This window comes from Lethenteron reissneri, chromosome 44 (genome assembly GCF_015708825.2).
Source record: "Lethenteron reissneri isolate LAM-NWPU_2019-01 chromosome 44, ASM1570882v1, whole genome shotgun sequence".
NCBI classification, from domain to species: Eukaryota; Metazoa; Chordata; class Hyperoartia; order Petromyzontiformes; family Petromyzontidae; genus Lethenteron; species Lethenteron reissneri.
This window is the reverse complement of record NC_083822.1, coordinates 491,278-563,366: the sequence shown is the minus strand read 5'-3', so window position 1 is coordinate 563,366 and position 72,089 is coordinate 491,278. Positions and strand designations below refer to the sequence as shown.

Here is a 72,089-nt window from a genome sequence, read left to right as displayed (position 1 = left end):
TGCACACTTGCATCACTTGTTACAACTAGCAGTGACAAATATGGAACCGGACATTGACCATCTCATTAGCCAAAAGCAGGCCCATAGTTCCCATTGAAATACTGGCAAGTTTGTTGATTTAACTTTACTTATTCTTCATTTTAAATATTGTATTTGTTCCCGTTTTGTTTCTTCACTTCAAAATAAGATATATGCAGTGTGCATAGGAATTTGTTCATAGTTTTTTTAAACTATAGTCCGGCCCTCCAACGGTCTGAGGGACAGTGAACTGGCCCCCTGTTTAAAAAGTTTGAGGACCCCTGGTCTAAAGTATAGGGTGGTGTATAGTAATGCAGTATATAATTTAATGTTGGGTTTGTCTATGGCAGTATATAGTACGGGGTAGACCCGTGTGATGTAAGAGAAAAAAGGTTAGCTAGAGGCATATTATATTTTTTGCGACATAGAATTGTAATGTATGACTTACTGTTAGTAGCTCAGCTTATTGGAGAGTATATTTAGTATATTGATGATACTGATGTAGTTTATATTTTAGTTTATTACGTAGTGGTTTAGCTGCTGCAGCTCCTTACTATTAAAATTCCTTCCCTTTATTACTGCTAACCCTACTCCCTCCCTTTGATGCTGCTAATCCTACATAATGCACGGGCATAATGACTTTGAAACCCCCCCACCTCCTACGCATTCCACAAGTAGTGACTAATCCCATATCTGCATTTCCCATAAATATGCTAAATTCCTCTTGATATGCACATTCCTTTGTCAAGGCGCCCTTCCCCCTCCAACCCAGCTTCAATATATGCTGCCAAGCATGGTGGTGCTCATTCAGATGCTGTCTTTCCGACAGACCTGTTCTTCACCTGAGGACGGCTGCTTGCGTTGTGGCCGAAACATCGTGGGAATTGTATTTTATTATGTTTTATTATTATTTTATTATTTCCCTTCTACGTGACTTTACCGAAAGAACCAAGAAGATTAATGGGGTTGTATACAATTTAGATACTACTTATTACTAATATGCATACATAAATTAAAATAAATGCATAAATAAATTAAAATAAATTGAAATACAAATAAAATGTAACAACACTTTACCTTGCTGAGAGGAGTTGATTAGCAAGGGTTGTGCACTGAACGAGATCGACTGTATCGGCAAACTGAGGAGCGGCGCTTTCTTTCAGTCGTGAACGGGGTCTACGTGGGTACGCGGTGAGACTCATCCCGACCCAAGACATTTTTTCTCTGGTCAAAACACGACGTATACCAAATTCGACGTATTCCAAAGCGGTCATATACCGAGGTATTTCGATTGAAAGCATTCGTGACTGCAGGGATTCATATTCTTGGTTCTTTCGGTAAAGTTACGTAGAATGGAAATAATTGTTTAATTTGTATTATTTAATTATGTAAATTTATTATTATTTTATTATTTCCCTTCTACGTGACTTTACCTAAAGAACCAAGAACATGCATAAATAAACGTGGATTGTCACCAAATTCGGCCACCAACTCCCCAAAAGAAAGGTTACAGAGCATCGCTTGCCACAGGGCAATTAAAAAAATCATAAACTAATGCATGCACATACGCACATCTTAAAGACGTTCTTATTTAGAATGACAATACCTTCTCACGTAAAACACTTCCGTTCTTCCTTCATCCACCAGAAAAACGTTCAGCCTGGTTACTTTGTCAATGGGGAATGACGACGCTCCCTGTGAAACAAAGGCCGGTTTGGGCGACTGAGTGTCAGCGCTTGCTTCCACTCCTGGGTGCCTGTCAGGTGCAGCAGCAGCACAGTTGTTCTCATGTTCCCAGCCGCATTCCAAGACACCATCGATCATTTCCATTTCCTCCGAGCAGGTGAGCAGATCCGACACCACTCCAATTTTTTCCCTCGTTTCGCCGATTTCACAGGCACGTTCGGCGCTCTTCTCGGTGGGCAAGTTCCATTTGGCAACGTCGCCCTCTCCACACGCGTCCGCGCGTTTGCCATCCGCGTCCTCTCGCTTTTGCGAGCTCGTGATCGAGCCACAAACACCGGGGGGTTTTGGATGCGTGCATTCAAGCAGAGAGAGGTAATCTGCCTCGACAAAACCGCAGCCGCTTCTGTCGGCCGCATGCAGCGTCTGCCCAGCAGCGCCGCCTCTCGCCTTCACAATGCCCTCATCGGCCACGTAGCCAGTTTCCACAGACGTCATTTCGGCTGCTGTCGCCACTCCGAGAGCCGCGTCGTTTTCCGACTCCCGCTCGTCAAACACCCTTCTGACCCTTTTGTACACGAATTCAGGGGTGCCTTCCGATTCAAGTGAAACTTCTTCACGGTGGGAAACTGGCGTCGTGCTTTTCAATGCGATGCTTCGTAAAGGCCCGAGGCTGGCCGTGGCCTCTCCCCCCTCCGCTTGCACAGAACCGCACAACTCCTCGCCAGCCCGGATGGAAATTATTTTGACGCGGTGCCACTTATTGCTCACGCAGCTCCGCATGCACAGAACCTCGCCTGCGAGAACAAAACGCCAATAAGTTTGTTGGTGGCTTACTCGGCGCAGTAGTTACACGTCACAAGTTTACTTTTCAGAATTCAAATTTTGTTACGGATTTCTTTAAAAAAAAATACAAAGTGCTTTAAAAACTAATTCCTCCTGGCAAATCAAAAGCAGCAACAATTTAAACTTTGTGCCACATTTCATGATTTTTCTTATAACAAAATGTACATGACCGTCAAGCTATACAGTAGTCTCTCGGTCAACGTTTTTAATCTGTTCCACGAAAACTGTTAACCTAAATAACTGTTAATGGAATATAGCAATTACATGTTAAAAGTGTAGTGAGTCCAACTGAGTCATAGACGTTGTCTTGGGAGCAACACTATTTCTTTCAGTAACTCAACATAACATAACACAATCTACACTTCGGTGTTGAATGCCCATCTAGCCACGCTACGGCAGAACTAGACATGGTTCGCTATCCCGGCCCGGACCACAAGCTGAGTCCCGGACCGTGTGGCTAGAGGCTTCTTTTACCCGAAGTGGATCTTCATCACCAGCAACACGAAGAACCCCGAGCCCCTCACGGGGCCCCCGTTATATCCCCCTGGGCTGGGGCTGGATCCGCCTCTTGCCCCACTCACCTTCTAGATCTCTCGAGCTCTTTCCGAAAGGCTCCCGAGAGCTCCTTTAGACCACGTGACCGCCCAGCGGCCTACGTCCACCGGTGGCCCCCCTCCAATATCATCCGGTCATGTGTCGGCAGGTCAACCAGCGTATCATGCCCCAACGTAACCCTGGCTGGCTGACGCTCCCTCTCGCTCCCTCACCGGGAGCCCGCATCGCACACTGTACATGGTGCCTCCGCGCTAACCAGCACTCACCAAAGCCTCGCTAGGGCTGGTACTACGCCCAGTAAGCGGGCTCCCCATAATGCCAAAACATTATCCGCCGTGGCTTCGTAAGCCCGGCACCACAGTGACAATCACAGTCACTACAAAAGCATAAATCCGTTCCACTGCAAAAACAGAAGTAATGTAAACAAAGCCAGTTGAGGTCTAAACGCTCATACGTGGTGTCGCTGACTGGCTGAGGACATGGCTCAGTCCCTCTTACGAGCACTCTGATTGGCCTAAATTGGCGGCCGCGTACATAACGTACCTTTAGTCACACTGTTAACGTTAGTCAAAATGTTAATGTTAATCAAAACAATGGGGTCCCTATGGGAGGTAAAACGTTAAGCGAAAAAACGTTAACCGATGTCACTGTTGACCAAGGGAATACCGCACATCAATGTACAGTCTCTATTATGGCGGTGAGTGGCAACGCAGCGGTTTGTCTCGGTATTCTAGGGACCTATACGCATGCTGGGATGACTCGGACCGCTCCAAGAGCCAGCGCTAGGGTCAGATGTTTTTTAAGGTTTCTTGGACACAAAATGAGGGCGGGAAGGCTGTTGGATCCTAGGAAAGCAATGGGTCGCACCGCAGTGGAGTAGGCTGCACAACATTCTCGTTCACCGTGACCCTCGGGTGTCAAAGTCCTCACCATGCCTAAGAGTATCGCCTGGATTGTTTTGACGTTCACAAATTCAGTGTAATACTTAATTACTGCCACGCCGCTATAATAACCCTGCTGCGCTATTTGTGAGTGGATTCAATGCAGTTTTACGACGCTTAAAAAAATATTGCGACTCCGCACTTTTCGGTTTCAAAATTCGCGGCTTTGGGGTGAAGAACGTGGAGGTTCGTGTTATTAAAACTACAGTAGACTCTCGATTATCCACACTAATGACGAGGAAGACGGCCACGGATAATTCAAACATCACGGATAATACAAAAATATCCATTGTCTGCGGATCTCTATGCCAAAAAACACTCATTTAGGTGTATATTATGTTTACGTTTCTCTGCCATCGCACAGTTTCGTCAATTAAAACTAAAAAAGATTAATGATGAATTTTGATTGAAACTCTTACGATTTAGAACTAATAGTAACGATCGACCGTTCGATGCGTGTGCTCAGCGATAACACTTTCCTGCTCCCGTGCAGAAGACTTTGCCCACCAAGTTAGACAGCAGCAGAGCCACGCCAATAACCATCAATCCAACTCCACCCACTGTTGTAAATATTTGCAACTACTCTACTGTAGCGGCGATCATGTGGATTTCGAATCAACCTGGATCAACATATTTGCTCGGTAAAAGCACGTGACTTGTAATAAACATTTACAAGAATAACAATGTATAACTGTTTTTAGATGATTAATTTGGGCTTAAGGTAAAATCCATGAGTTATTCATTTGTCAAAATCCACAAATCGGATAAACCGCACGCGGATAAGCATTTCTACTATTTATGGCCCACGAAAAAAAAGAATCCTCAACATGATCAACACAAATTCTTGAGGCGTTATAGGGAGTCGTCCCACTGCAAGTTATTCCAGTTGGAGAAAGATGCACGGAGATCAGGGGAGTCACCCTCTCACGCCACGCAGCCCAGGGAGATTGATTAACTACCACCACCTCTAAGGTCAAGCCTGGACGTCACACACATTCTATAATTCTAAAACCTGTATTGAAACTTGATCTGCGTCTCCTGCAATGGTTCTAAATAAATAATAACGAAAACCGCATTGGGCCACAACTGTCTTGCGTGTGCATGCCTGTGTGTGTTACCGATGCTGAGGGTTTGTATGGCTGAAGAGTTTTTAGTCTGGGCCATGCAGTACTTGGAAAGCGCCAACTTGAGCTTCTCGTTGCGGTAGCGAGCGGCGTAGAACCGCACGTAGAAGTGTCTGGGATTCACCACGTGGGTCAGCATCACCTGCTCCGAATGCAACGCGTCTGCGCACATGAGCCCACGACACAACACAACATAAACGATGAACACCACGAATGCGATTGAACACAGAAATACACTTTACGTCGTGCACCAGGTGCGCGCGTTATGCTGCCAAGTTTGACGCATTTTCACTTACACACCGCATATTTTTATATACAGGCATAAGTTTGATGGGAATATATGGCAATTGCAAAACGCATTATAGTTCACATGGTACGCTTGGGGGCTGCTATGTTTACAGCTATATTTACTACCTCAGACACTGTCATACAAATCTGCTATCCCATTCCTGCAGTCAATAACAGCCAAGTGATTAGATGATACAAAGGCTTTAGGAAGCTCATCGAGCACCGGTACAGAGGGAGAGAGGCAGACGCAGGGTCAGATAACCTCGTCACCTACCTCCCCCCCCACCTTGAGTTGTCATGGATACCTCATTCATCCAGGCATTGGCAGTGAAATGCTCTTAGGCAACGTTGAGGACTAGACACTCGCTCATATTGTCGGGTGTCGTGTCGGGAGTGCCTGCCACTTTTTCTTAAGTTTTTCTGATCGTCCACTGGGGCCATTGCTTTGGTGGACAGATTTGTCCTTGTGGCATTTGCAGCATTTAGTAACGTACGTTTAATGAAGGTCAAAAAACTGGATATGAATTAGGCCCATAACTTATACTGAAGTCGTAACTTATACCAAAGTCAAGAGGATTAAAATTTAGTATTGACACAATAGCATTATAATGTATTCATGAAGTTAAAATAATAAGCACAATGCAGAAAGTGACTTGAGAGCGACACATCTCTTTATTTTATTTTATTATTTATAAAACAAATTACGCCCGAGAATGTTTTCACAAATGTGCTGTAATCTGTCACACGAGTGCGTGGTTCCTAACCTTGTGAAATCCAGGAGGGCCGATAACGGGACGATTTTGCGTTCCCTATCGTGCACCTTTGGACGGAGCTCATCTCCCCACCAGCTGGCATTATTCCTACCCAAGCGGAGGGAAAAGAAAAAAACAGCCAAGTGCCAACATCTGGAGAAATGCTCAAGAGGTTACAGATAAATACATTGACAGAATTTCACTTGACTGTGTGTGACGCTATCACTCACCACGCTCAAGTAGGGGTCGGCTCTCGAGAACAATCGCGTTGCCACTGCTGGCTCTAAACACAAACCGAACAACTCTCCCTGCCCCTACTTGTTCCGTGATAATTCACAGACGAGGTGCTGAAGCATAGTACCGAACCATTCGTGTTTGGAGCTTATTGCAGCGGGATAAGGTTATGGACTATGTTGCTGAAAAACAGCCACTGCTCGCTCACATTTACTAAATAATAATACAGGGACTGCTCTTACGAATATTCGACTTATAAACTTTTAGAGATACAAACAAACATGCCCCACATGTCCAGTTGCCTGTTCGGACCGAGAGTCGTAATTTCAACCGCCGCGCAAAAGATGGCGGTGGTAGCATCTTAATCTGCAGAACGTGAAGAACCAGTGGCATCTATATCTACAGGAGATAATACAACGTTTCAAGCCATTCCCCGTATTTAGTGTACATGCAGTACAACATGTTTGGAATTGATAGGAGTAAAGTTGGACTTGCAAACAAATCGACTTACGAACAGACCTCTGGAACCGAACTCGTTAGTAAGTAGAGGAATGTGTGTTTACATTTAACTTATCTATGGAATCTATTTGCCAGTATCTAAAATGATACAAATTATAGGTTTTGTACCCTTTCTGGCAATAAAACAGGTGTTAAGATGTTCAAAGAGATACCTTTATTGCCAAAGGGTATAAAACCTATTGTTTTATTTTCCACATTTTTTATACTGATTCTAGATTTGAAGCTTTCGTGACTGCAAGGATTCATACTCTTTGGTTCTTTCCGGTAAAGTCACGTAGGTAAAAAATAAAATAAAATAAATGAAAACAACTAAATTAAATCACGACGTTTCGGGCACAACACAAGCATCCTTCTTCAGGTGGGGACAACGTAGCGAAAGCGCAACCGCTTAAGTGTGTCTCAGAGATGGCTGTAACGAGGAGTTATATAGTTGCGGGGGATGTAGGGAGGGGGAGGAGCCATGGTGAGTGTGGGGGTAAGGTGTAGGCTGGGAGGTAACGTTTTGAACACCGGGGGTGCGCTGGGAGGCAACAACTGGAGCTGAAACTGGAGCTTTGTGATGTAGATGGCGGAAGTAGATAACCAAGCTAGAATTAAGCCGCCTTTTGTTATTCCCTCATCAAAACACTATACCATAGGGCCCACTGCATCTCTGACCAACACCACCTGGCCAGTGAATTGGAACATGTACATCGGGCCTCAAGATGAACGGATAATCGGACCGTGCTATCCGCCGAGCTGTTTCTCCCAACGTGGAGAAACAACCCCTTGAGACTTCGATCAAAATCATTACGTTGCCATACATAGCAGGCATCAAAAATATTTCCAAAATTCTGAACAAACACAAGATCCAGGTCCGATTCAGTAGAGTACACAAGATCAGCGATCTGATCCCATCCGTAAAGGATGTCATTCCTGACTTGTGTCTACAAACTGAGCTGCACCTGTGGGGATTGTTATATCGGAGAAACGAAACGACATTTCTGATCGCATTCGCGAGCACAAGTCGGATTTTAAACATGACAGGACGAATTATTCGGCCGTAGCTGACCACTATTATAATACTCATCTTCTTGGTTCTTTCGGTAAAGTCACGTAGAAGGGAAGTAATAAAACAATGAAAATAAAACACAATAAAATAATTCTCACGACGTTTCGGCCACAACGCAAGCAGCCGTCCTCAGGTGAAAACCAGGTCCGTCGAGGCGACAGAGTCTGAATGAAACAGCACACGAGCATGGAGCATATATATATATATAAGCTGGGCGCCTTGACAAAGGAATTTGCATATCAAGAGGAATTTAGCATATTTATGGGAAATGCAGGAATGTGATTAGTACTACATATGCATGTGCATTATGCAAGATTAACAGCATCAAAGGGAGCTGCAGTTGCTGCTGCTGCTGCAGTTGCTGCTGCTGCAGTTGCTGCTGCTGCTGAAGTTACTGCTGCTGCTGCAGTTACTGCTGCTGCTGCAGTTGCTGATGCTGCTGCAGTTACTGCTGCTGCTGCAGTTGCTGATGCTGCAGTTGCTGCTGCTGCTGCAGTTGCTGCTGCTGCAGTTGCTGCCTTATCCATTTTAATATAACACTATGTATTATTCTACCCACCCTAATATGTATCACACTGTTATATATTTACTATACAATTACGACACCATACATTACTCTGCACACTGCACCAAGCATACAAATGCCACACTATCTGCCACTATACACTGTACCATTGACCGTCGTGTCAATGGGTGAGTGGTGAGGGGAAACTTGCAGCGGAGCAAAGAATCCATTCCCTGTGGAGAATACAATGCCAGTGAGTGGAACGCGGTCTGAAAGTCACCGTAAACGTGAACACAATTAGTTAAGATCCGAAATGGTTTATTACGTCCTTCCAATGATTGCTAAGCCAGAATCCATCTTCTTGGTTGAAATTGTCTCTGTGTTTGTATATGTGGATCGCCTCATGAACGAATCTCTCATGATAGCCAGATGGCTTGCAGAGAACCTCTGTCTTGGAGCAGCAGCAGCAACTGCAGCAGCAGCAACTGCAGCAGCAGCAACTGCAGCAGCAGCAACTGCAGCTCCCTTTGATGCTGTTAATCCTGCATAATGCACATGCATATGTAGTACTAATTACATTCCTGCATTTCCCATAAATATGCTAAATTCCTCTTGATATGCAAATTCATTTGTCAAGGCGCCCAGCTTATATATATGCTCCAAGCTCGTGTGCTGTTTCATTCAGACTCTGTCGCCTCGACGGACCTGGTTTTCACCTGAGGACGGCTGCTTGCGTTGTGGCCGAAACGTCGTGAGAATTATTTTATTGTGTTTTATTTTTATTGTTTTATTACTTCCCTTCTACGTGACTTTACCGAAAGAACCAAGAAGATGAATCCCTGCAGTCACGAAAGCTTTAAATCGAATTTTATTATAATACTGCTGGTTCTCATGACATTGTGTTCTCCGATACCAAGGCACTCTGCAAGCCTCCTGGATACTTCTAGATTTGAAGCTTTCATGACTGCAAGGATTCATACTCTTAGGTTTTTTCGGTAAAATCACGTAGGTAAAAAAATTAAATAAAAATTTACTAAAAGTAATAATAGAAATAAAATAATAAACCACGACGTTTCGGAGGCAACACAAGTCTCCGTCATCAGGTGAGACCGTCACAGCTAGATTTGCTGTATCAAGTGAAGCAGAGATTCCAAGATACAAGTTCTTAAATACAAGTTAAGGGGGGAGGAGGGAGGAAGGGGCTTATCTGAATGTGGTAGCCAATGAATGGAACGTATTGGGAGGGGGGGGGCGGGGCTAAAAGAGAGTGAATGTGGAACTGTTGGACCTGTTGGTGCACATGCTAGAAGAGAGCAAAAATGCCCATGTTGTTTTATCCAGTGTTGGTTGATAATCAAATACAAAAAGGAGAGTACTGTTAAACGCTGGGGACGGCAACACTCGGTAAAGTAAAAGTGCCTGTCAAATAAGATGGTCCAAAAATGTGTAGTTAAATCCTTTTTGCATGGTTAATAACATCTTTCCAATGATTACTCAGTTTGTACCCATCATCACGGTTGAAATTATGTCTGCGTTTGTAAATCTGGATGGCTTCATGTAAAGACCTTTGATGGTAGCCAGAGGGTTTGCAGAGCACCTTGGTCTCGGAAAAAAACAATATCACGAGAGCCCACAGCGTTGTAGCAATGATCGGCAACGGCGGAAGACTCAATTTTGCCGTGTTTCAGATCTGACTTGTGCTCGCGGACACGATCAGAGACATGACGTTTTGTTTCCCCAATGTAACAATCACCACAGCTGCAACTCAGTTTATAGACTCCAGGGTATTGCAAGTCAGGGATGACATCCTTCACAGATAGAATTAGATCACGGATTTTATGTACTGTACTGAATCGGACTTGGATCGTATGTTTGTTTAGAATTTTGGAGATCTTATTGGTCACGCCTGCTATGTATGGCAACGTGATAGTTTTGATCGGAGTTTCAAAAAACTACCAAAGATTTGTCCATGAAGCCATCCAGATATACAAACATAGACATAACTTCAACCGAGAGGATGGATTCAAATTGAGCAATCATTGGAGAGATGTAATTAACCAAGTTAAACTTTAGTTACCATGCAGTTTACTGCTAGACAGCCAGTTTAGATTTATTTTCATAAACATAGCCATATTCCCAGTCTGTTACCCCCAGCTTCACACACTACCATCACCATACGTTGTTTATTAGCTTTTAACATTTCAGTTTGAACTCAATATGTTGTTAGCCTGCGCATTTCTAATTTACCCCCCCCCCCCCCAGCATAACAAAAGGGGGCTTAATCCTAGCTTGCTTATCTACTTCCGCCATCTACATCACAAAGCTCCAGTTTCAGCTCCAGTTGTTGCCTCCCAGCGCACCCCAGGTGTTAAAAAACGTTACCCTCCCAGCCCACACCCCACCCGCACACTCACCATGGCCCCTCCCTAGATCCCCCGCAACTATATAACTCCTCGTCACAGCCATCTGAGACACTTAAGCGGTTGCGCTTTCGCTATGTTGTCCCCACCTGAAGGAGGATGCTTGTGTTACGCCCGAAACGTCGTGATTTAATTTAGCGGTTTTATTCTTTTAATTTTTACCTACGTGACTTTACCGAAAAAACCAAAGAGTATTTTTTATACTGGCAAAAAGGTATCCCATAGAAATAACTGCTCGACCCGAGCTATAAGCGCTCCGAAACTTGCATTGTCTTTGTACTGTTTGCCTTTTGGCGCTTTCTGGTCAAACACTGGTGGTGAGACAAGGCCATACAAGTAAACCCGTAAAAACTAAGTTTTTCACTCTAAATCCTTTATATGCGTGGCGGCTAGAGTCCTCTCGTCCTCTGGCTTGAGATGGCTGCAATCTATGGGTCAGATGATTGTCTGCCAGTATTAAGCAATTGGTAATTAAATATTTAATTTGTTTTCCCTAAACAGTGTAAAATTTTGAAAAAAAAATTCACGAAAATTAATTGTCACACACAACGAGTCTGTGTGGAAAATGTCAGTTCGATTGGATCACGGGAAGTGGGTTAAAAAACGAGCGAAAAATTTGCACGGTCCTAAGCAAGCAAGCGAACTTAATATAAAGGATTTAAAATATATTCGTCTGTGGAGGACGCGGGGATCGATCCCGCGACCTTTGGCATGGGAAGCGAGGGCGCTACCAACTGCGCTACTCCGCCACGGCCTGTGGAGGGGTTACGCTCTGGGCTCCTATACTGTGACGTTCAGCCAAAGCCATGAATGAGTTCTATTTGAATAAATGTAAAATATTTTTTTTTGCCTAAAAAGTGTAACATTTTTTTATTTTTTTTTCACGAACATTAATTGTCTGTCACAACGAGTCTGTGTGGAAAATGTCAGCTCGATTGGATCACGGGAAGTGGGTTAAAAAACGACTGAAAGATTTGCACGGTCGTAAGCAAGCAAGCAAGCACGCAAGCAAGCAAGCAAGCGAACTTAATATAAAGGATTTAAATAAGTATAACCCGTAAAAACAAAGTTTTTCACTCTAAATCCTTTATATGCGTGGTGGCTAGAGTCCTCTCGTCCTCTGGCTTGAGATGGCTGCCACCTATGGGTCAGATGATTGTCTGCAGTATTAAACAATTGGTAATTAAATATTTAATTTGTTTTCCCTAAACAGTGTAAAATTTTGAAAAAAAAATTTCACGAACATTAATTGTCTCGCACAACGAGTCTGTATGCAAAATGTCAGCTCGATTGGATCACGGGAAGTGGGTTAAAAAACGACCGAAAGGTTTGCACGGTCGTAAGCAAGCAAGCAAGCACGCAAGCAAGCAAGCGAACTTAATATAAAGGATTTAAAAAGGGTGTCTCTGGTGCAGTCCAATCAGTTTCAAAGACAATGCGTATATTATTCTCAGAGCATGTTTGTTTGCATTTTTGCCACAAGAACGTTTGGTTAATACAGACTTGATGCCTTACAAAATGTAGGCACATTTGATGTTTCAACATCTGACTACCTCCTGTTTTATTGACATTATTAATGTTGAACTTTTGGAACCGTACGTAGCGAACCGTGATAATTGGAGGTACAGGAGAAAGACAACAAACTAAACACAAAAAGCAGTTCTAAAGAAATTAGTTTTCAATTTAGAATGAAAAGTGCATAGTTCCACTGGCTTCATAATATCGGAAGTAAGAGCGTTCAAGATGGCCACAGTAACGCATTTGAAGTAACATTATTATTAATTACCAGTGAGGGGCTGCTTCCCCTCCTAAACAAAAAAATATAAAAAAAGTTACTTTACCAGGTAAAGCCCACCGAGCAATATAGCTCTTTTTCAGAAGCGACCTGGCCACAAATGATAGTTCAACGAAGTGGCTGATCTCATGGAAATGTATAGCAGCAGCCAAATACTCTAAATAATTGATGTTGATAGCAAATGTGGAGGGAAAAACTGGAAGACCCGGAGAAAAAATCCACGCAGCCACAAGGAGAGAGACACGCAAACGCCAATTACACAACAGGCATCGTCAGGGTCACGACCAAACCCACGACGACCTCCTGCACTACAGGCGAGGGAGATAACATCTCGCCACCGTGGTACCCTGATGCGTGAGGGGGAGTCCACCTGCCAGACTGACAGACTCACCTCCAGATATGCCTGGGGACAGGCAACGGTCGAGCGATGCAGACGATGGCGCTGCAGCAGCGCACACTGCTCCTCCCTTCTTGGACCATGTCGCTATGGGGGGGTCCGCGTGCTTCAAACCCTGCACAACAAAACAGGCAGGAACTCGTTCATCGGAACATCGACAAGGCCGAGACAAACCCCAAAGCTACGGACCACATCGTAAAAACCGCTATCGACTGCGCTCTTTCAACGGGGAGGGTGAAGGAATAGCAGAGCCGCACCAACTCTCTCCTGGAGCCCTCTCGTGGTAAGCAAACGGTGTTGGCATTTAGGTCTTAAACACATTACCATGCACAAGAACATAAGCGACCTAGTACTCTCAATAACAGAATCAAAATATTTATTTCTACTGTAGGAGGAATCCAATGAGCTATAAAGCTGTTTGTGACAGATGTCCAGTAGGAGCACAGGGTAAGAATGTTACAACAAAACAGATGATAGTAGTGCAAAGTACAAGCTAAACAAATCACCCAAACACATAGAAATTAAACCACCTACATCCTACCAAGAAAATCCCAGAGGTATTAACTTATTTTTCAGAAGTGACCTGGCCCACAACTGATAGCTCAACAAAGTGGCCCGTCATTTGGACATTTATAGCACCAAAATAATTTAAATCATCTCAATGCATGTGTTGACAATTCAACAGTGCTGGATTTCACAATTCCACGATTACCATGTGACCCCCATGGAACCAATAACAGGTATAGTTGCACGTCCAAAACAACTTGTCGTTTGCATTTCTTGTTTTTATCGTTTCTTGATGCTTGCTTTGCGAAATTGGCATGTGCAGATCTTTTGTAAATCATAAAAAGATGCATTATTTTACATCTCATTCAGATGATCTCATTTGTATTGTCTGCCCCAACTGTTCTATCTCGCTTCTTCCGATGTTTACTTCAAAAGCCAAATGGTGACAATTGCATTCTTCATGTATAAGGGAACACATAGCCTCCATAAATGACGCACTAACAAGACTACACAGATGCATGAGTGCAGGAATTGGTTTTAAATCGAACCGTTCACCGCCCAGTGTCAAAGAGCATCACTACCCCTCCATAGTGTTTGCTAATTGACCTGCAGGTTCAGGGTGAGCTTTAGGCCAGGCCTGATTGGCCCCTTTTCTGCGTGGCCTCTGGCTGTGGCACAGCTGCCGTGAGCCTGCTGCTGCTGCTGCTGCTGCAGATGCTGCTTCATCGACGAAAGAGGCACGGCGCCTACTGGAGACCGGTCTGACCCAGCAGCCGCACTCATGCTTTTGCCATACTCCAGGAGCCTGGCAACAACAGAGGGGGAAGAGAAGTTACCCACCACATTAGCGTACGTTTAGGTAAAGTGAGGCGGAAATGGTGAATTTGACGGGTATCCGGAAAATTCCTCCATGGCAGGGCATGAGAAGAGGGGCAAGCAGCACCACATAGTGTGGGACCCATGGTGCATGATGGAATATAACAGAAAGTGTTCAGAAATCTTTCAAGAGGGGCTGTTCTCTCCAACACGGGTTTAAAGCGCTGCTGCTTTCCGCGCAAGTTCTCAGACGCAAGTCAACGTCGCGTGACGTCAACGCCTGCAGCATTAGGGATGGTGAAAAAAGAGAAAATAATAACAATGACTGATGGAACAAGAGTTTGAAAAACCGTCTTCGAAGAAGCAGGCTTACCTTGTGGGGAACAAAATCGTGCCGAGTTCCTTAATGTGGCCCATCAGCTGTGTCGGGTCCAGGTCACACCTGCACATGAGCACACGGCTTTAACTCCCCATTCCACATCTGCACACTGCTCATAAACACCACCGTTGGACACTTGGATCATAAAATGTTTTTTTTTATCCATGCCATCAGGTATTATTAAACGGTATTACTTAAAGTATTATTAAATTCTTTGTTTAAATAATCAGGACAAGGATGCATTTCAACACGTGATGGTTACCCATTTGGTCCATCAGCCGATGACGCCTACTGGACCCACCGCTTTCCAGAGGCGTTTGTTTAATCAGGCCGAGCTCTGGACGGGTTTAGACCGAGCCTCATTGGCACAAAGTAGTCCTCATAAAGGCCGTGTGGTGACAGTGGAGAGCCAGCCGTTAAAATCGGGGGACCAATTCAACGCAGCACGGCAACAAAACCCAGGTTTGGAATACACCTGCGTGATGGACTGTGGGTAAATAAATAACAAGACGTTCATACGAGTGCTTTTTCACCATGAAAAAAAAATCTTTAAAAATAATTTTGGCCCATCAGCCATGTCTGTAGCATCGCAGACTCAGGCACTGAGAGTCCGGGGTAAACAAGTGTCTGGAAGAAGAGCAAAGGGTGTAGACCGGTAATGGGCAACTTAGTGGGGCTATGTGAGCGGTCCTCCTGCACCAGCGTTGATATACGGTGCTTTTTTCTGGAAGATTTTACTGATTTTTCCTGGATGTTCCTGTTGTGCGTCGTCGCTTTAAGATGTTCTTTGTTCATGTTTTTGTTGCGGTTGTACCCGAGTCAAGAGCCTCATGGCTCACAGGGCTATACCTAATGAAACTGAAACCTTAGTGGGCCGCAGACTTGACATGGTACTTTGTGCACTCCTCACGACCCTATGAATCGCCCGAGAGACACTTAGAGCAAGGCGACCTTCGAGGGGGCTCAACGGGCTGCAGGTTGCCCACTGCCGATACAGACGCAGCGTGGAGTGGGGAGCAGTCGCCATGGGGCTGGGCACAACACCAATATCCCCCTTGATAGGGGGCTCGACACAACACCAATATCCCCCCTGATAGGGGGCTGGGCACAACACCAATATCCCCTTTGATAGGGGGCTGGGCACAACACCAATATCCCCCTTGATAGGGGGCTCGACACAACACCAATATCCCCCCTGATAGGGGGCTCGACACAACACCAATATCCCCCTTGATAGGGGGCTCGACACAACACCAATATCCCCCCTGATAGGGGGCTCGACACAACACCAATATCCCCCTGATAGGGGGCTCGACACAACACCAATATCCCCCTTGATAGGGGGCTCGACACAACACCAATATCCCCCTTGATAGGGGGCTCGACACAACACCAATATCCCCCTTGATAGGGGGCTCGACACAACACCAATATCCCCCTTGATAGGGGGCTCGACACAACACCAATATCCCCCCTGATAGGGGGCTCGACACAACACCAATATCCCCCCTGATAGGGGGCTCGACACAACACCAATATCCCCCTGATAGGGGGCTCGACACAACACCAATATCCCCCTTGATAGGGGGCTCGACACAACACCAATATCCCCCCTGATAGGGGGCTCGACACAACACCAATATCCCCCTGATAGGGGGCTCGACACAACACCAATATCCCCCCTGATAGGGGGCTCGACACAACACCAATATCCCCCTTGATAGGGGGCTCGACACAACACCAATATCCCCCTTGATAGGGGGATGGGCACAACGCCGATATCTCCCCTCACTACGGGCAGGAGAGAGGCAGGCAGGCAGAAGCGTGGCGACTGGAGAAATGCTTTGAGTGAGAAATCAAGGGGTAAATGTTCACCGTAGCTTTGAATCATGCGTGAGGTAACACAACCAAATAGTTGCCTCATCAAAGCAATTGCAATGAGTGGTCTCCAACACGGTAAGTAACTTTGTATGTTCATTTCAAATGAAGCTTGGTACAGCCAGTCTCCGTCTCCTTATTACGGACTCCACCTTCGGGTGGCTACGCTGCCCCACGCCACGTGGCGCTCACCGCTCTCTGACACCGCTGGCTGACGGTGCGCCAGGGAGCAACTGAGCGGCTGGAGGACGAGCCTCCACGTGGTCGATGGAGATGGCGGGGCAGCAGCAACGGGGCTCCTCTTCAGACTTCGGACACCGACCCTTCGCGTTGCTCGGGGTCCCCGCTGAAATCCCCCTCCCCGGGGCTCAGCCTCGCCTCTCACCACGCCCCTCCTGGAACCTTCCCAAATGTCCCAGAGGCTTCCCTGGTGGACCCGCCTCTTACCTTTCACCTAGGTAGAAACCCCACTATCGATAAGCCTGGGCTGTAAGGTAATTGTATGCCCCCCTGATAATCCAGGCAATGGTGCTCTCATTCCACAATTATAGAAGAAGAAAAATTCTGATACTGGCATGAAGGTGTATGAAGAGAATTATAGAAATGTGATGACAGACTTAAAAAAACTTGAAAATTGGGAATATTATTAATCGAAGTATCTGAGCTAAAGAGAGAGGTTGCAATAGGCACAACAAAACGTATGCTGGATAGGGGTGGGGGGGCAAGCAGTGGACCTAGACAGGACATGGAGCAACACCCAGAGGTGTTGGTTATCAGACTAGGAACGCAGCAAGGTGAGGTGTTGACACTGGAACAAAATACACAGGAGCCAGCAATAGGAAACACAGGTGAGGTTACTGTGGTGTAACATTGACTATGACCTTTTGACCTCGGAAGCGTGCGTGAAGGTAAGTCCCCGCACACTCAATGGTCGCATTGCGAGCAGCCGCATCTTAAAAGCTGTACTCACTGCAGCTCCAGCGAGTCCTCCAGCAATATGGAACACAGCTCCGGGACATCCATCGTCAGGAGCTGGTCTACCACCTGCACGGAACACGTTGACACGATACCAATCACAGTGAAGATGCAAACTACCAGTTATTCACCATCGTAGTGGCCGGCACAGACATGTTTATTGCAACCGAATGCGCGCAGAAAATTAATACGTCCGTGCCTTCTGCACGTCCCGCATACAGAACTGCTGGCCCCGAGCCATTCTGCAGGCAGTGTCGAGGGTGACGCAGTTCGACAAGAGCGACTCGTGAAGAACGCTCGTTCCTCTCGTCAGTATGGGGTGGAGCAGAACCTCCATGTCCTTCAGTTTAAAAACCAGCTCTGCACCCCTGCACAAGACAAAGAAAAGCAATTGGCAAGTCATGGTTTTGGCCAGCGCTGCAGCAAAGAACACCGCCTCCGCATAATTGCGTTCGGGTGAACACGCGGCTAAAACGTGCGATGACACGAGGTGGTGCGCACACTCGCGCAGCACAGAAAGAAAACAAATTTATTCCAATATTCTTTGGGTCTGAAAAAATATAACTCGCCCTCTATATTTTTTCACCCGATGACGATTTTTTGTGTTGCAATCGAAACGTCGTGATTTTTTTTTCTATGTGGCTTTACCGAAAGACCCAAAGAATATGAATTCCTGCAGTCATGAAAGCTTTAAGTCAAAATTTATTCCAGGCACCCTTATTGGTAGCAGCAGACTTGGCACGCATGCCAGCTGGTAAGCGGAACGCTTCAACTCAGGAGCATGTGTGCGCAGTGCAACTTTGCATTCCCAGTCTCGAGCAATGCGTGAACGCGATTGTGGAGTGGATCTCATTGCCACCATCTCCCGACGCCCGTTCTACTCCAGCGAGAAATGCTTTAGTGGAAGCACAACCTCTGATGTGCCACCTTATCGTTGTCGCTCCTTGTGCGCGCATCACATTCACTCGGCGAGACCGTCAGTGTGCGTCTCCCGGGATCAGGGCCCAGTGGCGTGGGGCCCCCTCAGCCTGGAGTCAGAGCATCGCTACTTGCAGGGAACCGTCGCTGGCATCATCCGTGCTGTTGACCGTTCTTACTAGCGTAGTGATTCAGCCACAACCGAAAAAACTCACCCCGACGTTATAGACACGGTGTGCATGACATGAATAATCAGGAAGTAAAACAAGCCCCTACGATTGGTGCTTAAAGAGCCTGAAAGCGGAGTGATTAGAGGCAGGGAATTGAAGCTTTGGAGGTGAAATATAACATGGAATAGAGCAGGAAACGGAGGATGATCGACAGTCGGAATCCGTGAGGAAAAGTGGAAGGTAATTGGCTGGAGGGATCAAGGAACCTTCGGGAAATGGGCTTGAGAGATATATAAAGAGGAAGCGAGAGAGTTGGCGACGTTGGGAGTGAAGGGAATCCTTAAAAACCCACGTGTCTCCTGCTGGAAGAAATCAAGACTCCTATTATAGAATACTGCTGTCGGGTGTCACTACACAAGTCTAGCGGCTCTATAAATGCCTCTTCCACTCTGCCTACAGATGACTACCTTTTTTCACTCCACAAAATAAACACGCCCCACCAGTTTGTAAGCAGCCTCTCCGAGGTGCGGTAGAATATCGATGCAACGTTGTATGAATCCACAGTTATTTGTTATTGTATTATAAATCAACCACCTACAAACCAAGTCTGAGGATCCAACAGTGGCTCAGGAACCATTATTGGCCAAGGCTAGTGTGTATGTGTGTTAATACAAACATGGGCAGAAATAGAGTGAATTTTTTTTATCTGGTGCAAAATACAATGTGAAACTCGAAGTCAGTGAGGTCAACTTTATTTTCTCTGCTCTGAAGGCCACCGCCAAAAAGTACTATCAATATATTTTGCTGCTTGTAAGGCTGAGCTATCAACCAACGCTGCAAAAATGCATTTTGATGTACAACTAAACCAAAAACTAATAAAGAAGCGTTAAAACAATTCCCACAACCAATTTAATTTTTTTTTAAAGTTGCATCGGTAACAACAAGAAACATCGAGAGGATAAAATCCAGGTAGAAGTACAATTCAGGATTGTTGCGAGGATTTATCTTCCACTTACTGCTGAGGTGGAGCAATAAGTATGGGCGGTCAACCGCTTGTACGTGTTGACGAGTTCATTTATTTGGCAGTACTGGGGGCAGTAGAGGATTTCAATGTCACTGATTTGGTCAGATGCTTGGTAACGTGGCCCAAACCAAAAAAATATTCTGAATTTAAATATTGGGTTTGAAAACGTACGTCTTACATAATAAGTAAATAGTAAAATGCAATTGATCTGCATCACGTAACTATAGGTAGCATACGTTTGTTTTATTCTCATTACTCTTTGGTTATTTCGGTAAAGTCACGGCGTTTCGATCGCAACACAAGCAATCGTCATCAGGTGGGGACAACCACAGCAAGAAAAAACTGCTGAAGTAGGCAAGAGATCTGCCGTGGCACGAGGTTATATAGACCTCGGCAGTAGGGGGGGGAGAGAGAAGGGGGGGGGAGGAGGCGGGGCAGAAAGTGGACCCCGCAGCAGCACCCGGGTCACTGGAGTAGAGATCGGAGAAAGATGCACAGAGAGAGAGAAAGACACAGTCGGAAATAACAGCTGACATAGGCAGGTAGGTTGGAAACAGTCAGTTAGTACTTTACCTGGTTTATAACATCCTTCCAATGATTGCTCAGTTTGTACCCATCTTCTCGGTTGAAGCTGTGTGTTTATATATCTGGATGGCTTCATGAAAAAATCTCTGATAGATTTGAAGTTTTCGTGACTGCAGGAATTAAATCATGACGTTTCGATTGCAACACAAGCAATCATCAGGTGGGAAAACCACAGCAAGAATTGTTTTTATTTCCACTTCAGCAAAAACATTTCTTGCTGTGGTTTTCCCACCTGATGATTGCTTGTGTTGCAATCGAAACGTCGTGATTTTATACCTATGTGACTTTACCGAAAGAACCAAAGAGTATAAATCTCTGATAATAGCCGGCGGGTTTGCAGAGTACATTCGTCTTGAAAAAGTCAATTTCGTGTGAGCCCACTGCGTTAAAACAATGATCAGCAACGGCAGAGGTATTGGTCCTACCATGTTTCAGATCTGCCTTGTGTTCGCGAACGCGGTCCGAGACATGTCGTTTCGTTTCCCCAATGTAACTGCTGCCGCAACCACAACTCAGTTTGTAGACACCCGGGTATTGCATATCAGGAATCACGTCTTTTACAGATGGGATCAAATCACGGATTTTGTGTACTATGTTGAAACGAACCTGGATATTGTGTTCGTTTAAAATTTTGGAAATATTTTCGGTGGCCCCTGCTATGTATGGCCAAGTGATGGTATTGGTTAGATCCTCAGATGGTTGTCTCCCCATGGCTGGAGAGACAGGATTGCGGATTGTATGGTCAGAATATCCGTTCATCCTGAGGGCATGGTGTACGTGCTCCAGCTCACTGGCTAGTTGATGATGGTTGCCCTATGGTGTAGTGTTTTGATGAAGGAATTCTTCTGGGTTGGATGGTGGTGGGAGTCAGGCATCCGTGTGGGTGGCTTTCCTGTAGACAGTGTCCCAACGAGCCATCAGGTCTCTTCTCGATCAAAACATCCAGGAATGGTAGCTTGCCATCCTTTTCCATTTCCATGGTGAATTTGATAGATGGGTGTATGGAATTGATATACTTTTTGGTTCTTTCGGTAAAGTCACGTAGGTATAAAATAAAATAAATCACAACGTTTCGGGCGCAACACAAGCATCCATCATCAGGTGGTAAAGCATAGTCTGCTGCTGAGGCAGACTTTTAAAGAGGTTTGAAATGGGTGTAGCTCAAGGGTTATAAAGTGGCCGGGGCTAGTGATGTTAACGTGAGAAATTAGCATGTAACTGTAAGATAGAAGAGCGGCCTCCTAAACGAGGGCACGGAAGTGGCTATGTTAATGTGAGGGATTAGCATGGTTGAGAAATTGGTTCAGTGCTGGCAGGCCATATGGCCAAATGACGAACGTGTTATCTACGTATCTCTTCCACAAGGAAGGACGTAGGGTGGATTGTCTGGGATGGCATCCGTCTCAAATTTCTGCATGAAAACATTCGCTACCACTGGCGAAAAGGGAGAACACATTGGGGTACCCTCATTTTGTTTGTAGAATGTACCATTCCAGGTGAAGCAAGTGTTGGCAAGGCAGTGTCTTACCAAAGTTGGTACATCTGGATTCAGTCCCTGTTGGACCAATCTTCAATGATTGAAATGGTATCAGGTACAGGTACCTTGGTGAACAGGGAGACTACATTGAAACTGAGAAGTAAATAATCTGGATACAGTGAGATGTCCTTGATTAGAAAAACCAAGTGAGCTGAATTAAGTACAGCTGAGGTGGTCTTGCCCGTGAAAGGAAGCAGGGTCTCAGACAGAAATCGGGCCAGTTTGTAGGTGGGTGAGTTAATGGTGGAGACGATAGGATGGAGCGGAGTACCTTTTTTGTAGATCTTTGGAAGGCCATAAAATCTGGGTGGTCTAGCAGCCGAAGGTTTTAGAGAGTGCTGCTTGTTCGAATCGATAAGAGAAGTCGAATTGGTGATATTGTTGGTTTTCGTAGCCAAGCGGTTGGTGGGATCTCTGTGGATTTTGGTATAGCTGCCATCATTAAGAAGGTCCTGAATTTTGTAGTTGTAAGTGGTTTTGTCCATGATGACAGTGGTATTGCCCTTGTCGGCTGAGAGGATGACTACATCAACTCTGGTTTTTAATTGAGAGTTTAAAACGCCCGTCCTTGCTGATGTTGCTAATGGAGTTCTTAGCGTTTGAGGATAGCAGCGATTTCAGATCTAGTAACGTCTGCCGGGATGTGTCCCAAGCCTTTGAGGGCTACGTCGACCTGGGCAATGATATCATCCACTGGGATGTGTTTAGGTGTGACTGCGAAATTCAACCCTTCAAGCTAGTACATATTTTAGGCTGTCGTAAATTGGGATGTTACTATGATTGATGACAATCTTGTTAACATCTAACTTTTTAGCGTGTGGCTCTGGATTCATGCTATCTACATGGTCCCAATCAGAAGTGGACATTTTATCTGTTAATTCTAAGTGTTATCGTAAGATAATCTTGTCTAAATTATCAAGTTAAAATCAGAGCAATCTTATTCTCTCTGAGATTAGAGCTAGACTAGCTCTAAACAAGATCCGTTTAGAGTTAGGAGAAGTGACAGCAGTAGATGTGAGTGTAAAGGCGATCGGTATTACCTTGGTGTCGCGGCATCTCTTCAGAAAGGTGAGAGACTTGATCAGGTGAGCCTTCTTGTCTCGCAGTCTGTTAAAAGATCTAATAGTTGTGTGGAAACCCTTCCCGTAGAGGCGATTCAATCTTGATTTGAAGCATTCGTGACTACAGTAATCCATACTCTTTGATTCTTTCGGTAAAGCCACGTAGGTCGAAAATAGATCACGACGTTTCGATTGCAACACAAGCAATCGTCATGAGGTGGGACAACCACAGCGAGAAAAAACAGCTGAAATAGGCGAGAGATCTGCCGTGGCACGAGGTTATATAGACCTCGGTAGCAGGAGGGGAGAGAAAAGGGGGGGGGAGGAGGCGGGGCAGAAAGTGGACCCCGCAGCAGCACCAGGGTCACTGGAGTAAAGTGGGCCACCGCGGCAGCACTGGAGAGGTCGGCTGCAGGGGGGGAGAGAGAAGGGGGAGGGAGGAAGCAGGGCAGAAAGTGGACCCCGCAGCAGCCCCGGGTCACTGGAGTAAAGTTTAGAATGTTTTATTCTTATGTTTGTGCATTAATGCGATGGCACGGAGTGTACAAGTGTGCACGTGGAATGTGGAACTCACCGGGCCTGCACCATGGAGCACAGCGAGTGGATGCTCCCATGGATGCTGCACACCACTGTGTGAAGCTGCAGCTGCAGCTCAGACTGCAGCTTCTCAAACTCCTGTCGGGGAAGCCACAATTACACCAGCCATTTTCATAGCCAAAGACACCTTCAGCTCGGGTGATACACCAGGACGATCAACGTTTGGATAAAAGCCATGATAGCAGTGCCTGACAATGCACCACACTTAAAGGCGTGCAATTCAGCCTTTTCACACACATCAATTAAAACCCATTTCCGCACTTTAATCATCTACACCATTAAATCCGCACAAAATAATGAGATCGTTGCTGCATCAAATTTTTAAAATGCTCTGTTACTTTACAATGGGTTCGTGCAAACGTTTAGATATAGATCGAGTGTTCTGATTAGTCGTGGCCAGCCAAAGGTAATTTGTCACTTTAAAAAACACAAGCAGAGTATTCCATCTCAAAAACGACTGCTGGGCAGTAAACCAGCTGTGGATAGATCACGGTTGTTGAGAACGATGACGACAATGACAATGAGGACAATGACTTTGATGACGGCGACAACGACGATGATGACAACGATGAAGACGATGACAACAACGAGAACAATAACGACGATGACGAGGATAACGAGGACGACAACAACGATGAGGACAATGCCTGAGGATGACACCAATGAGGATGATGACGACAACGGTGAGGACGATAACGACAATGACCATGATACAGCATCGCTGCAGCCAGCGACCACTCACTCGCAGCGCCTCCTTCAGTTTTAAGACCCTCGCCTGGCCCGCCACGATGGCCTTGGGAAGCTGCATGCTCAGCTCTTCCTTCTGCAATTGGCAGCAATGACACGGTCGTCTTTGGAAACGTGGCTCAAGGTGTGAGAAACGCGTTTTCAGGAATATGTTGCGATTAAAGATTGCACTTAGGTTAATCCATGTACTTTATTACATGAGAGGGTTTTTTGGGTTAGATCACGCAAATAAAAAGACGTCGTTTAACCCGTCACCACCCGACACACCCAATTAGTTATTATGGATAATATTGGTGGCGAAAGCCTACGTGTTATACTTTAATACAATTTAGATTATGATAATGCGGGCTTTTTCTTTCTATTTTAATGTTTTGCCCACATTCGTACATTTTTGTCTTCATATTTTAATGCCAATATTGCTAAAATTAACAAAAGCACCAGATGAGCGACATTACATCCACGTGATGCACTTAATTGACCTCGCGATCGACGTCTCAAACGCAGGCGAACGTCGGTGGTGGTTCACCTTGGCATCGAGCAGAGTATGGTCGTGGTCGCTGTGCTTAGAGTCCACGATGCAATCGGCACACGCGACGCCGCTGCCACCGCCACCACAGTCACCAAGCTCGCAGCAGTATGCGTACAGCTTACCGTGCACCTCACAATTCTCACTGTGGAAATAGCCACGTCAAAAATCGATCAACACTGTCAACCTTAAAATGCTGCACTAAAACACTCTTTATTGCGAATAAATAATCCGTCATTGTTTTTAGTTTTTTTTGGCTGCCAGAAATATAAACAGCCATAGATAACAAGCATTTGCATCGACGCACAGATCACGAACAGGTCACGTTCCCACCGGCACGCGGCCAATAAGTGGAGACGAAGGGACAAGCCGGAGCAATGAGCCAGCAATCACAAGATCTTCCGTTCCAAGTTTTCTTTATCCAGCTTTTAAAAACTATAATTAGTAAAAATGTCACATTGTCCACGAAAAACACGGCCGTGCCTCTTTTGAAGGGGGCAGCTAAAAGTGTCGAGCACGTCGCGACCACGACTGAGGTGCTCCAAGAAGTACAGTGGATTCTTGATTACCGCGTGCAGTTTATCCAATTTGTGGATTAAACGCGCACACTTGAGATTTTGACATAAATTAATAACTTGCACATTTTCCCTTACGCCCAAATTAATAATCTAAAAACGCTTCTGAAAAATAACGTATAGCTCAGAGGGGCCTTAAAAAAAAAGTTTCAATCGTTAGTTTCAAATGCTTCATGGGTGCGACCGCTGCAATCGGATAACACCCAGGGCCCTGGTGGAGTCAAGAGCAACCATCACCCAAGAGCGGACCTCAAAGCCCTTTCTAGGAGCCGTCCATTTAGTATGGATGCTTGGATGGCCCCATATGAAACACTGAAAAAGTGTCCAACGTGCCACTGCCCAACCCCTACATTACATGACGATAGTAGGCTCTCGATTATCCGCGATAATGGCGGGGAAGACGGCTGCAGATAATTAAATAAATCGCGCATAATAAAAAAAAAAAAAAATCAATTTTCCACGGATCTCTATGCCAAAAAAACACTGATTTGGGTATTAACTAAATTCAAACTCATGAAATAAATGATGGGATAAATCACTCAAAAGAACCACAACTGATGATTTTGATTGTTACCGTTTATATTTAGAATGAATACTAACAATCAACTGATCAATGATGCGCGTGCTCAATGATAACACTTTCCTGCTCCAGCACAGAAGACTCGGCCCACTAAGTAGACAGCAGCAGCGCCTCGCCAATCAACATCAATCAAACTCCACCCAATGTTGTAAAGATCTCCAACTACTGTACTGTAGAGGCGATCACGTAGATTTCGGATTAACCAGAGCACATATTTGTTCGGTTAAGCACATGCCTTGTATTAAACATTTACAAGAATAACAAGGTACAAGAGTTTTTTGGTTAAAATTTGTGCTAAAGGAAAAAATCTATGCATTATTATTTTATATCAAAATCTCAGGTGCACGGTTAATCTTCAAATCAGATACACCGCTTGTGAATAATCGAGGGTCTACTGTGTTTAGGTATGCAAGTTTTTAAGTTTTGGTGTGAGATTTAAGGGGTTAAGGTTATAGCGTTCAAGGCAAGGAAGGGGTAGGGAACCCGACAGCCCCGCAAGTTCACTTTCTATGGGAATGTGGCCACATGACGACTGCCGTGAAGTATCAGGGTGTCAATCACTGCAAAACATTTTAGCTGCAGCAATTTAAAATGTGTTTTATTTTATTTAACCAGGTAGGGCCCACTGGGCTATGCAGCTCTTTTACACTTTAGATACGCGACGTTGATTCTAAATGTGGAAGGAAAAACCGGAAGACCCAGAGAAAAATCCACGTGATCACGGGGAGAACATGCAAACTCCAAATATGAAGGCGTCAGGATCGAACCCACAACCTCCTGTATATCAGGCGAGGTAGTTAACATCTCCTAGCCACCACTTACCAGTCACTGGGATCAATTTTGTTCGCTTTGTGGTTTTTCAGCACTTTCGCATTTTCGTGAACCTGAAACGGATCACACGCGCGTGCACAAACCCAATACTATACTAGCAGACCAGCCTTCACATCGTCACTCTCTATGCAGGTACACAAGTGCCACACACAGGCTACACGGGTAAACAAAAGTAGCCACCCAATCTGAAGGACTTGGCTTCCCAACAAAATCAGTTCCTAATACAGATACACAGTAACAAAGGCAAAATTCCCCCGTGTAGCCTCAACACTGTTGGGGCAAGTGCTATTGTAGCAAGCGCCTATGAAGGCAAGCACAGCACACGAAGGGGGTGGGTGGCCAGCACCATGCCCGACCACCTTTGTCTCCCGAGTGGTGATGTTTACACACCGCACTGGGTACTCATTTGAGGCTGAATAGACCTAGGGGAGGCCCAGGACCGGTTCAGATAATCGTCACTGGTGGTGACCGTGAGTAGAAATCCAACTCAAGTTGCCGGGTACGTAGCGCAGCGCGCTAACCGCCTATGTGGATGCTCCGCACAACACAGGTACACAGTAACACAAACACCACATACATGCAGGTACACACCGTGACTGTCAATTCCTACAAAACATTCACCGCCAATTAAACCTTACTGTTTCATTTTCATTCCCAGTTTTATTAAATTGTTATCAAATAATTTAACTTCATGCAATCTCAGGCTTATGCATGAGCTTGGCAGTCTCGCGCAGTTTCTACTGTGAAGTGAGCCTCCTGCGGCTAAAGCAGAGCCCACGGTGACGAGAGTCCAGAGAGTTTGGCGTCTTGCGACAATGTGGTCTTGTTCACGGAAACGGTGAGAGCTGCAGTTATCAAGTTGAGAAGCGACAAAAGCAAGGATGATTAGGGCTACGTAGCTCTTTTTCAGAAGCGACCTGGCTATCACAAATAATAGTGGAACGAAACGGCTTATCATGTGAAAATGCATAGCAGCAGCCAAATACTGTAGACGTGTGAGGTTGATGGAGGGAAAAACCGGAGAAAAATCCTTGCGACCACGGGGAGAACATGCAAACGAACCAACAACCTTCTGTATATCAGGAGAGGTAGTTTACATTTCCTCCTAACCCTGGTGAGAGCAACTTGGGAAGCCAATGGAAATCGGTCAGAATTAGCGAGCAGAAACATTCTGGTTGACAACGTAGACTTCGGAAATTTACCAAGCGGGAGCAGATCACTTTAAGAACAAACGGCTTAGGACAGACACCTACATACACAACACAATTTTAACTTGTACAGCATCTAAATATGCTGCCACAAGTTTAACACATCCTAGGAGGCTTTTACAACCAATATTATCCTTGAGGATTTTTCTAGGCTTAGATTGCATGAATATAAACGTTTCGTTAAACTCGCCACCACTCGCTAATGAGGCTGGTTGTTGTAATTACCGGTGAAACGTCACGGTACTCGACTCGTAAATGTTGTAGTGGGTTTACTCTCCAACACAAAACCGGTGTGCTGAACTAGTAACTAATTGGCACGTTTTGTTTACGTGACAAACCTTACTAATTGGCTGTCGCGTGGTGGTGGCGGGTTTAACGACATTTACAATTCGAGTAACCATAACGTTTTCGCCAGTAATTACAACCAGCCTCATCAGGCGACAGAAAACTTTGGCTGTTTCTCGTCTGTGAAGGTGGTCCGATTTTCAACAAGCCTTGTGCAATGTTTGCCACAATTGAATAAAATACAAAAACAGTGGATGGCACCTTGTACTGTATTCCATCGGGATGTCACGTGTGCCTTCACAATATTTTGATTGTTGTACAAGTAGTGGCCAGTGTTTGTTTTAAAAGTGTGTATGATGCTCTTTAGAAGTGAGAGAAAATCAGGTTTTTGGATTTGACATGACAAAACATGCGTATGAGGGGGATTTATAGTGCAAATGAGGTGTTAGGCACACTCACTCTGGAGCATTTATACCCAAGTAGATTGCTCCGAGAGGCAATAAGTGCACCCAGTACATTTGATCCATAAGAGGTTTTTTGTTTTTTTCAGATATTGGTAGCAAAAGCCGACGCGAATAAAGCACATTTCATAATTACACAGCGATTACCTTCTTAAAGCAAGAGTCGCAAAAGTCCTCTTGGCAGTGCTTGCAGGACAGGATGGCTTTCTGCCGATCGCATTCTGCACAGCGCCTCTCCTTTCCAGCTGAAACGCAGCCAACAAGAACAACAGCAGCGGCGACAATACAACAGTAGAACATCGATTATCGATTATAATCAATGTTCTACTGTATTGTCAGAGCCTTTTATGAAATTTAGGTTTTTAGAATTATGAGTGAAGCAGCTATGCATGATTTGGTGGGGTTACAATGGTAACCGTACTAGCCATAACAAAATCAAGTAGAGATTGAATTGTTTTGCAAGACAAAATCAGAATAAAACACGTAAAAAAGCTTCCCATGTATTTTTCATTCGACCACATCTATATAGACGTGCATTGACAACTCTGGACGTCAAACGTGGCGACGTGTCACTTCCCTTCCCCCACTACGCGTACTGGTCAGATTCAAGTGGACATCGTCCGGAATCCCACGGGTCTCCATGAGAGCTCCTCCATCCGTGAGCAAGGGCTGGCGCAACTTCCCTTGGCTCCCTCCAAGGTTTTGTTTAGACCTGAGAGGCGTGGGGGTGGGGGCCGGAAACGGCGAGTGGCACAAAGGGAGGAGACGTGGTGGGCGCAACAACTCCAGAGGGTCACGAGCGCGCGTGCGCACAGTACGCCTCTGTATTTTATATATGAGCACATTTATAATAAAAACGTCACTCTGTGCCAGCCACTGCACAGAAACGTTAACATGTACATTGCCACACACTCCGAGATATTCAATTCTCCTTTCACTCAGAATTAATCTCCTCTTGTTGTAGACTTACTTGATATTAACTCGGTTGAAAGTAACAGAAAATATACGAAAACAGAGTAACTGGGTCACTCCCGTCTGCTCAATGACGGTTCTACGCACAAAACAATGGCAGCATTCCTATCCTGATGATTAATTCCCATCCTTTCATATTCCCATCCTGATGATTCCGTGTGATCCAAAACTTCCCAGGCAAATGATAAGGGTTTCGTGACTGCAGGAATTCATATTCTTTGGGTCTTTCGGTAAAGTCGCGTAGATAGGTTCAAAGAAAATCTATCTACGTGACTTTACCGAAAGACACAAAGAATATTAAAATGTTAAGGACTTAGAAGGATCAGATTACACTAGAACCTGAAATTACCACCACTTAGCAAGTGTAAACCACTTTTATTTTTTTTATTAATCTGTAGCGTCGGTACACAAAAATCACCAAGTTTTTAGTGGTTGAATTGTTAAAAGGTTAAATGGCTCAGAAAAAGTGGCATGGCTCTTTCAGAAATCAAAAGAGTCAGGGAGAAAGTGAGGTGTTTTGGGAATACGATAGGTTCTGGAGGATGGGAATGTGGCCCTATTTCTTATGCCACTTGCCACAACATCAAAACATCGACCAGCGACAGCATCTGAAGATGCTGTGCAAGTGAGGAACTATCCTCTTTTCCTTTAGCTCGCAAATCCTCAAGACTTGTTTTTCAGGTGGGTGCTGCTACATCGGGGTCGTTTGGCCAGTTGAACCAGTTTTTTTAATTATTTTTTACCGTGGGACACCACCGCACAAGTAGTTGTATGCGGCCACAACTCCAAGTGAATAGTAATCCAGGGGCAGCTGAGACAAGCCACCGGCTCCAGGAATCCTGGTCACCATCTGCACCACATGGGGTGGGGGGTGGCAATCAGCAGTGCAATACCAGACCAACACCATTATGAAAACAACTTATGAGCGTTCTTTTCTCAACTAATCCGAGATGTGCGCAGCTCTCCCGGCTCTCTCAACTTCTTTTTAAAAAATGTAAACCTCTGACTTGTTTTCAAGCGAGTGCGGTATCTGAGTACGGGATAATGCTCACCACCCTCCCTCTACTGCCAGTTCTTAGCCAATGGTGGAGAAACTCCACAGTCATCCAAAATGGGCCCACATTTAAAGTTAGTGGTTTAATCGGCAGTGGTGTAGTTGACGCAGCTGTCTACAGGAAAATATCAGTATCCGGAATCCATGATATCTGGTTATACTTATGGTTCACAACATTTTACAAGTGCATACAACTTTTAAAGAAAGAAACTAAGCCTACATTTTAACTATGATGTAAGAAATAATATCTGCTTTTTACAGAGGTACTCACCAGTCAGTTGTAGAGCATTCTCTAAGTTTATTGTAGAGAAGCACAGTGTACAGTAGTACAGTACAGTGAGACAACATTGGGTTAAGGCAGCACATGACGCACACCCACTTCACTCAAGAGTCACACTTATAACTACACACTTATAACACCAAAACAAACTTATAACACCACTAAACACATAACGGAATGTAAAACTACACTGTAAATAGTATACAGTGCATTCATGTTTGCATATTGAATTTTGTTTGTTACATGATTTATTGAAGCATTTCCATAAGGTCGGATTTTCATAAGTCGGGTCTTCCGCAACCCGGGGACTGTCTGTACGTGAAGGAAGATTCGCATTGCCGTCTACAACAGATGCTAGCTAGTTAAGAGCATTCCAGATGGTAGTGTGCCAGATAACAACAGATTTTCCTGTATTTTAATACACCTTTACTCTCCAACACACTGGTGTGCTGTACTAGTCCCTAATTGGCATGTTTTGTTTACGTGACACATTTCTATTTACGCCATCTAACCCAAAAACCTCGATTATGGATAATATTTGTCGCGATAGCCTGCTACGTCTTAAACTGATAGCTTGGTAGTTTAACATTACAATGTCAAGCAGTAGACCCTTCTAAAAGTGAGAGCGTACAAAGAGATGGTGTCACCGTTTCTCCCTCTCCGATTGCTTGCCAAATACAAGGAAACTATTGCAAGCATGGTATCAAGTGAATAAAACTCGTCGCTGCGAATCAGACAGACAGACGCAAACGCCATCTTATCTAGTTGACTCGCATCCATCCATTCCGGTCACTTGCCAAAGCTATTTGTCCATTCCCGCAAAACTTAGTTTTCACCGTAAACAAATTAATCTGGATGTATGTAATTGGGGACACACAGAGTTAGTCAGTCTCTTTGGCTCATATTTGCAGGTTGTTTTTTCCACTGCAGAAGTGCCCAGTGACGCCACTGGGGGCTTCACACGAAACTAGCAGAGGCGTACAAAAGACAAAGATCCCCCATTGAGCCTTAAGAAACTGTTTGGGGCAAGTGCTTTTAACAAATAGCATCTATGAATGCCGGTACAGCATATGAGGGGGTGGGTGGGTAACTAACATCACGCTCGGCCGCCTTTGTCTCCCTAGTGGGGTGTTTACACACTGCGCCAGGTACTCATTTGAGGCTGAGTCAACCTAGGGGAGGCCCAGGACCAGTTTAGATAATCGTCACTGGTGTTGGCGTCCGTGAGCGGAAATCGAACTCGGCTCGCCGGGTTCGTAGCGCAGCACACTAACCACTACACTACATTGGTCAACACACTTTTTCTGGCATAAGGTATTCCAACGGTTGTAATGTAATTTTGGGGTGCTGATTCCAAATCTGGCATCAGTTTTTGTCTATCACATCAGATTTTTGAGATATCAAATATTGCATTTTCAATAAAAACGGCGGAATAAAAATATTAAATAAATGTGGATATCTACATAAAATGATATTATAAACACACTATCCTAAAAATACAGCACCATATTTTAACACTAAAGCAGTCACTGACTCGCAACAACTTGCAATCATAAGTGACAGAGTTAATTTTGGGTAAAATCAATGAAAATGGGGTATGCCGATAGCATAAAAATGAGACGTGATAGAGCAAATCTGAGATCAGATTTGGAATCAGCACCCTGAAATTAGTCTAAAACAGCTGCAAAAGTCCAGGCCAGAAAAAAAAAAAATTTTGTAGACCACTGCTATCATACACATGCAGGCAGATGTACACGGACACACCAGTACATACACTCGAACACACGCGTGCACACAACCATACATACGTGGCCGTACAATTGTAATAGCTGTACCTTGCAGGTGGGGCATGCAAACTCGCAGCCTGCGTGTGTGCCTTTGTCCTGCAAGCATGCTCCACAGAAGACGTGTCCGCACACCAGCAGGTAGGGGCGGCTGTTTGGTGCCCCAGGCTCCACTGGGAAACGGATAACTTTAAAATCTCAACAAAGGCATGGACAAAGTGCTACGACAGCACCTGACGTGCAAAGACAGTGTCGGCATTTTCCCATTTTAAAGTGGCGACGCCTCGTCATCATTGCAGATTAAGGGGGTGAAACTCGAGTTTGGAATTACTGTCCTTGCAAGTTTTAAGTTTCAATCAAAGACCTGATTGTTATTCATTCAGGATTTTGTTTGGAATTCAGCTAATAAAGTACAGTAGACTATCTATTATCTGTGCTAATGACGGGGAGGATAGCCGCGGATAATTCAAAATGGCGGGCAATATAAAAAATATAAAATTTCCCCACATCTCCATGCCAAAAAGCACGAATATAGATATAACTTATGTTTAAGTTAAGAAAGATGAGTTTGTTTACGAAATAACAATTTGTAGTAAAGAATCAACCGATCGATGATGCGCGTGCTCAGTGATAACACTTCATTGCTTCCGCACAGATTACTCCGCCCACTAAGTGGACAGCAGCAGAGCCACGCCAATCAACATCATTCAAACTCCACCCACTGTTGTAAAGATATGCAACTACTGTACTTTAGAGACGATCACGTGGATTTCGAATCAACCTGGAGCAACATATTTGTTCGGTTTAAGCACGTGACTTGTAATAAATATATCCAATAATATCAATGGATAACTGTTTTTAAATCATTAATTTGGGCTAAAGGCAAAATCCATGAGTTATTAATTTATGCCAAAATCTTAGGTGCGCAGTTAATCCACAAATCAAGAAAAACCGCACGTGGATAATCGAGGATTAAGGTATGCAAAAGTTTTTCAGTTTTCCTGTGAGGATTCGGGGTTAAGGCTATAGGGTTTAAGGCAAGGAGTGGGGAACCCTACAGAATGCAACTTCACTTCCTATGGCATGTGGCCACATGAGGACTGCTGTAAAGAAAAGGACACACAAATTACGTGTCAACCACTGTAAAACATTATTGGCTGCACCAATTGAACCTTATGGCGGGGACCACGGGGTCCCATAAGCCCCCGGCTCTCGCATAAACTGCGTTGCCAAGTCATTTTAAATCTGTTGAAGGCGAACGATGCGGCACTATTCCTCTCGACGAGCTCGAGACGATGCGCTAATCAAAGTTTAAGTTTTGTTTCTTCTGCGCATTCGTCCTCGCTGCGCTTGGACGACATGACAACAGAATGATCCATGCCAGGTGGGTTGCAGCATTTATGTGCGCGGTCGGACGGTGGGACGAAGTCGCCAAAAATAAATTACGATTTTGATTTCCGTTTATTCAGGACCCCGGGGTCCTGCCATAAGGTTCAATTGGAAAAGAAAAAACTAACGATTTTCATTTTACCAGGTAAGGTCCACTGAGCTATGTGGCTCTTTTTCAGAAGCGACCTGACTATCACAAATGATAGCTCAACAAAGTGGCTTATGTGGAAATGTATAGCAGCCCAAATACTATTCATATTCTTTGGGTCTTCGGTATATCCACGTAAATAGAAAAAATTATAAAAATAAAATAACAATACGACGTTTTGATCGCAACACAAGCAATCGTCATCAGATCGAAACGTCGTGTTATTGTTATTATTTGTATTATTTTTTTTATCTACGTGGCTTTACCAAAAGAGCCAAAGAATATGAATTCCTGCAGTCACAAAAGCTTTAAGTCAAGCCCAAATACTATAAACGCATATTAATAAATGTGGAGGGAAAAAATGGAGGACCCGAAGAAAATTCCATGCGACCATGGGAGAGAGACATGCAAACTACAAATATACAGGCGTCAGGGTCGGGATCGAACCCACAACCTTCTGTATATCAGGCGAGGTAGTCAACATCTCGAAACCATTGCACCCTTATTGGGTAACTCGAGGCCAATGTTTTTCATTTGCCAAAGTGTTACCAATTTTAGCAGCCCCTTGTCTCTGTTGGCTGCTGCTTTTTTCAATCACTGGAAGTAGCACCCCAGGGTTGACACAAAGGAAAATGACCAACAGATAGCAGGCATAGACATTGAGGGTTCTGGCAAATGGAAGGAAGCAATGGCGCGGTGTGTGCAACCAACAGCACATGCTCTGATGACTTCTTTACCTTTGCAGAAACATTCAAAGTCAACGCTTGCAAGCTGCAGGTGTCTTATATTACATTCACATGCCAGGGTGTAGTTGGAACCCACATGCCAGGGTGTAGTTGGAACCCACATGCCAGGGTGTAGTAGGAACCCACATGCCAGGGTGTAGTTGGAACTCACACGCCAGGGTGTAGTAGGAACCCACATGCCAGGGTGTAGTTGGAACTCACACGCCAGGGTGTAGTAGGAACCCACATGCCAGGGTGTAGTTGGAACTCACACGCCAGGGTGTAGTTGGAACCCACATGCCAGGGTGTAGTAGGAACCCACATGCCAGGGTGTAGTAGGAACCCACATGCCAGGGTGTAGTTGGAACTCACACGCCAGGGTGTAGTAGGAACCCACACGCCAGGGTGTAGTAGGAACCCACATGCCAGGGTGTAGTTGGAACTCACACGCCAGGGTGTAGTAGGAACCCACATGCCAGGGTGTAGTTGGAACTCACACGCCAGGGTGTAGTAGGAACCCACATGCCAGGGTGTAGTTGGAACTCACACGCCAGGGTGTAGTAGGAACCCACATGCCAGGGTGTAGTTGGAACTCACACGCCAGGGTGTAGTAGGAACCCACATGCCAGGGTGTAGTTGGAACTCACACGCCAGGGTGTAGTTGGAACCCACATGCCAGGGTGTAGTAGGAACCCACATGCCAGGGTGTAGTTGGAACTCACACGCCAGGGTGTAGTAGGAACCCACATGCCAGGGTGTAGTTGGAACTCACACGCCAGGGTGTAGTTGGAACCCACATGCCAGGGTGTAGTAGGAACCCACATGCCAGGGTGTAGTAGGAACCCACATGCCAGGGTGTAGTTGGAACTCACACGCCAGGGTGTAGTAGGAACCCACATGCCAGGGTGTAGTAGGAACCCACACGCCAGGGTGTAGTTGGAACTCACACGCCAGGGTGTAGTAGGAACCCACACGCCAGGGTGTAGTTGGAACTCACACGCCAGGGTGTAGTAGGAACCCACACACCAGGGTGTAGTAGGAACCCACATGCCAGGGTGTAGTTGGAACTCACACGCCAGGGTGTAGTTGGAACTCACATGCCAGGGTGTAGTAGGAACTCACATGCCAGGGTGTAGTAGGAACCCACACGCCAGGGTGTAGTAGGAACCCACACGCCAGGGTGTAGTTGGAACCCACACGCCAGGGTGTAGTTGGAACCCACACGCCAGGGTGTAGTTGGAACCCACACGCCAGGGTGTAGTTGGAACCCACACGCCAGGGTGTAGTTGGAACCCACACGCCAGGGTGTAGTAGGAACCCACATACCAGGGTGTAGTAGGAACCCACACGCCAGGGTGTAGTAGGAACCCACACGCCAGGGTGTAGTAGGAACCCACACGCCAGGGTGTAGTAGGAACCCACATACCAGGGTGTAGTAGGAACCCACATGCCAGGGTGTAGTAGGAACCCACACGCCAGGGTGTAGTAGGAACCCACACGCCAGGGTGTAGTAGGAACCCACACGCCAGGGTGTAGTAGGAACCCACACGCCAGGGTGTAGTAGGAACTCACACGCCAGGGTGTAGTAGGAACCCACATGCCAGGGTGTAGTTGGAACCCACACGCCAGGGTGTAGTAGGAACCCACACGCCAGGGTGTAGTAGGAACCCACACGCCAGGGTGTAGTAGGAACCCACATGCCAGGGTGTAGTAGGAACCCACATGCCAGGGTGTAGTTGGAACCCACACGCCAGGGTGTAGTTCGAACTCACATGCCAGGGTGTAGTAGGAACCCACACGCCAGGGTGTAGTAGGAACTCACACGCCAGGGTGTAGTAGGAACCCACACGCCAGGGTGTAGTAGGAACTCACACACCAGGGTGTAGTAGGAACCCACACGCCAGGGTGTAGTAGGAACCCACACGCCAGGGTGTAGTAGGAACCCACACGCCAGGGTGTAGTAGGAACCCACATGCCAGGGTGTAGTAGGAACCCACATGCCAGGGTGTAGTTGGAACCCACACGCCAGGGTGTAGTAGGAACCCACACGCCAGGGTGTAGTAGGAACCCACATGCCAGGGTGTAGTTGGAACCCACACGCCAGGGTGTAGTTGGAACTCACATACCAGGGTGTAGTTTGAACCCACACGCCAGGGTGTAGTAGGAACCCACACGCCAGGGTGTAGTAGGAACCCACATACCAGGGTGTAGTAGGAACCCACATGCCAGGGTGTAGTAGGAACCCACACGCCAGGGTGTAGTTGGAACTCACATACCAGGGTGTAGTTTGAACCCACACGCCAGGGTGTAGTAGGAACCCACACGCCAGGGTGTAGTTGGAACCCACACGCCAGGGTGTAGTAGGAACCCACACGCCAGGGTGTAGTAGGAACCCACATGCCAGGGTGTAGTTGGAACCCACACGCCAGGGTGTAGTAGGAACCCACATACCAGGGTGTAGTTGGAACCCACACGCCAGGGTGTAGTTGGAACCCACATGCCAGGGTGTAGTAGGAACCCACACGCCAGGGTGTAGTTGGAACTCACATACCAGGGTGTAGTTGGAACCCACACGCCAGGGTGTAGTAGGAACCCACATACCAGGGTGTAGTTTGAACCCACACGCCAGGGTGTAGTAGGAACCCACACGCCAGGGTGTAGTAGGAACCCACATGCCAGGGTGTAGTTGGAACCCACACGCCAGGGTGTAGTAGGAACCCACATGCCAGGGTGTAGTTGGAACCCACACGCCAGGGTGTAGTAGGAACCCACATACCAGGGTGTAGTTGGAACCCACACGCCAGGGTGTAGTTGGAACCCACATGCCAGGGTGTAGTAGGAACCCACACGCCAGGGTGTAGTTGGAACCCACATGCCAGGGTGTAGTTGGAACCCACACGCCAGGGTGTAGTTGGAACTCACATACCAGGGTGTAGTTTGAACCCACACGCCAGGGTGTAGTAGGAACCCACACGCCAGGGTGTAGTAGGAACCCACATGCCAGGGTGTAGTTGGAACCCACACGCCAGGGTGTAGTAGGAACCCACATACCAGGGTGTAGTTGGAACCCACACGCCAGGGTGTAGTAGGAACCCACACGCCAGGGTGTAGTAGGAACCCACACGCCAGGGTGTAGTAGGAACCCACATGCCAGGGTGTAGTAGGAACTCACATGCCAGGGTGTAGTTGGAACTCACATGCCAGGGTGTAGTTGGAACTCACATGCCAGGGTGTAGTTGGAACTCACATGCCAGGGTGTAGTTGGAACTCACATGCCAGGGTGTAGTAGGAACCCACACGCCAGGGTGTAGTAGGAACTCACATGCCAGGGTGTAGTAGGAACCCACAAGCCAGGGTGTAGTAGGAACTCACATGCCAGGGTGTAGTAGGAACTCATATGCCAGGGTGTAGTTGGAACTCACATGCCAGGGTGTAGTAGGAACTCACATGCCAGGGTGTAGTTGGAACTCACACGCCAGGGTGTAGTAGGAACTCACATGCCAGGGTGTAGTAGGAACTCATATGCCAGGGTGTAGTTGGAACTCACATGCCAGGGTGTAGTAGGAACCCACACGCCAGGGTGTAGTTGGAACTCACACGCCAGGGTGTAGTAGGAACCCACACGCCAGGGTGTAGTTGGAACTCACACGCCAGGGTGTAGTAGGAACCCACACGCCAGGGTGTAGTTGGAACCCACACGCCAGGGTGTAGTAGGAACTCACACGCCAGGGTGTAGTTGGAACTCACACGCCAGGGTGTAGTTGGAACTCACACGCCAGGGTGTAGTAGGAACCCACATGCCAGGGTGTAGTAGGAACCCACATGCCAGGGTGTAGTTGGAACCCACACGCCAGGGTGTAGTTGGAACTCACACGCCAGGGTGTAGTTGGAACTCACACGCCAGGGTGTAGTAGGAACCCACACGCCAGGGTGTAGTTGGAACTCACACGCCAGGGTGTAGTAGGAACTCACACGCCAGGGTGTAGTAGGAACCCACATGCCAGGGTGTAGTTGGAACCCACACGCCAGGGTGTAGTTGGAACTCACACGCCAGGGTGTAGTTGGAACCCACACGCCAGGGTGTAGTAGGAACCCACATGCCAGGGTGTAGTAGGAACCCACATGCCAGGGTGTAGTTGGAACCCACACGCCAGGGTGTAGTTGGAACCCACACGCCAGGGTGTAGTAGGAACCCACACGCCAGGGTGTAGTAGGAACCCACACGCCAGGGTGTAGTTGGAACCCACACGCCAGGGTGTAGTTGGAACCCACACGCCAGGGTGTAGTAGGAACCCACACGCCAGGGTGTAGTAGGAACCCACACGCCAGGGTGTAGTAGGAACCCACACGCCAGGGTGTAGTAGGAACCCACACGCCAGGGTGTAGTTGGAACCCACACGCCAGGGTGTAGTTGGAACCCACACGCCAGGGTGTAGTAGGAACCCACACGCCAGGGTGTAGTTGGAACCCACATGCAAGGGTGTAGTAGGAACCCACACGCCAGGGTGTAGTAGGAACCCACATGCAAGGGTGTAGTAGGAACCCACATGCCAGGGTGTAGTAGGAACCCACACGCCAGGGTGTAGTAGGAACCCACACGCCAGGGTGTAGTTGGAACTCACATGCCAGGGTGTAGTAGGAACCCACACGCCAGGGTGTAGTTGGAACTCACACGCCAGGGTGTAGTAGGAACCCACACGCCAGGGTGTAGTTGGAACCCACACGCCAGGGTGTAGTAGGAACCCACACGCCAGGGTGTAGTAGGAACCCACACGCCAGGGTGTAGTTGGAACTCACATGCCAGGGTGTAGTAGGAACCCACACGCCAGGGTGTAGTTGGAACCCACATGCCAGGGTGTAGTAGGAACCCACACGCCAGGGTGTAGTTGGAACTCACACGCCAGGGTGTAGTTGGAACCCACACGCCAGGGTGTAGTTGGAACCCACACGCCAGGGTGTAGTAGGAACCCACACGCCAGGGTGTAGTAGGAACCCACACGCCAGGGTGTAGTAGGAACTCACATGCCAGGGTGTAGTAGGAACTCACATGCCAGGGTGTAGTAGGAACTCACATGCCAGGGTGTAGTAGGAACTCACATGCCAGGGTGTAGTAGGAACCCACACGCCAGGGTGTAGTAGGAACCCACACGCCAGGGTGTAGTTGGAACTCACACGCCAGGGTGTAGTAGGAACCCACATGCCAGGGTGTAGTAGGAACCCACATGCCAGGGTGTAGTAGGAACCCACACGCCAGGGTGTAGTAGGAACCCACATGCCAGGGTGTAGTTGGAACTCACACGCCAGGGTGTAGTTGGAACCCACATGCCAGGGTGTAGTAGGAACCCACATGCCAGGGTGTAGTAGGAACCCACACGCCAGGGTGTAGTAGGAACCCACATGCCAGGGTGTAGTAGGAACCCACACGCCAGGGTGTAGTTGGAACTCACACGCCAGGGTGTAGTAGGAACCCACACGCCAGGGTGTAGTTGGAACTCACACGCCAGGGTGTAGTAGGAACCCACACGCCAGGGTGTAGTAGGAACCCACATGCCAGGGTGTAGTAGGAACCCACACGCCAGGGTGTAGTAGGAACCCACACGCCAGGGTGTAGTAGGAACTCACATGCCAGGGTGTAGTAGGAACCCACAAGCCAGGGTGTAGTAGGAACTCACATGCCAGGGTGTAGTAGGAACTCATATGCCAGGGTGTAGTTGGAACTCACATGCCAGGGTGTAGTAGGAACTCACATGCCAGGGTGTAGTAGGAACCCACACGCCAGGGTGTAGTTGGAACTCACACGCCAGGGTGTAGTTGGAACCCACATGCCAGGGTGTAGTAGGAACCCACACGCCAGGGTGTAGTTGGAACTCACACGCCAGGGTGTAGTAGGAACCCACACACCAGGGTGTAGTAGGAACCCACATGCCAGGGTGTAGTTGGAACTCACACGCCAGGGTGTAGTTGGAACTCACACGCCAGGGTGTAGTAGGAACCCACATGCCAGGGTGTAGTAGGAACCCACATGCCAGGGTGTAGTTGGAACCCACACGCCAGGGTGTAGTAGGAACCCACACGCCAGGGTGTAGTAGGAACCCACATGCCAGGGTGTAGTTGGAACCCACACGCCAGGGTGTAGTTGGAACTCACACGCCAGGGTGTAGTTGGAACTCACACACCAGGGTGTAGTAGGAACCCACATGCCAGGGTGTAGTAGGAACCCACATGCCAGGGTGTAGTTGGAACCCACACGCCAGGGTGTAGTTGGAACCCACACGCCAGGGTGTAGTAGGAACCCACACGCCAGGGTGTAGTAGGAACCCACATGCCAGGGTGTAGTAGGAACCCACATGCCAGGGTGTAGTTGGAACCCACACGCCAGGGTGTAGTTGGAACCCACACGCCAGGGTGTAGTAGGAACCCACACGCCAGGGTGTAGTAGGAACCCACACGCCAGGGTGTAGTAGGAACCCACACGCCAGGGTGTAGTAGGAACCCACACGCCAGGGTGTAGTTGGAACCCACACGCCAGGGTGTAGTTGGAACCCACACGCCAGGGTGTAGTAGGAACCCACACGCCAGGGTGTAGTTGGAACCCACACGCCAGGGTGTAGTTGGAACCCACACGCCAGGGTGTAGTAGGAACTCACATGCCAGGGTGTAGTAGGAACCCACACGCCAGGGTGTAGTAGGAACCCACATGCCAGGGTGTAGTAGGAACTCACACGCCAGGGTGTAGTAGGAACCCACATACCAGGGTGTAGTAGGAACCCACACGCCAGGGTGTAGTAGGAACCCACACGCCAGGGTGTAGTAGGAACTCACACGCCAGGGTGTAGTAGGAACCCACACGCCAGGGTGTAGTAGGAACCCACACGCCAGGGTGTAGTAGGAACTCACACGCCAGGGTGTAGTAGGAACCCACACGCCAGGGTGTAGTAGGAACCCACACGCCAGGGTGTAGTAGGAACCCACACGCCAGGGTGTAGTAGGAACCCACATGCCAGGGTGTAGTAGGAACTCACATGCCAGGGTGTAGTAGGAACCCAAATGCCAGGGTGTAGTAGGAACCCACATGCCAGGGTGTAGTAGGAACCCACACTGCCAGGGTGTAGTAGGAACCCACACGCCAGGGTGTAGTAGGAACCCACACGCCAGGGTGTAGTAGGAACCCACACGCCAGGGTGTAGTAGGAACCCACACGCCAGGGTGTAGTAGGAACCCACACGCCAGGGTGTAGTAGGAACCCACACGCCAGGGTGTAGTAGGAACCCACACGCCAGGGTGTAGTAGGAACCCACACGCCAGGGTGTAGTAGGAACCCACACGCCAGGGTGTAGTAGGAACCCACACGCCAGGGTGTAGTAGGAACCCACACGCCAGGGTGTAGTAGGAACCCACACGCCAGGGTGTAGTAGGAACCCACACGCCAGGGTGTAGTAGGAACCCACACGCCAGGGTGTAGTAGGAACCCACACGCCAGGGTGTAGTAGGAACCCACACGCCAGGGTGTAGTAGGAACCCACACGCCAGGGTGTAGTAGGAACCCACACGCCAGGGTGTAGTAGGAACCCACATGCCAGGGTGTAGTAGGAACCCACATGCCAGGGTGTAGTTGGAACCCACACGCCAGGGTGTAGTTCGAACTCACATGCCAGGGTGTAGTAGGAACCCACACGCCAGGGTGTAGTAGGAACTCACACGCCAGGGTGTAGTAGGAACCCACACGCCAGGGTGTAGTAGGAACTCACACACCAGGGTGTAGTAGGAACCCACACGCCAGGGTGTAGTAGGAACCCACACGCCAGGGTGTAGTAGGAACCCACACGCCAGGGTGTAGTAGGAACCCACATGCCAGGGTGTAGTAGGAACCCACATGCCAGGGTGTAGTAGGAACCCACATGCCAGGGTGTAGTTGGAACCCACACGCCAGGGTGTAGTAGGAACCCACACGCCAGGGTGTAGTAGGAACCCACATGCCAGGGTGTAGTTGGAACCCACACGCCAGGGTGTAGTTGGAACTCACATACCAGGGTGTAGTTTGAACCCACACGCCAGGGTGTAGTAGGAACCCACACGCCAGGGTGTAGTAGGAACCCACATGCCAGGGTGTAGTTGGAACCCACACGCCAGGGTGTAGTAGGAACCCACATACCAGGGTGTAGTTGGAACCCACACGCCAGGGTGTAGTTGGAACCCACATGCCAGGGTGTAGTAGGAACCCACACGCCAGGGTGTAGTTGGAACTCACATACCAGGGTGTAGTTGGAACCCACACGCCAGGGTGTAGTAGGAACCCACATACCAGGGTGTAGTTTGAACCCACACGCCAGGGTGTAGTAGGAACCCACACGCCAGGGTGTAGTAGGAACCCACATGCCAGGGTGTAGTTGGAACCCACACGCCAGGGTGTAGTAGGAACCCACATGCCAGGGTGTAGTTGGAACCCACACGCCAGGGTGTAGTAGGAACCCACATACCAGGGTGTAGTTGGAACCCACACGCCAGGGTGTAGTTGGAACCCACATGCCAGGGTGTAGTAGGAACCCACACGCCAGGGTGTAGTTGGAACCCACATGCCAGGGTGTAGTTGGAACCCACACGCCAGGGTGTAGTTGGAACTCACATACCAGGGTGTAGTTTGAACCCACACGCCAGGGTGTAGTAGGAACCCACACGCCAGGGTGTAGTAGGAACCCACATGCCAGGGTGTAGTTGGAACCCACACGCCAGGGTGTAGTAGGAACCCACATACCAGGGTGTAGTTGGAACCCACACGCCAGGGTGTAGTAGGAACTCACATGCCAGGGTGTAGTAGGAACTCACATGCCAGGGTGTAGTAGGAACCCACATACCAGGGTGTAGTAGGAACCCACACGCCAGGGTGTAGTAGGAACTCACATGCCAGGGTGTAGTAGGAACTCACATGCCAGGGTGTAGTTGGAACTCACACGCCAGGGTGTAGTAGGAACTCACATGCCAGGGTGTAGTAGGAACCCACATACCAGGGTGTAGTAGGAACCCACACACCAGGGTGTAGTAGGAACCCACATGCCAGGGTGTAGTAGGAACCCACACGCCAGGGTGTAGTTGGAACTCACACGCCAGGGTGTAGTAGGAACTCACATACCAGGGTGTAGTTGGAACCCACATACCAGGGTGTAGTAGGAACCCACACGCCAGGGTGTAGTAGGAACTCACATGCCAGGGTGTAGTTGGAACTCACATGCCAGGGTGTAGTTGGAACTCACATGCCAGGGTGTAGTTGGAACTCACATGCCAGGGTGTAGTTGGAACTCACATGCCAGGGTGTAGTAGGAACTCACATGCCAGGGTGTAGTAGGAACTCACATGCCAGGGTGTAGTTGGAACTCACATGCCAGGGTGTAGTAGGAACTCACATGCCAGGGTGTAGTAGGAACTCACATGCCAGGGTGTAGTAGGAACTCACATGCCAGGGTGTAGTTGGAACTCACATGCCAGGGTGTAGTAGGAACTCACATGCCAGGGTGTAGTTGGAACTCACATGCCAGGGTGTAGTAGGAACTCACATGCCAGGGTGTAGTAGGAACTCACATGCCAGGGTGTAGTTGGAACTCACATGCCAGGGTGTAGTTGGAACTCACATGCCAGGGTGTAGTAGGAACTCATATGCCAGGGTGTAGTTGGAACTCACATGCCAGGGTGTAGTAGGAACTCACATGCCAGGGTGTAGTTGGAACTCACACGCCAGGGTGTAGTAGGAACTCACATGCCAGGGTGTAGTAGGAACTCATATGCCAGGGTGTAGTTGGAACTCACATGCCAGGGTGTAGTAGGAACCCACACGCCAGGGTGTAGTTGGAACTCACACGCCAGGGTGTAGTAGGAACCCACACACCAGGGTGTAGTAGGAACCCACATGCCAGGGTGTAGTAGGAACCCACACGCCAGGGTGTAGTTGGAACCCACACGCCAGGGTGTAGTTGGAACTCACACGCCAGGGTGTAGTTGGAACTCACACGCCAGGGTGTAGTAGGAACCCACACGCCAGGGTGTAGTTGGAACCCACACGCCAGGGTGTAGTAGGAACCCACATGCCAGGGTGTAGTAGGAACCCACATGCCAGGGTGTAGTTGGAACCCACACGCCAGGGTGTAGTTGGAACCCACACGCCAGGGTGTAGTAGGAACCCACACGCCAGGGTGTAGTAGGAACCCACACGCCAGGGTTGTAGTAGGAACCCACACGCCAGGGTGTAGTTGGAACCCACACGCCAGGGTGTAGTTGGAACCCACACGCCAGGGTGTAGTAGGAACCCACACGCCAGGGTGTAGTAGGAACCCACACGCCAGGGTGTAGTAGGAACCCACACGCCAGGGTGTAGTAGGAACCCACACGCCAGGGTGTAGTAGGAACCCACACGCCAGGGTGTAGTTGGAACCCACACGCCAGGGTGTAGTTGGAACCCACACGCCAGGGTGTAGTAGGAACCCACACGCCAGGGTGTAGTAGGAACCCACACGCCAGGGTGTAGTAGGAACCCACACGCCAGGGTGTAGTTGGAACCCACACGCCAGGGTGTAGTTGGAACCCACACGCCAGGGTGTAGTAGGAACCCACACGCCAGGGTGTAGTTGGAACCCACACGCCAGGGTGTAGTTGGAACCCACACGCCAGGGTGTAGTAGGAACTCACATGCCAGGGTGTAGTAGGAACCCACACGCCAGGGTGTAGTAGGAACCCACATGCAAGGGTGTAGTAGGAACCCACATGCCAGGGTGTAGTAGGAACCCACACGCCAGGGTGTAGTTGGAACCCACACGCCAGGGTGTAGTAGGAACCCACATGCAAGGGTGTAGTAGGAACTCACATGCCAGGGTGTAGTAGGAACCCACACGCCAGGGTGTAGTAGGAACCCACACGCCAGGGTGTAGTTGGAACTCACATGCCAGGGTGTAGTAGGAACCCACACGCCAGGGTGTAGTTGGAACTCACACGCCAGGGTGTAGTAGGAACCCACACACCAGGGTGTAGTTGGAACCCACACGCCAGGGTGTAGTAGGAACCCACACGCCAGGGTGTAGTAGGAACCCACACGCCAGGGTGTAGTTGGAACTCACATGCCAGGGTGTAGTAGGAACCCACACGCCAGGGTGTAGTTGGAACCCACATGCCAGGGTTGTAGTAGGAACCCACACGCCAGGGTGTAGTTGGAACTCACACGCCAGGGTGTAGTTGGAACCCACACGCCAGGGTGTAGTTGGAACCCACACGCCAGGGTGTAGTAGGAACCCACACGCCAGGGTGTAGTAGGAACCCACACGCCAGGGTGTAGTAGGAACCCACACGCCAGGGTTGTAGTTGGAACTCACACGCCAGGGTGTAGTAGGAACCCACACGCCAGGGTGTAGTTGGAACTCACACGCCAGGGTGTAGTAGGAACCCACACGCCAGGGTGTAGTAGGAACCCACATGCCAGGGTGTAGTTGGAACTCACACGCCAGGGTGTAGTAGGAACCCACACGCCAGGGTGTAGTTGGAACTCACATGCCAGGGTGTAGTTGGAACCCACACGCCAGGGTGTAGTAGGAACCCACACGCCAGGGTGTAGTTGGAACTCACACGCCAGGGTGTAGTAGGAACCCACACGCCAGGGTGTAGTAGGAACCCACACGCCAGGGTGTAGTAGGAACCCACACGCCAGGGTGTAGTTGGAACTCACACGCCAGGGTGTAGTAGGAACCCACACGCCAGGGTGTAGTAGGAACTCACACGCCAGGGTGTAGTTGGAACTCACACGCCAGGGTGTAGTAGGAACCCACATGCCAGGGTGTAGTTGGAACCCACATGCCAGGGTGTAGTTGGAACTCACACGCCAGGGTGTAGTAGGAACCCACACGCCAGGGTGTAGTAGGAACCCACACGCCAGGGTGTAGTAGGAACCCACACGCCAGGGTGTAGTAGGAACCCACACGCCAGGGTGTAGTAGGAACCCACACGCCAGGGTGTAGTAGGAACCCACACGCCAGGGTGTAGTAGGAACCCACACGCCAGGGTGTAGTAGGAACCCACATGCCAGGGTGTAGTAGGAACCCACACGCCAGGGTGTAGTAGGAACCCACACGCCAGGGTGTAGTAGGAACCCACACGCCAGGGTGTAGTTGGAACTCACACGCCAGGGTGTAGTTGGAACCCACACGCCAGGGTGTAGTAGGAACCCACACGCCAGGGTGTAGTAGGAACCCACACGCCAGGGTGTAGTTGGAACTCACATGCCAGGGTGTAGTAGGAACCCACACGCCAGGGTGTAGTTGGAACCCACACGCCAGGGTGTAGTTGGAACCCACACGCCAGGGTGTAGTTGGAACTCACACGCCAGGGTGTAGTAGGAACCCACACGCCAGGGTGTAGTTGGAACTCACATGCCAGGGTGTAGTAGGAACCCACACGCCAGGGTGTAGTTGGAACCCACACGCCAGGGTGTAGTAGGAACCCACACGCCAGGGTGTAGTAGGAACCCACACGCCAGGGTGTAGTAGGAACCCACACGCCAGGGTGTAGTTGGAACTCACATGCCAGGGTGTAGTTGGAACTCACACGCCAGGGTGTAGTAGGAACCCACACGCCAGGGTGTAGTAGGAACCCACACGCCAGGGTGTAGTTGGAACTCACATGCCAGGGTGTAGTTGGAACCCACACGCCAGGGTGTAGTAGGAACCCACACGCCAGGGTGTAGTTGGAACCCACACGCCAGGGTGTAGTAGGAACCCACACGCCAGGGTGTAGTTGGAACCCACACGCCAGGGTGTAGTAGGAACCCACACGCCAGGGTGTAGTTGGAACTCACACGCCAGGGTGTAGTTGGAACCCACACGCCAGGGTGTAGTTGGAACTCACACGCCAGGGTGTAGTAGGAACCCACACGCCAGGGTGTAGTTGGAACTCACATGCCAGGGTGTAGTAGGAACCCACACGCCAGGGTGTAGTTGGAACTCACACGCCAGGGTGTAGTAGGAACCCACACGCCAGGGTGTAGTTGGAACCCACACGCCAGGGTGTAGTAGGAACCCACACGCCAGGGTGTAGTAGGAACCCACACGCCAGGGTGTAGTAGGAACCCACACGCCAGGGTGTAGTAGGAACCCACACGCCAGGGTGTAGTTGGAACCCACACGCCAGGGTGTAGTTTGAACTCACACGCCAGGGTGTAGTAGGAACCCACACGCCAGGGTGTAGTTTGAACCCACACGCCAGGGTGTAGTAGGAACTCACATGCCAGGGTGTAGTAGGAACCCACATGCCAGGGTGTAGTAGGAACCCACACGCCAGGGTGTAGTAGGAACCCACACGCCAGGGTGTAGTTGGAACCCACACGCCAGGGTGTAGTTGGAACCCACACGCCAGGGTGTAGTAGGAACCCACACGCCAGGGTGTAGTTGGAACTCACATACCAGGGTGTAGTTGGAACTCACATGCCAGGGTGTAGTTGGAACCCACACGCCAGGGTGTAGTTGGAACCCACATGCCAGGGTGTAGTAGGAACCCACACGCCAGGGTGTAGTAGGAACCCACACGCCAGGGTGTAGTTGGAACCCACATGCCAGGGTGTAGTTGGAACTCACATGCCAGGGTGTAGTTGGAACTCACATACCAGGGTGTAGTTGGAACTCACATGCCAGGGTGTAGTAGGAACTCACATGCCAGGGTGTAGTTTCGGAAGCAGCATCTGCAGGAGCGCGAGTGCATCCCCGCGGTGCCTGTGTTCAGCAACGACCACGACATCCTCACCACGTGCTCGACACGTGCTCTGCTCCAGGCGCGAGCTGGTTTAGGCCAGCAGTGAGTGGTGATGCAACTCTGGGCTGAGGGGGAAGGGCAGTACTTATATTATTAATTAATCCATTAGATTAATACATTTAACCGATTAACTTAATACATTAGCAGTACATCTAGCAACTCATTTACCTTGTGGAATTGAAACAATTCTTACCTGCTTGTGTTAAACAATGCTGCTTGAAATTACACAATGGTGCGTGTTGACGACGGAAAGTGTAAAAAAAACTATTCGGAGTTTGTTTTTCTTCTTGGTTTATTCGGTAAAGTCACGTAGAAGGGAGATAATAAAATTAAAACATAATAAAATATAATTCTCACGACGTTTCGGCCACAACGCAAGCAGCCGTCCTCAGGTGAAGAACAGGTCTGTCCGCTTATTTTATGGCCAGCTCAGATATTCTTTCGGGGACTCAATTCGCTACTTTAAGCTCTGAACATCAAGGGAAGTGAGATAGCTTCTATGAAGGTCAACAGCGTGCTGTGTTAGTGGTCGTGTAAGCAGCATCACAGCCGTCTTTGCCTCCCGAGTCCACAGCGAACTGGGTACTCATTTAAGGCCGAGCTGACCTAAGGGAGGCCCCCAGAAATGGTTCAGATTCGAGTTTCCGCCGATTCTCCCCGTCAGAAATGTAATTCCCTTCAGGCATCTTCACGTTGCGTCTCAACGAGACTCTACGGTCTATGCACCTGAACTCAAGGCGTGTCTGTAAGCGCCACTGCCTTACACGAGACTTTAGTTGTTCATTTTGCCGTCGTCTGCTCCTTTTACGGATGTAGCAAGTAAAACAACGTTTACTGTGTTGAACTTCTTTCGACGTGGCCAACGGTGCTAATCGGAGTGTACGGAGCAAGACGCACGCGCATGCAGACTGCTATAAACAGTTCAACGCGGAGGCTTTCGCGACCAATATCATACATAATACAGGTTTTGTGGGTTATATCGCGTACATTTTTACCCCCAAAAAACTGTATTACACGCGATCTAAGCAAAACTGTATTGTGCTATAACCCTGTAATGTGCTATAAACAATTACCTTTATTTTCCTGTTCGGGAAATGACGATACAGCACAGAAAACGACGAGCACGCGTCTACTACCGCGTGTGCAGGCGGTGCAACTGCACGGGCCCACACGAGCGGGGAGCGGCTGCAGTGCCACGCCACGTGGTGGAGACATTGGCAGGCTCCATTTTATTGTTTATTGCACCAGGCCCAGAGACCCTTACAGATAGCAAGTGACTCGCACACAGAGCCACAAGAGACCCTTGCAGATAGCCAGCGACTCGCACACAGAGCCACAAGAGACCCTTGCAGATAGCCAGCGACTCGCACACAGAGCCACAAGAGACCCTTGCAGATAGCCAGCGACTCGCACACAGAGCCACAAGAGACCCTTGCAGATAGCCAGCGACTCGCACACAGAGCCACAAGAGACCCTTGCAGATAGCCAGCGACTCGCACACAGAGCCACAAGAGACCCTTGCAGATAGCCAGCGACTCGCACACAGAGCCACAAGAGACCCTTGCAGATAGCCAGCGACTCGCACACAGAGCCACAAGAGACCCTTGCAGATAGCCAGCGACTCGCACACAGAGCCACAAGAGACCCTTGCAGATAGCCAGCGACTCGCACACAGAGCCACAAGAGACCCTTGCAGATAGCCAGCGACTCGCACACAGAGCCACAAGAGACCCTTCCAGATAGCCAGCGACTCGCACACAGAGCCACAAGAGACCCTTGCAGATAGCCAGCGACTCGCACACAGAGCCACAAGAGACCCTTGCAGATAGCCAGCGACTCGCACACAGAGCCACAAGAGACCCTTGCAGATAGCCAGCGACTCGCACACAGAGCCACAAGAGACCCTTGCAGATAGCCAGCGACTCGCACACAGAGCCACAAGAGACCCTTGCAGATAGCCAGCGACTCGCACACAGAGCCACAAGAGACCCTTGCAGATAGCCAGCGACTCGCACACAGAGCCACAAGAGACCCTTGCAGATAGCCAGCGACTCGCACACAGAGCCACAAGAGACCCTTCCAGATAGCCAGCGACTCGCACACAGAGCCACAAGAGACCCTTGCAGATAGCCAGCGACTCGCACACAGAGCCACAAGAGACCCTTGCAGATAGCCAGCGACTCGCACACAGAGCCACAAGAGACCGACAGACGCTGGACTCGAGAGTCCCAAGACTCACGCGGCAGCGACTCCGTGAGCGGGGGCGGCGGCGCGAGACCGCGTGCCCTGGGTGACACCACGTGGTGCTGACACCACGTGCTGAGTGCCGAGTCACGTGAGGCGGGCGGCCATCTTGCCTGGGGACAGTGCTGCACTGTAATAGCGGGGGAGCGGTGGTGCACCGGTTAGCGCGGTGCTGTGCGACGAAGCCGGCGACCGATTGCCCGAGTGACGATTATTGTAAACGGTCCTGGGCCCCCCTAGGTCGACTCAGACTCAAATGAGTGCCCAGTGCTGTTTAAACATCGCCACTAGGGAGACAAAGGTGGCCGGGCGTGGTGTTGGTCACCCACTTCCTCGTGTGCCGTGCCGGCCTGTATAGGCGCTCGCTCACACCACTTGCCCCAACAGTCTGTGGAAGCCTATACGGGGGACCTTTGTCTTTGTTGTCTGGTGGCGAGTGCGCGCGTGCTCGACACGGACGCCGAGGTCGCGCGCGTGCACCGCGCCCGCACGTGACAGCAGCAACAACTATACGCCTCAAAATAGACAGAGTATCGACACAGTGGTGCGATGTTAGTGGTGTGTTTATGATTGCATGATGATGGTGTATACTCTTCTTGGTTATTTCGGTAAAGTCACGTAGAAGGGAAATAATAAAATAATAAACATACAACAATAAAATACAATTCTCACGACGTTTCGGTCCAAAACACAAGCAGCCGTCCTCAGGTGAAGAAACAGCTGTCGGAAAGACAGCGCTCCAATGAACTCTGCTAAGCTTGGCAGCGTATTTAAGCTGGGTGGGAGGAGCAGAGCGCCTTGACAAAGGAGTTTACATATCAACAGGGGAATTTAGCATAGAAGTAGCTATGATAATGTGAGAGATTAGCATGATGGAAAGTGAGAAATTAGCATGTAACTGGGAGATTCGTATGATGTTAATGTGAGTAATTAGCATGTAACTGGTCACGGAAGTGGCTATGTTAAAGTCAGAGTTTACATATCAACAGAGGAATTTAGTATATTGACGTTAAAGAACTGCAACTACCCAACTATCAGTGGCGGCTCGTCAATAGAGGGCGCAGGGGCGCCGCCCCCATCAATATTCCAGAAATATACATATACAAAATTTATATAAAAATACATAAATAAAATATTTTTTTCATACGATGTGCCGGCTGGTAGTAAGAAAAGCATCAGCATTTAATAAAAACTGGCTTTAATCGGTCAACTATTTTCTATGTTTTTCAATGTGTTTTATGCGGGGCGCCGGACAAATGGATGTCTATGTGAGACTTTACATTTTCGGACAGCATGTGACCTGAAGCTGGTCTCTAATTGGTTTCTTAAAGATTCTCCTCGGGGCGCAAGTCGTTGCGTCCCTGGCCAATCAGAATTGGATACATGTTATTTTATCCAATCTGATTGGTTCTCGTCACCTGTCATTCAAATTTACGCTGTAGGCCACTACTGCGAGTGCGAAGGCGACACCACTTTGACACTTGCTAGGCTGATCAAATTTTTTGTGTAAACAATGGCAGCAGTTCATCCAAATTCTGTAATTTATTTACAAAAAAACCCTTTCACAAGGCTTTCGCTGGAAGAAATAAAAAAGATAAAGGATCTCGGACCGGACCAACCCGATTTACAAATCCAGCAGCAGGCCAGTGACAGAGGACGAAGCTACACACGAAGCTTCACCCGCGCTTGTTATGAGAAACGGAGGTGGCTGGCTGGATGTGATGTTAGCAATTCTCTTTTTTGTTTTCCCTGTCTTTTATTTCAAAGTGTCGGCACTGAAGTTTTGTGGACAACGACGGGGGTAAGAGACCTCAAACATCTCTCTGACAAATGCAAACGTCATGAAAGTAGCCGCAGCCATATTGATAATAGCATGAAACTAACGTTTTTATGTTCAAGTAGGAAACATGCTTTTTGGTACTTTGGTCTGAAATGTATATAAAAGAGAAACATTTATGTTCAAGTAGGAAACATGCTTTTTGGTACTTTGGTCTGAAATGTATATAAAAAAGAAACATTTATGTTCAAGTAGGAAACATGCTTTTTGGTACTTCTTTTGGTCTGAAATGTAAATAAAGATCATCAAAATTTATATTCAAGTAGTCAAAATGGCTTTTGGTACTGCTTTATATTTATTTGCCCCCCTCAATAAAATTTAAAAAATGCGCCCCCCCAAAAATAAATATCACCAGCCGCCACTGCCAACTATCATACAATAAACCGATGTGAAGGAACTAAATATAAACTACATCAATATAATCAATGTACTCAATATACTCTCCAATAAGCTGAGCTATTAACATTAAGTAACTGGGTATACACTACACTATATGACTACCATATAGTGAACCGATAAAAATGGCAGTCATAATGTGCATACATTATGATAATTAGGAAGGTGTGTTATGCAAATTATACGATTATGCTAAGGCATGCCGTTATGATAACTAGGCTCTGCCTCGTTGTCTAGGGTCGTATTATCTATCGGGATAATACAATGAATTGTATGAAGTTATACAAGTGTGATGTAATTGTGCGACATAAAGCTCGGCTTTGTTGTCTAGGGCTGTATTATCAAGCAGGATAATACAATTATTTTCGCTTTAACGTTTACTGATTATATCTTAGTATTTTTAAGTCAGGTCTCCAAATTCAAATCTCACCGCAGGATACAGTTCTCAATTAATATTAGTATACATGAACTTAGGAAGGCACCACTCAGACACTTCTGTGTTAAGCAACTTTAATCTCTAATAAAAAAAAACCCATAGCATTCTAATATGCGAACTCTTATTCTTGGAATTGTCAACACAGTACTCCTGGAGATGTTCTCCTCATTGATCCGTACATTTAACCCTCAATGATTACGTTTGTTAAACTGGGTAACAGAACAATCGGTTAATTCCTCAGTGTAAAGGCGAGCATATACGACGATAAGAAAAAGTCCTTAACAATGAATGTGACGATATCCATACGAACGGCAATAAAGAAACATGTCCCGAAGGCAAAAGAAGACCTGAATTAATTAATTAATTGGTAAGATTACGCAATTAATTAAATATCTTGGAACAATGGTGTGCGGCAGTGTGCCTGCTTCAGCAAATGCTTATCAATTGACTAAAAGGCTTCAACAAATTCACGGGCAAGATTCTGTGATCAAAAGAAAGATTTTAACACGATAAGTCTCCCTGTGAGTGTATATTCGTAACGTAGGTTTCTAAACGTTTAGTTTCATCAATGAATTAATTGGTAATATGCAATTAACAAAAAGAACGACTAAAATACTTCTAAACGACCGTATCCATGTAAATCAATGGGCAGCAATGTTCTTCATCATCAGCTAATAGTTGACACACTCTTATCATTAGTCTTATTATTATTTCCGTTATGTGCGTTATGTGCATGTTGGTGGTTTGTCTTGTTCAACTCTGTTGTGTTAAGCAGACGCCGGGCGATGCATTGAGTGTGTGAGTATGGGGAAGGGTCATACACATAGCTTCCTCGCTCTCTCTCGCTCGGCGGCAGCTGTAGCTGCTTGTCCACTGCTGGATGAAGAGAGAGTTGGCACGACGCTCGCCGTCGGCGGTGCGCGATGATTCCGTCGTCAGATAGCGCCCGCAGCTCGTCCGCTGGTCGCCGTTCCTCACTCTTGTCTTGGTTCCCAGCTGGTGCTGGTCGGTGTGTGTGGGTCGAACCCACGGCGCTCTCGCTGGCGCTCTCCTCTTCCTCACGGGCGGCTGGTCAGGCTCTTTCCCCTGCTGGATGAGCTGAGACGGCACGACGCTTGTCTTTGAAGGTGCTCGACAGCGCTCACAGCTTGTGCGCTGGCAGCTGACATCCTTGCTCGGTGGCGCTGGTGGCGATGCTGCGCTCTCTCTCCGGCTCCGTGCTGTCTGGCGATGCCCGGTTGTGCGTGCAGCTGGTTATCTGCGATACTGGCTTGGCCAATGCTTGGCGCTTTCTGCCCTTTCTTCCGGTTGATTGCTTGTCGTTGCTCGTCACTCTTTCTCTCGGGCTGCAGCTGCTCGTGGGAGCTGGCACTCTCAAAATTTATAAATTGTATTCGCACACCTCTTAAACAACTGTGAAAGCTTAGTACAATACAACTGAACGCAATCCTTGACTTTGCAAGCGACTCAAAACGTCAGGATAAATGTAGAATAAAATTTTCAGCGATACTCTGTCGGTCCATGCCGAACTCAGCACCGAGCATCACCTCGCCCCTCTTCTCTGCGAGACACAACAGCCATTGTTGATCTCGAGGCCATGCCCCGGAGTCTGCCCGTCGCAGTACTCCTCTGTCGCTTGCAGCTCTTCTGTCACTTGCAGTAGTAGCAATGTATGGGTCATGTCTTTGTTTTTAAGTGAAATTCTCTCCCCTCGGCTCGCCTTCTCACAAAGGACTGGAATCCCTTTGATTTCGCTCTTTGCTGTGGGGGCAGTTGTTCAACCGGGGTACGTATGTGTGTGTGTTTGTGTGCCATTGCGGATGGCCACGTGGAACGTTCGAATGCTCACTGCGGAGGAGAGGCTGCCACTCCTTTGTCTGGAGCTGGACCAGTACCGCCTGGATCTCTGTGGCATTCAGGAGGTCCGGTGGATCGGCTCTGGCTCCTGCCACCATGAGGGGTGGACAGTCCTCCACTCGGGGCAGGAGACTGCCAAACAACAGGGTGTGGCTCTTCTTCTGAACAAAAGAATGAAGGGGGCGTGGGAGCGTGGCGGTGAGGTGTGGGAAGCTGTAAGCCCCAGGCTACTTTGGGCTCGCCTTCCCATCAACCGGAGGCGAGGAGTGGTGGTCGTGGTTACTTATGCCCCCACCGAAGATAAACATCCGTGGAGGGATGCAGGCAAGGCCGATGAGTCAGATGCCTTCTATGACCTCCTGTCACAGGTGCTGGCTAAAGTGGCCACTCGGGACAGAGTCATCTTGTTGGGTGACTTCAATGCCCGAGTTGGTCATGATGCTGGCACATGGTCTGGAGTGATTGGAAGGCATGGGCCAGATCAGCTCAATAACAATGGTAGGAGGCTGCTAGATTTTTGTGCAGCCCATGGGCTTGTAATTACCAACACGCTCTTCCGGCATCGGCGCATCCACACATCATGGATGCATGCCGGGTCCAAGCAAGAACATCTGCTGGACTACATAGTGACGAACCAGCGGATGCGAGCCCATGTCCTTGACACCAGGACCTACCGTGGAGCTAATCTGCCCTCTGACCGTCGACTAGTCATCTGTAAGATGCGCCTGCCATTCTTCCACTCCGGTGGTGGGTGTACACCCAGGACCCCATTCCAACCAAAAGTGACCTGGTCTCAGATAGCTGATGAAAGTTGCAAACGAGAATTTCATCATCGCTTGCAGCTGGGGTTGACATCGTCCCTCACTCTACCTGATGTCGAGGGTAAATGGGCGAGGTTTAAGACTGTGACTCATGCAGCTGCAATGGCTGCTTTTGGTACGCGGTCCAGACCTCCCCAGAAACCCTGGCTGACAGAGGAGGTGTTCAAGTTAATTGAGAAAAAGCGACAGGCCCACTCTCATCGGCTACAGCATCCCACGTCAGAGAATGAGGAGGTTTACCACAGCCTTCGCTCGGAGGTTCGGAGAGCCGTAAGGCGCTGCAAGGATGGGTGGTGGTCGCGGGTTGCTGAGGAGATGGAGTCTGCCTCAGTGTCTCGCGATCACAAATCACTATTTAACTCCATCAAAAAAGTAACCTGCAGCGCCACACCTATTACCATCATTAGGGGAAAAACGGTGATCTAATCTCCGACCCCCAGGAACAGGTTTGCAGATTCGCTGAGCATTTCTGTGAGGTCCTGGGGAAGGGAAAATTTCTCAGCCAGGAAAACATCATGGCACAAAGTGGGGATAACCCTGCTGAGGCTGGGGTGCCTCAAATATTGGAAGAGGTCACCCCCTGTGAGTGGCTGGCTGAGGTGACATCTGTTGAGGAAGTACTGAAGGCGATCCGGATTCTAAGACCAGGAAAGGCACCGGGCAGAGATGATCTCATAAGCGAAATGCTGAGGGAGGGTGGCGTTTGTGCACAGACTGCCCTATATGACATCATAACAACAGTCTGGACCGCTGGATGGGTACCGCAGGATTGGAAGGATGCCCTGGTGGTCCCCCTCTTTAAGAAGGGGGACCGCACAGACTGTAACAACTACAGGGGCATCTCACTCCTCAGTGTGCCGGGAAAGGTCCTGGCAAGGATTATTCAACATCGCCTTGCTAGGCATGCTGAGGAGAGGCTTGCGGAACCCCAATGCAGTTTCAGGAAAGGGCGGTCCTGCACAGATGCCATATTTTCTGTCCATCTGCTACAGCAGAGGTGTAGGGAATTCCAACAAGACCTACATCTCTGCTTTATTGACCTGGTCAAGGCCTATGATACCATCAGTAGGCCTGGGCTCTGGGTTGTTCTTTGTGCTTTCGGAGTCCCTGACCCTCTGCTCACGATCATTAAGGACCTTCATGATGGTGAGCGGGCCCGGGTAAAACTATGTGGCCGGGAGTCGGAGCCTTTCCCTGTACACCTTGGGGTGCGACAGGGATGTCCTCTGGCTCCCACATTATTTAACATTTATTTCGACTGCGTAGTTTGTGAAGCCTTCAATAGCTGTACCGGGGGAATTTCCATTTGGTACAGATATAATGGGAGGCTGATCGACGCCCGGGTGCGATCAAGGGATGGCTCCCTATTGGTCAACCACGTTATGTATGCCGATGATTTGGTAATAGCTGCTCATTCAGAAGAGGAGTTGGAGACGCTGCTGCTGAGACTGGAGCGTGCCACTAAGAGGTGGGGCCTTACCATCAGCCCCACCAAAACTAAGCACCTGCCTGGGTATTTTGTACCATCGGACACTCCACCCCCACAACTCCCAATCGGTGATGGGGAAGTTGTGGAGAGAGTGGAGAGTTTCCCATACCTGGGCAGTGTGCTTATGACTGGCTCCAGTTTATCAGCAGAGGTCTCACTCCGAATCAGTCGAGCGGCAATATCTTTTCATCGGTTGCGTAACGCTGTGTGGAAGCTACCTGGTCTGTCGCTCCGCACAAAGCTTCAGGTCTTCTCGGCCACAGTCATTCCCTCCCTTCTCTACGCTTGCGAAACGTGGATCCCCCGAATGGAGCATCTTCGCCAGTTGGAAACATTTAGGCTGGCCTGCCTACGATCCAGCCTGGGTTTAACCAGGCTGGATTGTGTGAGGAGCTCACAAATCCTTGAAAGATCTGGGCAAAGTCCCATCGGTTAGCTCCTCCGGCAGGCAAGGCTGTGTTGGCTGGGTCATGTAGCCCGCATGCCCAGCCACCACATGCCTAAACAGCTTTTGTTCGGCCGGATCGAGGGGGCTAAACGAGCGCGGCACAGGCTAGAGAAGAGATGGAGTGATGTGGTACAGGAGGACGTGGAGCTGAGTGGACTTGCCGATGACTGGAGGAGGCTCGTGAAGGACTCTACTGGGCAGTTGGAGGCAGTCGCCCTCCAACAACAACGGAGGGCGGAGGAGCGACGCTCACAACAACGAGGGGAGCGCCTGGTGGCTAAAGCACAGCAAGTTGGCACAGTAGGGGGCACAGGTGGTGCATCAGCCAGTCATCTCGGTCATCTCGGTCAATCGACCCGTGGCACCTGCTGGGTCTGCCCCGTGACCTCCTGCCAGCGGGCGTTCGACACTTCACGTGGCCTCAAGGTGCACTTGGCCTGGCACAAGCGTCGTGGTGACGTCACCACCACTTAGTGGCGAATGGCGGTTGTTGTTGTTGTGTGGGGAGTGGTAGTGTAGCAGTTCGCACGCTGCGCTACGAACCCAGCGACCCGAGATCAATTCCCGCTCATGGCCAACACTAGTGACGATTATATGGACCGGTCCTGGGCCTCACCTAGGTCGACCCAGCGTAAAATGAGTGCCTAGTGCAATGTGTAAACATTACCACTGGGGACACAACGGCAGCCGGGCCTGGTGCTGGCCACTCGCCCCCTCGTGTGCCGTGCCGGACTTCATAGGCGCTGCTCGCTAACACCACTTGCCCCAACAGTCTATTGAGGCTATAGGGGGATCTTTGTCCTTGTGACGCGCGAGTGCTGTGCACTCACTTTCTTGATCTGCTGGTGCAGCACATGCAGGTCCAGGAGCTGTGAGTGTATACTCTGCAGGTTTTCCTGGGATGGCGCCAGCTCAGTGTGCAGCTCCGCCACCATACGCTGGTAGCCCAGAATTCCTGCCTGCAGGAATCCTAGCTGTTTGTTCCTCTTGCTAAGCTGCGTTGGGCGATGGGCACACGGCAGCAGGGGGATACGGCATTTTAACGACTACGTGCAGTTATTATAGAACATCCAGATACAACAGACACATACAGAACCAGTATCTTTATTTTAAATGGAGGAACCTGAATAGCTATGAAACTATTTTTCACTGATATCCATACACCACACCAACCATGACCAAATGACCCAGAATGTACCCAATATTATGATATCTTAAAAGAAAAGCATGTTTGAACTTTGATAGTGCTTGGATGGGCGACCACCATCCATACAACCCAAGATAACACCTATAAAAGCCCATATATATGGAATAATTAACCCAAAAAGTGCATTAAAAGGTCGATTTAAGATCGCTTCTCAACCAAAGATAGGTATGGGATGGAGATGCACGTAGCAGAGGGGAGCAGATCGTCTAGTAGTAGTAGTACTTCTACTAGAGGTGGGATGGTAGATCGTAATGTGGTACAGTCCCTAAACAGAGGATGCTCAGTAACCCAGTGCGCATCTATATGTAATGCGAGCATAAATGGGAAGGCCGGATGTGACGATCCGGAAGGGAGGAGTCAGGGTCACGTGGGAGAGAGGTTATAGGAGGGAGCCCGGAAGAGATGGGGCCAGTCGATGGAGTGAAGAGGCGGGACCACGTTGGGTGGCCGCCACGCCATCAGCCACGTGGCTGATGGGGCTTGGCACACCGTCGAGCAGGGTGTGCGGAGCGAGAGCAGAATGTGCGGGGCACACAGGGCTAGCGAAGAGGCTAGCAGAGTGTGCGGGGCACACGGGACTAGCGGGGTGGCTAGCAGAGTGTGCGGGGCACACGGGGCTAGCGGGGTGGCTAGCAGAGTGTGCGAGGCACACGGGGCTAGTGGAGTGGCTAGCAGAGTGTGCGGGGCACACGGGGCTAGCGAAGAGGCTAGCGGAGTGTGCGGGGCACACAGGGCTAGCGAAGAGGCTAGCAGAGTGTGCGGGGCACACGGGGCTAGCGGGGTGGCTAGCAGAGTGTGCGGGGCACACGGGGCTAACGAAGAGGCTAGCAGAGTGTGCGGGGCACACGGGGCTAGCGAAGAGGCTAGCAGAGTGTGCGGGGCACACGGGGCTAGCGGAGTGGCTAGCAGGGCGTGCGGGGCACGCGAGAGGAGACGCTGGTCCCTTGTCAGGACCAGCGGGGTGAAGGACGAGTGGAGGAGCTGAGGAGGAAGCGAGTGCGCGGAGCGCGTGAGAGACGACACTGGTCCGAGGAGGAGGCCAGTGGGGTGCAGAGGAGAAGAACCCAAATAAAGGACGAACGGAGACTTACATCGCCTGACAGAGTCCTTTATTACATATACACCAGTGTGAAAAATAAGTGTAGGCAGTCATCGACTTACGAACACCCACACTTAAGAACCTGCTTCCATGAAACATATATGTTACATTGACTTTAAACGCGAACTGGCACTTGAAAATTGAACCGCGGAGCTATTTTGTACAGTGGAGCGATCTTCCGTGAGATGTAATGACTCAGGCTCGCGCTGGGAGTGAGTGTGTGTGTGTGTGCGGGCGCACGCATGTGTATGTATGAAAGTGAATGTGTGGGGAGCGGTAGTGTCGCGGTTTGGGCGCTGCGCTTCAAAAGCGGCGACCCGAGTTCGATTCCCGTTCATGACCAACACCAGTGATGATTATGTGAACCGGTCCTGGGCCTCCCCTTGATCGACCCAGCCTCAAATGAGACCTGGTGCCACTGGGGAGACAAAGGCAGCCAGGCATGGTGCTGGCCAATCACCCTCTCGTGTGCCGTGCCGACCTTCATAGGTGCTGCTCGCTAACAGCGCTTGCCCCAACAGTCTATTAAGGCTATACAGGGGGTCTTTGTGCGACGTGCGAGTGCTATGCACTCACCTTCGCCTCGCTCTGCTGGTACAACATCTGCAAATTATGCAGCTGTGAGTGTGTGTTTTCGTGGTACTGCTCCAGCTCTGCGTGCAGCTTGGCCACCACACGCTGGTATCAAAGGATCCCTGCCTGCAGGGATCCCAGCTGTTGGCTCCTCTCGAACAGCTGCTTGGTCCATGGGCAGAGAGACAGAAAATAATTTTAACGACTGTGTGCGGTTATTGTAGAGCATACAGATGCAACAACAGACATATATAACCAGAATCTTTATTCATATTGGAGGAATCTGATGAGCTATGAAGATATTTTTCACAGACGTCCATACACCACGTTTGACCAAATCACCCAAAATGCACCCAATCTTGTCACATCTTGGACGCAAAGCAGGGTTGAACTTGGACAGTGGTTGGATGGTTAATCATCACGCACACAACCCATGATTATACCTATAAAAGCCCACGTATGTAAATTAATAAAACCAAAATTTGCATTAAAAGGTCAGATTAAGATCGCTTCCCTACCCAGGACAGGGAGGGGATGTACATGCACGTAGCAGAAGGGAGCAGATGGTCAGACTCTACACAGCCTAATGATTCAAGTGCTGTGTCACGGTCAGACCTGGGCCGTTCCGGGGCCAGTAGAGCCAGGGTTCCGAGCGACCGTGGGAGCCAGGCTGGGAGCGTTACCTGACGCAGGGTATCCTCATTCTGAGCTTGGGACGCGGCCAGCTCGTCCTGCAGCGCAGACAGTCCCTGCTGGGGGGTGCAGAGCTCCAGCTGGGCACTGGCGCGCTCTGCCTCACTCGCTGTGAGCTCCTCCTCGCCCGCCTTCAGCTCCTCACTCAGTCGCACGATCGTTTCCTCGTCTTCCTCAGCCTTAAAACAGAGGTTCGTTTTACCATCGTCATCATCAGCATCATTATTATGAGCAGCCATGATCCGTCCACCGCTGAATGTTTTTTTTTGCTATACTGTTGGATAAAGGTTTCCCTGAGCCATCCCGGTCATGGGAATGTGTTGATCATACTTCATTACACTGGTCAGCAAGAGGTGGTACACCGAAGACTGGTTCAGATATCACTCAGACAGCTTGGTTCAGAAGGCTAATCACAGTAAATTACTACGTTGTATATAATCAGAAATATTTAGTTTTCTCTTGAACTTCTAGATTTGAAGCTTTCGTGACTGCAATGATTCATACTCTTTGGTTTTTTCGGTAAAGTCACGTAGGTTAAAAAAGAAAATAAACAAATAAATTAAATCACGACGTTTCAGAGGCAACACAAGCTTCCATCTTCAGGTGAAACCGTCACAGCAGAATTGCTGTATCAAGTGAAGAGAAGTCCCAAGAGGCACGACCTTATATACTGGTTAAGGGGGGAGGAGCCAGGATGGGCCACGGGAGAGGAGGAGTTGTGAGATGGTCAGTACTGCTGCTGGAACTGAGCCTTTGTAATGTAGATGGCAGAAGTAGATAAGCAAGCTAGGATTAAGCCGCCTTTTGTTATGCTGTTGGGTGGGTAAAATCCAAAGCAGGTAACTAAAGTAAAAAAAAGTAAGTTTGTATATAACTTCCCTTGGTTGTAAATGATCCATATTGCGGTACCCCAGGGTACCAAATAATACCAAATGGCCGAGGCAATTAAATATTTTATTTCTGGGACACTATTTTTTCCAGGGGTGTACTTAACTCCGCGAATGGGGTACCAATCAAATCCGAAATCAGTGCTACTCCGCAATGTCGAAACGCCAAACAGCATAAAAAAATCTGCTATCGAAAAATTATACTTTGAATAGTGCATCATGTACAGCTCGTCGAGATGAGTCGATTGCCACATCACCGACCATCAACAGACTAAAAATAAGTATAACCCGTAAAAACAAAGTTTTTCACTATAAATCCTTTATATGCGTGACGGCTAGAGTCCTCTCGTCCTCTGGCTTGAGATGGCTGCCACCTATGGGTCAGATAATTGTCTGCCAGTATTAAGCAATTGGTAATTAAATATTTAATTTGTTTTCCCTAAACAGTGTAAAATTTTGGGAAAAAAAATTTCACGAACATTAATTGTCTCGCACAACGAGTCTGTGTGCAAAATGTCAGCTCGATTGGATCACGGGAAGTGGGTTAAAAAACGACCGAAAGATTTGCACGGTCGTAAGCAAGCAAGCAAGCACGCAAGCAAGCAAGCAAGCGAACTTAATATAAAGGATTTAATTACTGCATCACCGCCATAAGGTTCAAATGTCCTATATTCTCCCTGTTGTAATATCTTACATCATGTGGTCTGTTCGAGTCACTTAACTCCCTCTATTGCTTTGTTTGTGCGTGGCTTTGTTCACGCAAAAACTTCATTGCTGCATAGTTTACTATTATTTTGACCGAACAATGACCCTTCTGGTCTCAGTGAGTTTTTACTTATTTCATGTTCCATGATTACATTGTTTTTAATAAAGGGACGGATTGAATAATTGGGGGGGCAACAAATTTATCCCCGGCCAAATTGTCATTGGCACATTTCATTATTGGCGATTGAGGCATGACAGCCACACAAGGGTTTGCTTGTGAATGCTGCCACAGACATCTGAAAACTAAAACTTTAATTATCTTTATTTTACCAACAAAGGCCCACTGAGCTATATAGCTCTTTTTCAGAAGCGACGTGGCCACAAATGAAAGTTCAACGAAGTGGCTTATCGTGTAGAAATGTATTGCTGCCAAATAATCTAAACGCATGTTTCTAAATGTGGAGGAAAAAACCGGAGGACCTGAAGAGAATTCCACGCGACCACGGGGAGAACATGCAAACTCCAAATATACAGGTGTCAGGGTCGGGATCAAACCCACAACCTCCTGCATACAGGCAAGGTAGTTAACATCTAACATCTCGCCACCGTGGCGCCCCTCTTCAGTGCCAATCGCAGCCCCATCGCCAGCTCGCAGGCCTCTTCGATGCGCATCCTCCTGCTGCACTTTTTCCGTCCCAAGTGCCAGGACGCGCCCCTCCGACTCCTTCAGCTGCGCGCATGTACACATTTCACAATGCTGGAGTCATATCTGGGGAGGTTTCCTGAACGTGGTGTGCCGGGTGCGAAAATATTTTCTGGGTTGGAGAAGACCCGGCTGTAATTAAGCCTGGCTTACAACCAGATAAATAATTGCCACTTCAGTGATTGAAACTCTGTGGTGTGCATAGAGCTGTCTGGCTGCAAGCCTACATTGTTTCTCTAACAAATGCAAGCCGATCGCATTTTAGTGAGTCATGTAAACAGCAGCTCCCTTTATAATTTAATTTAATTTATTCTAACTGGATGTATTAAAATATGAGCAAATGCGTCCACAACTCTGAACTATGGCAAATTATGAGAGGGGGTGAATTAGTTACAGACCTAGTCAGGGCTTTCCTTGTTTAGTCAAGTGTAATTACCTTATCCAACATTCACCTATCTGCAGGCAAAATTAAAAGGCATGATGGGAGGACCGATCCTGTGGTCACAATTATACCGTTTGCTATACAGTAATGCATTTTCATACTACATTAGAAAAAAATAATTACGGCTGGCTGGCTGCCTTCATGGCTCCATCTACATTACTTATATAACCCTTTCAGGTTTCAGCCACCTGTTTATTAAGCCAGGTTCACATGTGCAGTGAGTTAATGATCTCAGCCTGGTCATCAATTACTACGCAGAAAAGCCCATGAAAACAACGTCGGCTTTGCACTAAATAAAGCTAAATTACAGCTCTGAAAACCAAAGATCTGACTTTTTGATGAACATGACTCATTACTCTCCATAGCAGGGCAGGTATCAAAGTGCTTCCTCCTATTGTGTGTGGACCAGAGGGCACTTAAAGATTTATCAGAAGTAGTTCTGTGATATATGCTTCTGCAGACCATTCTCTAACCTGCGTTGGTGCACTGCTCAGGGGATGAGGGCAGACCCCACGCGCACACATGGAGGTGTGGGGCTGCAGCTTATGACTTTGGTTACCTGGCGCAGCAGCCTGGCGATCTGGCTGTGCATGCAATGCATCTCAGGATCCGCGTGCTGAAGTGTGTTCTGCAGCTGCGCCACTTCCTGTGCCCTCGTGGCCTCCTTTGCCCTGGAGACTCCCAGCTCGGCCTTGAGATAGTCTGGACAACACAAGGAGGCAGCACGGCGTCAAGCACGGATACTCACTCGCACACTCGCTCACTCGCACCGACAGACTCCAACCTCGAACCATGGAAAAACTCATACTGCACTGTCCTATATATAGCGAATTCACTCAAGGCGTTTGACACAGTTTAAAAACAACAGTGACAGAATGTAATTATTTAGATGGCAGGGGCATGCAAGGGTTAAAGAATGAGAGACCGCAACATAGGGTACTTCGGGATCACGAATAGGGAGGGAAAGAGGAAGGAGCGGGGCGAGGGGAGTGAAGAGGAAGCATTCGGGAAGAGGTAAGTTGAAGGCCGCGGTGTGTATGCGGTAGTTCACCAAATCTCAGTAAAAGCAATTTCATGGCTAAATTGCGACTGCCATGGTGCGACTGGCACTAGAAGCAAAGCAGGCTGGGAACTTGGCTTTTCAAACGTGTATTTTATTACAAATTGTACCTTGATTTTCTACTTTCCCGTACGTCCATCACTCAACCTCAGTCACCCTGTGTTCTGCTATTCGGAAGCACACTCTTGCACACGTGTGATCTGAACACCTTGGACGTTGCACGTATTTGTCCTCGTGCCATGGCTCCGTGATGTGACTGCCGTCATCCCACCACCGTTCACCTCTATCACCTCGCTACGAACTGCCATTCCATCACTCCCACACACGCCGGGCACCCTCCTAAACACGCCCCCAATCTCACTGCCGCCGCCACCGGTGCCTGCGCTACGCACCTGGTGTCGTCGAGCTATTCCCGGTTGCGGCGCTTCTCGTTCTTCAGCGTCCACATGCACTCTACCTTGTGCTCGCCTAGCTGTCGCCGCACTGCCTCCAACTATGCTTGCAGGCTATTGATGGCATGCGAGTGTGCCCGTAGCTGCTCACGGACAGATGGGCACAGTGGCACAGGCACGTGTATGTATAGGTGGGCAGCTCCTCATCACAGACACGTGCAGCGTGCAGATGAGGACAGGTAGAGACGTGCAGACACATGCAGCATGTAGTTGTACAGAGAGATAGAGACAGACATGGGCAGGAGGCACACGAAAATAAATGAAATGACAGACATGCAGAGACATACACACAAAGACACAAGCAAGTTTTATGTAAACATTTGGACACATGCACGGAAAGACAGTGCGTGGGGAGACATGTACATAGCCACAGGCAGAACATGTAGAGGGAGACAATGTAAGCATGCAGAGACACGGGCATCGAGTACAGAGACGCACATGTGCACATACAGGCGGCACGCACGTAGACGGACACGCACACACACAGTTGCTGCTTTTCAAAATGAAAAAAGAAAACATTTAGATTATATTGTAAACAAATCAATAACTATAAAAATATGTTAGGTGGTCTTATTGAATATACCACAATCACATTTAAAGAGAATATAGCATTTAAAATAATAAAATAAATTCCAAAAATATAACCATGATACATTGTATCCATCAATCAACCATTGTTAAGCATGCATAAGATTATGAATAAAGTCGTAGCACCCAAATGTTCGTCTTCAAATGGAGTGAATATTTAGAAAAAAATTATTCACAACGCCTCTCGACACCATGTCGGTCATGAGGATGTGTTTGACTATACTTCCCCATGGTGGTCAGCCCCATACAGGTGTATTAATCAGTAAAACATAATACATACATACATATTGTATGGGGAGATGCTATGATACTAAAATTGTGTTTGATCTGCTTTTTTCATTTTGAACATTATTAGGAATAGAAAACCATGGACCACTCACTATGGTGAATTTAGCCAAATTAAGTACGGAACCTAAGTATAATTCGATGGGTTTTTTGTGCACTCATTGGCGACCAGGCTGAGACCACCAACCCACTATGCTTGAGAACCAGGTTTAATCACTGGTTGGCGCTGTAATCTGGATACGATCCTGGCATCTCAGTGGTGCTGGCACAGCATCTCTGACCCCTGGGGGCACCCAGACACCTCACAGAATGCACTGATATAATGTCCTATTTCCTTGACGTTCAGATCGCACTCTGAATAAAACTCAACACATTCATCAATAACGATGCACTCAATATGGCAGACCATCTACGTTTCAGGCAATGGCCGCTCTTTACAGCAGAGAACTCAAAGTAATATCCATTGCAGCATTATTGACAAATATATTTGCGCGTCACGCAGCTTCACAACGAGAACACGTCTAATTTTAGCCACGCTCCGTGCAACAAGGGGATGGGGGGGGGGGGGCAGCGGCCACGGTACCTCAGTGCGGTTGATCTCCAGTTTGCACAGCATCTCGTGGAGGCTCTTATCCTTTTGGGTCAGTGCGCCACGCAGGGTGTTGAAGTGCGCTCGTGCCTTGCCCAGATTGCCCCGCAGGGTCGACACCTCCCGGGACAGCTGGTGCATTTCCTTCTCCGACATGGCCAACTGCGACGGGAGCAAGGGCCCCGTTAGCTCCCCCCAATGTAAATCTTGCTTTCAATCGCATCATGACGGATGCCATTTGCCATCGGATGGTGGAGATAACACCATGGCACTTGTGCCAGTCGAGGTGCACGGACATGACAAGTGAGGTGCCTCTTACACAGGTAGACACACATAGGACAGATGCACTGACACCCACACACCCACGCAAGGCAACACCACGATTCCTCACACAGCCTAAACACAGTGGTAGAACGCGCAGCAGCGCTGGTCTCGGAAAAACGCACTGACCGCCATCTTTGTTTACATTAGCTCAGCCAATGAAAGTGTAGAATGCTTTGAACCAACCAGCAACCAACCCACGCGATTCAAATATGACGCTACATGGTGCCGAGTACATAAAAAATTCGATAATTTTGTCAATCTTGATTTGGTGCTTTCGTGACTGCCGGAATTACTCTTTGGTTATTTCGGTAAAGTCACGTAGAAAGAGAAAATAATAAATTAAATAATAGCATACGACGTTTCGATTGCAACACAAGCAATCATCAGCATCAGGTACAAATGAAAGAAAAAACAAAACCTAGTAAACTTAGAAATATAATGTAATACAACTGTAGAGGTGGTACGCGCAGGCGGGGAGGATCGTGAGACGGCGCGTAGTGGGTGGCTACATCGCGGTCCGCAGGCAGGTGTCCACATCGCGGTCCGCATAGGCCCCACCCCCTGGCGCGGAGGGCTATGTAAGGCGATGCGCAGCAGTGCTCGAGGAGAAGTCAACCAGTGAAGACAGAAGACGGAGAAAGAATAGGCCCTGAGACCCCTAGCCCCGCTGCCCTTGTAAGGGCCGGGACTCTGTGCGGCTCAGAGGCGAGACCCGTGCCTGGCAAGGCGGGTCCGATAGCTCCCCGTAGGGAGAGCGTAGCCGGAGGGCCTGAGAGCGTGGCCGAGTTAGGCACGCGTAGCGTAGGCTGTATCTCGGCTGTACCTGTTACTGTTGCATCAGTGTTAATAAATAAGTGCTGCCCCGTCAACTCGTCTCCCGCTGTAATTGAGATATTACAACTGGCGTCAGAAGTGAAACTGTCTTCGAAATATGGATACCAGGAAGACTAATCGTACTCACGAGCGAGACCGGAAAGACGACCACGACGAATCGGGCCAGCGAGCTTCGGGAGGAGAGGAAGAGGAGATGCCGACACCGCAGCACCTTTCGGGGACGCCCGACGCTTCGCTTGGGTCCGACACCGGACTCCAGGATGCGCACTCACGCCTGGCAGAGCTGCTACTTGCCGCAGCTTCTATTTTGGCGGAAATCACCGCATCTGGAGGAGGAAGGACGACGGCGAGCGTGGCGAAGGAACGCGCGGGAGATTCCCGCCAAAATGCGCTCCGCGCCTCGGACATTGAAAATGGCGCCATTTTTACAGATCGTCCGTCGGTTGGCGGGAATCGCGACCACCATGTGACCGGGGACCTCCACTCTTTGCCGCCTGCGTCATCGGCGCGCGCCAAAAGTCGTCCATGAACCACCCATAGACGGGGCCGCCATTTCTCATACCGACGGCGCAGCGCGGGAAAATAATCTATCGGAGGACGACCAGGTGTTTCAACAGCGACTTCCTGCGTTGATGGCCTTCAAAGCTGAGGGGGGTGACTGGGAAGCCTTCCAGCGGAGATTCCTCGCCCATCAGGAAATGTCGGGGTGTTCCGACGCTACGGCGCTACGTGCGCTACCAGTGACGCTGGACGACGACGCGCTCGCGGCCTTCAGGTCCACCCCGAGATCGGGTCGCTCCACACTCAAAGCCGCGCTGGGCCTCATGGCCAGGGTGTATGGACCACCCTCGGCCTGCCGCCACCAATTCTACGGGCGACGGAAGGGTGACACGGAAACTCCACTTGCCTACCGCACAGCGCTGCTTGCTCTCGCGGACGCCGCCTTTCCCCGCATGAACGAGGAGGGGAAGGACGCCATGGTGATGGAACAGCTGCTGGCGTTGGCTCAGGACCTGGGGGTCCCTATCAACACGGCGGACGAGGTGGACATTTGTTCCTTGCGGGTTGCTACGAGTATCCATGCACACGAGGTCCTGAAACGGAAGCGGACGGTCGTCTGTGCATCAGCCGTGGTTTCAACTCCTACCTCGGCGGACGCCGACCCCCAAGTCGTTCTACCTCGGGAAGAGGCATTCGCTGCAGCGAGACCGGGGGATTGGAGGTCTGGAGGTCGTTCGCCCCTGCGATCGGCCCGCAAGCTGGAGCAACCGAAACCTGCGACATCTCTCGTCATGTGCTACAACTGCGGCCTTCGCGGCCACGTTGCGTCCGGGTGCCGCGCTCCGCGTCAGCGTGCCACGGGACCTCGGCTGGACGACGACCAAGGCCCAAAGTCATCCCAACTACCCCCGGCAAGTCGCGGCACTACACATGCTCGGTCCACATACACGTCGCACGTGGGTCGCCGCTTCGCGGCGGAAGGAACGCACATGGGGGCCGGGGATTCAGTTCGGCGAGGGGGGTTTGTACAGGGGCTGGGAGCGGTCAAATGGTCCGAGTTGGCCCACAGGATGGTGGCTGCGTCGGCCGGGTCGTCCGTAGTTACGGGATTTATAGACGGAGTTGAGGTCCGGGTGCTGGTTGACACGGGTGCGTCGGCAACTATAATTTCTGACCGTATTTATAACATTCTCTCCGTCCAATGTCGACCCCTGCTCCCGGTGGACGTGCCATGTTATGCGGCGAACGGGGGCTCCTTGGGTATTGTCGGCCAGATTCGGGCGAGCATTTGTATCGGGGATATTAAATTGGCGGGACCTGTTTTGGTCTCTTCTTCCCTGGCGGTTCCATGTTTATTGGGCACGGACTTTTTGGCTAAAATGCCGATTAGAATTCTCGTCGATCAGGGTTGTATCAAGCTCCCATCGGGTCGCCGTATTTCATTTTGTCGAGCCCTACAAAACTGCGCACGGTTTGTGCGACGGTCCAAGCGCTGGCAACCCATACGGTGCACGTACCCCCGGAATCCCAGATGCTGGTACCCCTCCAGTTACGGAAGCCTTTGGGGGGGGGGGATACGGCAGGGCAGGGCGTGCTGTTGGGTCCGTCGAACAGAGCTGTTGGGGGTTTGGACTTGCCGGTGGCTCAGACGACGGTACGGGTGGACAGGGATCCATTCGTCATGGTTTTGAACGCGGGGTCGCGGCCAGCCGTCATTCCACAGGGCACCATGCTTGCTCACGCGGCGCCGGTGCCCATGGATGAGCAGCTCATTTCGCACGTTGATCCCACTCCGGGTCCGCATCTTCAATCGGGGGAAGATCAACAGTGGTTGGACTCGTTGTGTGCGGGCTCCAGTAACCTGTCCAGTGTGCAATTGGGGGCGCTGCACGCCCTGCTACTTGAATTTTCGGACGTGTTCAGCAAACATAAATATGCTATTGGGTGCACTGACCTGTTACGCCACCACATTGAGACGGGTGATGCGGCCCCGATTCGGCAGAATCCTTTCCGGTTAAGCCCAGCCGAGAAGGAACATGTGAAATCGGCCGTTAATGACATGCTGACCGCCGACATCATTTCGCCCTCATCCAGTCCATGGGGAGCTCCCATCGTGCTTGTTAAAAAACAAGACGGGTCCTTGCGATTTTGTGTTGATTTCCGCCGCCTGAATAAGATCTCTGTGGCTGACGCATATCCACTCCCCAGAATGGATGAATCTCTGGATGCCTTGGCGGGGGCATGTTATTTTTCAACACTAGACCTGCTATCGGGATTCTGGCAATTGCTGCTCGATGAGGAGTCCAAACCAAAGACCGCCTTCCGGACGCCGGTAGGCCTATTTCAGTTTAATCGGTTGCCCATGGGACTTCATTCTGCTCCCGTGACGTTCCAGAGGCTAATGGAATTGGTTTTGTCAGGCCTCCAATGGGATACCTGCTTGATTTACCTTGATGACGTCATCGTTTTCAGTCGAACTTTCGAGGAGCACCTCCAACGCTTGAGGGGGGTGTTCCTCAGAATGTGATCTGCTAAATTGAAGTTTAAACCGGCTAAATGCCACCTACTTCGGGAATCGGTACGGTACTTGGGGCACATTGTGGGCCGTTCGGGGATCTCCACCGATCCCGCGAAGACACACTGTGTCAGTTCATGGCCAACGCCCATGTCAGTTACTGAGGTCCGCAGTTTCATTGGGTTTGC

At 48.9% G+C, this 72,089-nt stretch overlaps 2 protein-coding genes across 2 annotated transcripts in view; both read right to left on the bottom strand.

Annotated features, from left to right (window-relative positions):
• The window catches only part of LOC133353437 (uncharacterized), a 25,898-nt gene extending 12,676 nt beyond the window's left edge, over positions 1-13,222 (bottom strand). Inside the window, exons 1-4 of the mRNA XM_061569701.1 lie at positions 13,123-13,222; positions 6,220-6,315; positions 5,162-5,329; positions 1,625-2,498 (exon numbers count right to left, since the gene is read on the bottom strand). Coding sequence (XP_061425685.1) covers positions 1,625-2,498; positions 5,162-5,329; positions 6,220-6,310 — 1,133 coding nt within the window. The 5' untranslated portion in view covers positions 6,311-6,315; positions 13,123-13,222. The remainder of the gene's footprint in view (positions 1-1,624; positions 2,499-5,161; positions 5,330-6,219; positions 6,316-13,122) is intronic.
• A 1,010-nt stretch (positions 13,223-14,232) lies between these two features.
• Positions 14,233-49,133, bottom strand: LOC133353436 (uncharacterized). Its single transcript, XM_061569699.1, has 16 exons — positions 49,110-49,133; positions 48,817-48,981; positions 32,930-33,051; positions 30,504-30,610; positions 29,385-29,500; positions 28,936-29,033; positions 26,826-26,887; positions 24,849-24,993; positions 24,318-24,398; positions 23,553-23,653; positions 17,883-18,051; positions 17,679-17,752; positions 16,901-17,016; positions 15,782-15,815; positions 14,825-14,893; positions 14,233-14,440 (listed from the first exon to the last, which is right to left on the bottom strand). The coding sequence occupies exons 2-16, from the start codon at positions 48,899-48,901 to the stop codon at positions 14,233-14,235; spliced, it is 1,587 nt and encodes a 528-aa protein (XP_061425683.1). The 5' UTR covers positions 48,902-48,981; positions 49,110-49,133.
• Between the last annotated feature and the right edge of the window lie 22,956 nt (positions 49,134-72,089).

Bases quoted from the DNA above. Each gene is read 5' to 3' on its own strand.
- LOC133353436 (XM_061569699.1), bottom strand. From the start codon at position 48,901: ATGTCGTGGTCGTTGCTGAACACAGGCACCGCGGGGATGCACTCGCGC. The intron at 29,501-30,503 runs GTAAAAAATAAT...CACGCCTCTCAG, and splicing joins TTGTGCGGTGGTGTCCCACG to GTCTAAACAAAACCTTGGAG. The intron at 17,753-17,882 runs GCACGGACGTAT...TGTTCCGTGCAG, and splicing joins GTATGCGGGACGTGCAGAAG to GTGGTAGACCAGCTCCTGAC.